The 72,089-nt window shown below is 45.1% G+C and overlaps 1 pseudogene; it reads left to right on the top strand.

Moving 5' to 3' along the window:
* Window positions 1-38,029: 38,029 nt before the first annotated feature.
* Window positions 38,030-50,060, top strand: LOC123396268 (annotated as a pseudogene).
* The last annotated feature ends 22,029 nt before the right edge of the window (window positions 50,061-72,089 follow it).

Raw genomic sequence — 72,089 nt, 5'->3', positions numbered from 1 at the left:
TACTCCATAGCCGTCAAGCAGTTGGTCGGGAAATCTATGTCGGTCGGGAAAGGGTTTTCCCGTCTGGACTTTGCCCAACAGACATTGTCGGTCGGCAATAGTTTTTTCCGTCCGACTGTTTGTTGGCGAAACTTGTATTCCCAACCAAACTGTGTGTCGGGGAAGCAGTGTCGTGGTGTAGTGCAAGAACTCATCCAAGTAAGTGTCGCAAACTCATCTCTTGCATTTATTTTTTTTGCCTCTCGTTTTCCTCTCCCCCACTTCTGAAAAACAAAAATTTACAAAACAATCTTTGCCTTTTTCTTCGTTTCCCTTTTTCGTTTGCCTTTTTCGTTTGCCTTTCCTTTGCTTGTGTGCTATGTGCCTTCAATATGCTTGCATCTTCGCTTGCTGAAAATCTAGTGATATGAATCCTCACCCACTTGCTAATCTCTTTAAGAGATCCAATTATGTTGATCCATTAGCTAGTGAGTTTAGTGCACTTGACTTTCTCTATGGAATTTTGCTTGAGATGCGTGAATCTGAAAATCGTGATGAAGAAATTCATGAAGTGATTCACGAGGGCTCCTTGAATGAAAAGCATGATTGCAATGGTTTCACTATAAATTCTATTAGTGACAATCATGCTAACAATATGCAAAACCCTAAGCTTGGGGATGCTAGTTTTGCTATGTCCACTACTTGTTGCAATGATATTTGCAATAATATTGAAAGTGGGTTTGGAGAAGTCATGACTTTAGTTGATGATAATCCCACTATTTTTGAAGAGCGTCAACTTTGCATGCATGTGGGTCATGAAAAGAATATCCTTTGTGATAGCTATTTTGTTGAATTTGATTATGATCCCACATGTAATTGCTATGACAGAGGAAAATATTGTGGTAGAAAGTTTCATGCTACCAAATTACCTCTCGTTATGTGGAGATTGCTATTGTCTCTTTCTTCTTCCTTGCGTATGGCAACTATTGGTTGTCTTGACAATCTATTTTCCTATAAAATGCCTATGCATAGGAAGTATGTTAGACTTAGATGTGATTTTCACATGCTTTATGATGCTCTCGTTTTGCTTCAATTCTTGTCTTTTGTGTGAGCATCATTGAATTATCAATGCCTAGCTAAGGGCGTTAAACAATAGCGCTTGTTGGGAGGCAACCCAATGAATTTATCCTTTTCTTTCTGTTTTGTTGCATCCACACCATCATAATTCTGTTGTGATTGTGTTTTTTGTGTTTCTTTTTGTGTTTGAGCCAAACAAAACCTTTATGACTAGTCTTGGTAATGGTTGTTTGATGCTGCTGGAAAAAGACAGAAACTTTTTGCTCATGAGATGATTTTTCATTTTTATTCCGAAAGAGCTTTTGAGTCCATTATTTTTGCTACTGTTTGATATGACTTTTTCCCAAGCAGTCGTAATTGTTCAGAATTTTTGAGGTACCAGAATTATACGAAGTATACAGATTGCTACAGATTGGTCAGTTTTTGACAGATTCTGTTTTTGTTGAGTTGGTTGCTTGTTTTGATGAAACTATGGTTAGTATCGGGGGTACTAGCCATGGAAAAGTTAGAATACAGTAGCCCAACACCAATATAGATAGAATTCAAGTTTGCTACAGTGCCAAAAGAAGTGGTAGTTTGTTTTCTTGTGCTAATGTTATCACGAGTTTTTGTTTAAGTTTTGTGTTGTGAAGTTTTCAAGTTTTGGGTGATGTTCTCATGGACAAAGAGATAAGGAGTGGAAAGATCTCAAGCTTGGGGATGCCCAAGGCATCCCAAGCCATATTCAAGGACACCAAAAAGCCTAAGCTTGGGGATGCCCCGGGAAGGCATCCCCTCTTTCGTCTTCAATCCATCGGTAACATTACTTGGAGCTATATTTTTATTCACCACATGATATTTGTTTTGCTTGGAGCATCTTGTATCATAGGAGTCTTTTCTTTTTGTTGTGTCACAATCATCCTTGCGGCACACCTTTTTGAGAGAGAGAGACATGCACTCATCGTGATTTTGCTAGAATGCTCATGTGCTTCACTTATATCTTTTAGAGCACCGCGGTGCGTGACTTGGTAGTTGGCTTATGCTATGAAAGTAGTCCCAAAGGTGATAGGTACCCAAAGAGTATAAAAAACCTCCATCTTCATCTGCATTGAGTAGAAAGATAAGTCTTGATTCCTCTCAATTAGTTTTGAGGCATGGATTTGGTAATATTAAGAGTTATGTTAGTAGGGTGTTGTGAATCTAGAAATACTTGTGTTGAAGTTAGTGATTCCCGTAGCATGCACGTATGGTGAACCGCTATGTTAGGAAGTCGGAGCATAATTGATCTATTGCTTGTCATCCTTTCTATTGAGGTCGGGATCACGCGATGGTTAACACCTACCAACCCTTCCCCTAGGAGTATGCGTTTAGCACTTTGTTTCGACTACTAATAAAAACTTTCGCAACAAGTATGTGAGTTCTTCATGACTAATGTGAGTTATTCATGACTAATGTGAGTTCTTCGCAACTTTCGCCGGTGCACGAACCCACCATATGCCTTCCTCAAAACAGCCACCATACCTACCTACTATGGCATTTTCATAGCCATTCCGAGATATATTGCCATGCAACTCCCACTGTTCTGTCTCATGACTTGTGCCGTCACTCTCATATTGTCATTGCATGATCGTAAGATAGCTAGCGAGATGTTTCAACGCCATACGCCAAGCTAGATCGTTGCACATCCCGGTACACCGCCGGAGGCATTTCCTATAGAGTCATCATCATTTTGAGCTTTAAGTTGTGAGTAAATAAAAGTGTGATGATCATCATTATTAGAGCAGTGTACCGTGTAAGGAAATAAAAAAAAAGAGGCCAAAGAGACCAAAAAAAAGAGAAGAGGCCCAAGAGCCAAAAAACAAACAAAAAGAGAGAAAAGGAGAGAAGGGACAATGCTACTATCTGTTTCCACACCTGTGCTTCCTAATAGCACCATGTTCTTCATGATTGAGAGCTTCTTGCTTTGTCATTACCATATGCTAGTGGGAATCTTCATTATATAACTTGGCTTGTATATTCCAATGATGGGCTTCCTCAAAACTGCCCTAGGTCTTCGTGAGCAAGCAGGTTGGATGCACACCCACTAGTTTTCCTTTTGAACTTTCACATACTTATAGCTCTAGTGCATCCCTTGTATGGTAATCCCTACTCATTCACATTGATATCTATTAATGGGCATCTCCATAGCCCCTTGAGACGCCGAGTCAATGTGACCATCTCCTCCTTTTTGTCTCACCACCACCACCACACTCAATTCCACCTATAGTGCTATATCCATGGCTCACGCTCATGTATTGCGTGATAGTTATAAAAGGTTTGAGAAAGTAAGAGTGCGAAAACAATTACTTGGCCAATACTGGGGTTGTGCATGATTTACATTAGTTGTGTGAGGATGATGGAGCATAGCCAGACTATATGATTTTGTAGGGATAACTTTCATTGGGCTTGTTATTTTGAAAGTTCATGATCACCTTGCTAGTTTGCTTGAAGTATTATTGTTTTCATGTCAATAGCAAACTATTGTTTCGAATCTTACGGATCTGAACATTCATGTCACGTGAAAGAAGTTGCAAAGTACAACTATGCTAGGTAGCATTCCACATCAAAAATTCAGTCTTTATCACTTCCCTACTCTAGGACGAGCATGAGTTAAGCTTGGGCATGCTTGATACGTCTCCAACGTATCTATAATTTTTTATGGTTTCATGCTATTATCTTGTCAAACTTTGGATGTTTTGCATGCCTTTTATATATTTTTTGGCACTAACTTATTAACTCAGTGCCAAGAGCCAGTTCCTGTTTTTTCCATGTTTTTGACCCTTTTCAGAGGAGGATTTTGAACGGAGTCCACACGGAATGACACTGCCAAAAAGATTTTTTCCGGAAGAGAAAAAGATCGGGAAGCCGGAGAATCACGGCAGGGGGGCACCAGGGACCCCACAAGCCCTCATGGCGCGGCCAGGGGGCGCCCGCGCCCCCGGGCTTGTGGGCTCCCTAAGGCTCCTTTGCCCTAGGTTTTGCGCCTATATATTCTCTAAAATCCCATAAAAAATCAGGAGATCATCAAAAGTACTTTTCCGCCGCCGTAAGCTTCTGTCTCCAGAAGATCCCATCTATGGGCACGTTCTGGTGCCCTGCCGCAGGGGGGATTCAGATTCGGAGGGCTTCTTCATCAACACCATGACCTCTCCGATGATGCGTGAGTAGTTCACCATAGACCTACGGGTCCATAGCTAGTAACTAGATGGCTTCTTCTCTCTCGTGGTTCTTCAATACAAAGTTCTCCATGATCTTCATGGAGATCTATCCGAGGTAATCTTCTTTTGCGGTGTGTTTGTCGAGATCCGATGAATCGTGGATTTATGATCATATTATCTTTGAATCTTATTTGAGTTTATTCTGATCTCTCTTATGCATGATTTCATATCCTTGTAATTCTCTTCGAGTTGTGGGTTTTGTTTGACCAACTAGATCTATGATTCTTGCAATGGGAGAAGTGCTTGGTTTTGGGTTCATACCGTGCGGTGACCTCACCCAGTGACAGAAGGGGTAGCGAGGCACGCATCATGTTGTTGCCATCAACGGTAAAAAGATGGGGTTTTCATCATTGGTTTGAGATTATCCCTCTACATCTTGTCATCTTGCTTAAGGTGTTACTCTGTTCGTCATGAACTCAATCCACTAGATGCATGCTGGATAGCGGTCGATGTGTGGAGTAATAGTAGTAGATGCAGAAAGTATCGGTCTACTTGTCTCGGACGTGATGCCTATATGTATGATCCTTGCCTTAGATATCGTCATGACTTTGCGTGGTTCTATCAATTGCTCGACAGTAATTTGTTCACCCATCGTGATATTTGCTATTTTGACAGAAGCCTCTAGTGAACACTATGGCCCCCGGGTCTACTCCAGACCATATTTTCAGCCTTACACTTTTTTACTTTGTTGCACTTTCCGTCTTCAGATCTCACTTTGCAATCAATCTTGAAGGGATTGACAAACCCTTTATAGCGTTGGGTGCAAGCTCATTTTTGTTTGCGCAGGTACTCTGGACTTGACGAGATTCTCCTAGTGGATTGATACCTTGGTTCTCAAACTGAGGGAAATACTTAGTGCTCCTTTGCTGCATCACCCTTTCCTCTCCAAGGGAAAAACCGACGCAAACAAGAGAAGTAGAAAGAAGAATTCCTCGCGTTGCTAGGGAAGGACTTTTGTTGCCATAGCACGTCTCGTCACCCTGGCCAGTCAGCCCTCCTGGAGGAGGACGGCCCCATCGGTCCGGCCTGCTTCGGCCCCCGGATCCGAGGGGAGCCTTTCCCCCGAGGCTTCACCTTGCCTCGGGACACGCCCCAAGTATAATGGCACTGCCAAGCCAGAGGCTGGCTGATCGACTACACCATAGCCGTTGGCATTGCCAGGGGCAACAAGCGCGTAGCATTCCGCTACATGCCACTCATGTTGGCCGACTCGGCTCGGACTTGGCATAACAGCCTTCCGGCCGGCAGCGTCAACTCCTGGGTGGACTTCGAGGAGGCGTTCGTCTGCAACTTCACTGGAACCTACAAGCGGCCTGGCCGGGCTCGTGAGCTGGCCATGTGCGTCTAGAAGCCCGACGAACCGCTTCGCGACTACGTCACCCGGTGGACGGAGCTCCGCAACTCCTGCGAGGGGGTGCATGAGGTACAAGCCATCCAGTACTTCATCGACGGTTGCCGAGACGACACCCTCCTCAAGCACAAGCTCATGTGCTCCGAGCCCACCTATCTGGCGGTGCTCATGGCCAAAGCGGACAAGTACGCCACGGCCGACTTGGCGATGTGTGTCAATGTGACCGCCTCGGACAAGGCTGTCCCCACGCCGGCTACTCCCAAGCCGGCTGGAGACGGCCGAGGCGGCCAAAACAACAACAAGCGCAAGGCGGACCAGATGGATTCGCGCTCCAACAACATGTTGGTAGCTAGCATGGAGGGCGAGACGTCGGCTCTTCAAGCCAGCCCTCAGCGGAAGCGTTCCAACAGGAACAACACCAACTGGCTGCCCAAGCAGTCCTTCGAGCAACTGTTGGACGCCCCCTGCAAGATACATTCTGGGGCACAGCCGTCGAACCACACCCTTCGACAGTGCAGCTTCGCACGCCGACTGTCGCAAGGGGATGGCCTGCCGGCTGCCCCAGGCACGCAGGCTGCGCCTCATGCACCAGCTCCTGGTCCTGCTCCGGCTCCACCGCCGCCGCCTCGCGACGACGGCCGCCTCCACGACGACTACCCCCATCAAGATGGAGCATTCATCGTCTTCACCAGTGAAGGCGACGACAAGCATAGCCTGCGCCAGAGACGGCGCGAGGTGAATGCCACGGTACCCCCGGTTCCCCAGTACATCCATTGGTCTGACCGGCCAATCACATGGAGCCGGGTGGACCATCCTGCGGTGATGCCCAACCCGAGCCCATAAACGCTCGTCCTTGACCCCACCTTTGCCTCCAAGAGGCTCACCTTCCGGTTTTCCCAGGTGCTGGTCGACGGCGGCAGCATCAACATCCTCTACCTCGAAACTCTCCTCAAGCTCGGGCTCAAGGAGACGGACGTCCTGCGTACCAGCACTGTCTTCCACGGCACCATTCCTAGGCAGTCCTGCTCGCCTATCAGCAAAATCCAGCTGGACGTCCTCTTCGGCGACAAGGCTCACTTCCGCCGAGAGTCCATATGGTTCGAGGTAGTGGACCTCAGCAGCCCGTATCACGCGCTGCTGGGCAGACCAGCTCTGGCCAAGTTCATGGCTATACCGCACTACGCCTACCTGAAGATGAAGATGCGTCCAAAGGGCATCATCACTATTGCTGGCGACTACAAGAAGTCGCTCGAGTGCGCCCAAGATAGCAGCCGCCTCGCTAACGCCCTAGTGATCGCTGAGGAGAAGCGGCAGATCGACCGGCTCGTGGCCCAGGCTACCGAGAAGTCGGCAATTCCTTCTGCTCCGTCCAAGTCGGCCAGCGAGGGCTCCTTCAAGCCGGCCAAAGAGACCAAGCATGTGCCACTCGACCCTACCAACCCCAAGCAATGTGTCACCATCGGGGCTGGCCTCAGCCCCAAATAGGAAGGTGAGCTCGTCGACTTCCTCCGTGAGAATCTGGACATCTTCGCATGGTCCCCCAAGGACATGCCGGGTGTTCCGAGGAAGTAAGCCGAGCACAAACGTCACGTGCGATCGGATGCAAAGCCGGTGAAACAACCTTTACGCCGCTTCATCGAGGAGAAGCGGCGCACAATTGGAGAAGAGATTACCCGGCTCCTTGTTGCCGGCTTCATCATGGAGGCTTTCCACCCGGACTGGTTAGCTAATCCAGTCCTGGTGCTGAAAAAGAACAACACCTGGCGAATCTGTATCGACTACACTAGCTTGAATAAGGCCTGTCCGAAAGACCCTTTCGCGTTGCCTATGATAGATCAAGTGATCGACTCCACTGCAGGCTGCGAATTGCTCTCATTTCTGGATGCTTATTCAGGCTACCATCAAATCAAGCTGGATCGAGCTGATCGCCTGAAGATCTCCTTCATCACGGCGTTCGGGGCCTACTGCTACACCACCATGATGTTCGGTCTGAAGAACGCTAGTGCGACATTCCAACGCTGCATGCAGCAGTGCCTACTGATGACCCACAAGTATAGGGGATCAATCGTAGTTCTTTCGATAAGTAAGAATGTCAAACCCAACAAGGAGCAGAAGGCTCTGATAAACGGATTTCAGCAAGGTAATAACTGCAAGCACTGAAAGTAGCGGTAACAACTGATTGTGTAGCGAGGTGAAACATACCGAGCAAAAAGTAACAAGTAACAAGTAGTAGCAATGGTCCAGCAAGTGGACCAATCCCTTTTGTAGCAAGGGACAAGCCTGAACAAAGTCTTATAGGAGGAAAAACGCTCCCGAGGACACACGGGAATTTCTGGCATGCTAGTCTCATCATGTTCATATGATTCGCGTTCGTTACTTTGATAGTTTGATATGTGGGTGGATCGGCGCTTGGGTACTGCCCTTACTTGGACAAGCATCCTGCTTATGATTAACCTCTCTCGCAAGCATCCGCAACTACAAAAGAAGAATTAAGACAAAGTCTAGCCATACCATTAAACTAGTGGATCCAAATCAGCCCCTCACGAAGCAATGCATAGACTTGGGTTTAAGCTTCTGTCACTCCAGCAACCCATCATCTACTTACTACTTCCCATTGCCTTCCTCTAGGCCCAAATATGGTGAAGTGTTATGTAGTCGACGTTCACATAACACCACTAGAGGAAAGACAACATACATCATATCAAAACACCGAACGAATATCAAATTCACATGACTATTATCAGCATGACTTATCCCATGTCCTGAGGAACAAAAGTAACTACTCACAAGACATAATCATAATCATGACCAGAGGTGTAATGAATAGCATCAAGGATCTGAACATAAACTCTTCCACCAAGTAATCCAACTAGCATCAACTACAAAGAGTAATCAACACTACTAGCAACCTTACAAGTACCTATCAGAGTCGCGAGATGAAGATTGATTACAAGAGATGAACTAGGGATTGGAGAGGAGATGGTGCTGATGAAGATGTTGATGAAGATGCCTCCCCTCCGACGAGAGGAGTGTTGGTGATGACGATGGCGACGATTTCCCCCTCTGGGAGGGAAGTTTCCCCGGTAGGATCGTCCTGCCGGAGCTCCAGATTGGATCTGCTCAAGTTCCGCCTCGTGGCGGCGGCGTAACCACGAAAAAGCTCCTGATTGAATTTTTCCAGACCAGGACGCTTCATATAGCAAAAGAGGGGGGCTAGTGGGCCTTCAGGCAGCCCACAAGCTTGCCCACCGCCACCAGGGGGTGGTGGCGGAGTGGGGGCTTGTGGGGCCCTGGTGGCCCCCCTAGGGTAGTTCTTTCTCCCAATATTTTTAATATATTCCAGAAAAATCACCGTAACTTTTCAGGGCATTTGGAGATGTGCAGAATAGTGGACTAGGATTTGCTCCTTTTCCAGTCTAGAATTCCAGCTGCCTGAATTCTCCCTCTTCAAATAAACCTTGCAAAATAAGAGAGAAAAGGCATAAATATAGTACCACAAGTAATATAACAGCCCAAAAAGCAATAAATATCAACATGAAAGCATGATGCAAAATGGACGTATCAACTCCGCCAAGCTTACACCTCGCTTGTCCTCAAGCGAAAACCAAGTTCCATAAACATGTCCACATGTTGAGGGACGAAGGTGTCGATAAAACATAATACAGACATGAGGGCATCATGATCACACATAGAACAGCAATATAGCATAAAGATTCTTATGGGAAAGTAACAATTCCTTCACAAAGCAAAGCATGAAGCAAAAAACCTTACCGAGAAGTAACCAACAATAATCCATAGTCATTGAAGCAATTGCAATTTATCACAACATCGGAAAGAGACAAATAAGAGATTGTAAGGCAAACCCACATACTCAATCATCTCTTTTGTTTTCCACAATTGTTACAACTCACGTGGTACTCATGGTGTCAAAGTTTCAGCTGGACACAGAGGAAGATAGGGGCTTATAGTTTTGCCTCCCAACGGTTTACCTCAAGGGTAAAGTCAACAACAATAAAGCATAAGTACTAAACTCCAAATTGATATATAAATACAGAACTTTCCCAAGCATGTGAAGGTAGCCAAGACAAAGGCAAAAATAGGGAATTGGTGATGATCACCATGACTCTTTCAAGGGTAAAAAGTAAAGGTACAAGATAGGCCCTTCGCAGAGGGAAGCAGAGGTTGTCATGCGCTTTTGAGGTTTGAATGTGTGTCCTATTAGTGCGGAGAAACGTCACTTTATATTGCCTCGTGTGACAAATAACTTTATTATGCAGTCTGTCGCTTTTATGTCTTCCTCATCACAGGTTCGTACAAAGCTTATTTTCCACACACTAATAGATCATACATATTAGAGAGCAATTTTTATTGCTTGCACCAATGACAACTTACTTGAAGGATCTTATTCAATCCTTAGGTAGGTATGGTGGACTCTCATCGCAAAACTGGGTTGAAGGTTTATGGATGCACAAGTAGTATCTCTACTTGGTGTGGGAGTTTTGGCTAATATGAGGTGGAAGCAATCGTCACATGCTAAGGGATCTCTAATCATATAACATTGTTTGGAACCAAGCAAACACGATTCATTATGTTGTCTTCCTTGTCCAACATCTACTCGTGGGCATGTAATAGTTTGGTGAGTGCTCACTACTGTAAAAAATGTCTAAGATGATATATTTATATGTGAACCTCTCTTTCCTTATTAATTCTTATTAATTGCAACAATAACTAATGTCTATGTTGATTTATTCTCAACAAGTTTCAATCATCATACTTGTCATAAGTGAAGTTATCACTGTTCATAAGATCGTCTCATGATCTTTCATGTTATCGTTCTTTTCATACTTTTGATCATGGCACAAAGCAAAGCCCTTGACTAAGACACTCTTTGTTATATAGCTCGTAAGCTCGAATACAATGGGGGAGAGACAAAAGCAAAAGACTCAAACGAAAAACTAAAGACTTATTCCTCTAAAAGAAGAAATAAAAACTAAAATGGAAAGAACTAAAACAAAGGTAAAAGCAAAAGATATAAAGGTGATACGATACCAGGGCAACTCCCCAACGCTTGACAGAAGCCAAGGGGATTGCCCATACCAATGCTTAGTTGTCTTCCTTTGGTGGTGATGGTGGTGTTGTTGGAGCAGTCTTGAGCTTGTCTAATTTCCACTCGAGCAAAAAAGTTTTGCTCCCTTAGATCGTCATTTTCCTCCTCAAGTTTCAAAACTCTATGGCAAAACTCCTGCTTACTCTCCTGAGTCCTTACCTTCCTCCAGCTCCCAATCTTCAGAGTTGCTTTTGATTCTCTCAAATAAATTCCACTTGTGATCAATATCCTTCTTCATAAAAGAACCGGCACAAGAAGTGTCAAGCATGGTACGATCTTCATGAGAAAGACGAGCATAAAAGTTTTGAGTGATGATTTCTCTCGAGAACTCATGATCGGGGCATGAATATAACATTGATTTAAGCCTCCCCCAAGCTTGAGCTATGCTTTCCCTGTCACGAGGCCAAAAGTTATAAATAAAGTTCCGATCACGATGTACTAAATGCATAGGATAGAACTTTTGATGAAATTCCAATTTCAACCGATTGTAGCCCCATGATCCAGCATCATCACATAGCCTATACCATGTCAACGCCTTATCCTTCAAAGATAAAGGAAAGAATTTCTTCTTTACCTCATCCTCGGGCAAACCTGCAAGTTTAAATAAACCACAAACTTCATCTACATAGATTAGATGAAAGTTTGGATGTGAAGATCCATCTCCTGTAAAAGGATAAGCCGGCAGTTTCTCAAGCATACCCAAAGGAATTTCATAAAAGATATTTTTAGTAGGTACCTCAGGTTGAGGAGCAACTCCTCATGCTTCCGTTCATGGAGAAGATACCCGGAACAAACTCCTCAAAGGAAGATTTTCCATTGTGACAAGTGACAATAAATTTCAGCATAGTATATAAATGTTTCCTTACCAATTTCCACTTACCAAAGGCGCTTCACTCCCCGGCAACGGCGCCAGAAAAGAGTCTTGATGACCCACAAGTATAGGGGATCAATCGTAGTCCTTTCGATAAGTAAGAGTGTCGAACCCAACAAGGAGCAGAAGGCTCTTATAAACGGATTTCAGCAAGGTAATAATTGCAAGCACTAAAAGTAGCGGTAAAAACTGATTGTGTAGCGAGGTGAAATGTAGCAAGAAAAAAGTAACAAGTAACAAGTAGTAGCAAGTGGCCCAACCCCTTTTGTAGCAAGGTACAAGCCTGAACAAAGTCTTATAGGAGGAAAAAGCTCCCGAGGACACACGGGAATTTCTGTCATGCTAGTTTCATCATGTGCATATGATTCGGGTTCGTTACTTTGATAGTTTGATATGTGGGTGGACCGGCGCTTGGGTACTGCCCTTACTTGGACAAGCATCCCACTTATGATTAACCTCTCTCGCAAGCATCCGCAACTACAAAAGAAGAATTAAGACAAAGTCTAACCATAGCATTAAACTAGTGGATCCAAATCAGCCCCTCACGAAGCAACGCATAGACTGGGGTTTAAGCTTCTGTCACTCCAGCAACTCATCATCTACTTACTACTTCCCAATGCCTTCCTCTAGGCTCAAATATGGTGAAGTGTTATGTAGTCGATGTTCACATAACACCACTAGAGGAAAAACAACATACAACATATCAAAATACCGAACAAATATCAAATTCACATGACTATTATCAGCATGACTTATCCCATGTCCTTAGGAACAAAAGTAACTACTCACAAGACATAATCATAATCATGACCAGAGGTGTAATGAATAGCATTAAGGATCTGAACATAAACTCTTCCACCAAGTAATCCAATTAGCATCAACTACAAAGAGTAATCAACACTGCTAGCAACCTTACAAGTACCAATCGGAGTCGCGAGACGAAGATTGATTACAAGAGATGAACTAGGGATTTGAGAGGAGATGGTGCTGATGAAGATGTTGATGAAGATGCCTCCCCTCCGACGAGAGGAGTGTTGGTGATGACGATGGCGACGATTTCCCCCTCCGGGAGGGAAGTTTCCTCGGCAGGATCGTCCTGCCGGAGCTCTAGATTGGATCTGCTCAAGTTCCGCCTCGTGGCGGCGGCCAAACCACGAAAAAGCTCCCGATTGATTTTTTTTTCCAGACCAGGACGCATCATATAGAAAAAGAGGGGGGCTAGTGGGCCTTCAGGCAACCCACAAGCTTGCCCACCGCCACCAGGGGGTGGTGGCGGAGTGGGGGCTTGTGGGGCCCTAGTGGCCCCCCTCCGGTAGTTCTTTCGCCCAGTATTTTTAATATATTCCAGAAAAAATCACCGTAACTTTTCAGGGCATTTGGAGATGTGCAGAATAGTGGACTAGGATTTGCTCCATTTCCAGTCCAGAATTCCAGCTGCGTGAATTCTCCCTCTTCAAATAAACCTGGCAAAATAAGAGAGAAAATGCATAAATATGGTACCACAAGTAATATAACATCCCAAAAAGCAATAAATATCAACATGAAAGCATGATGCAAAATGGACATATCACCTACTGCTACGGCAACAAAAGTCCTTCCCCGGCAACGGCGCCAGAAATCCTTCTGCTACTTCTCAAACAACAGTGCCAGAAATTGACACGTTGACGGAGACATGCTTGCGTTGGTTTTTCCCTTGAAGAGGAAAGGGTGATGCAGCACAGGAGCAGTAAGTATTTCCCACAGTTTGAGAACCAAGGTATCAATCCAGTAGGAGAATCTCGTCAAGTCCAGAGTACCTGCGCAAACACAAAACATCTTGCACCCAACGCTATAAAGGGGTTGTCAATCCCTTCCAGATTGATTGAACAGTGAGATCTGAAGGTGGAAAGTGCAACGAATTAAAAGTGTAAGGCTGAAAATATGGTGTGGAGTAGACCCGGGGGCCATAGTGTTCACTAGAGGCTTCTCTCAAAATAGCAAGTATTACGGTGAGTGAACAAATTACTGTTGAGCAATTGATAGAAGCGCGCAAAGTCATGATGATATCTAAGGCAATGATCATACATATAGGCATCACGTCCGAGACAAGCAGACCGATACTTTCTGCATCTACTACTATTACTCCACACATCGACAGCTATCCAGCATGCATCTAGTGTATTGAGTTCATGACGAACAGAGTAAGGCCTTAAGCAAGATGACATGATGTAGAGGGATAATCTCAAACCAATGATGAAATCCCCATCTTTTTACCCTTGATGGCAATAACATGATGCATGCCTCGCTACCCCTTCTGTCACTGGGTGAGGTCACCGCACGGTATGAACCCAAAACCAATCACTTCTCCATTGCAAGAATCATTGATCTAGTTGTCCAAACAAAACCCACAACTCGAAGAGAATTACAAGGCTATGAAATCATGCATAAGAGAGATCAAAAGAAACTCAAATAAGATTCATAGATAATCTGATCATAAATCCACAATTCATTGGATCTCGACAAACACACCGCAAAACAAGATTACATTGGATAGATCTCCATGAAGATCATGGAGAACTTTTTATTGAAGATCCAACAGAGAGAAGAAGCCATCTAGCTACTAGATATGGACCCATATGTCTATGGTGAACTACTCACGCATCATCGGAGAGGTCATGGTGTTGATGAAGAAGCCCTCCATATCTGAATCCCCCCTCCGACAGGGCACTAGAACGTGCCCCAGATGGGATCTTACGAAGACAGAAGCTTGTGGCGGCGAAAAAGTATTTTCGATGATATGCTGATTTTTCCTGGATTTTAGGGAATATATAGGCACAAAACCTAGGGTAGAGGAGGTCCAGGGGGCCCACAAGCCTGTGAGCCCGGCCTCCCCCCTGCCCAGGGCTAGAGAGCTTGTGGGGTCCCTCGGGACCCCCTGCCTTGGTTCTCACGTCTCCCGATCTTCTTTTGTTTCGGAAAATATATTTTCGGGGATTTTATTCCGTTTGGACTCTGTTTCAAATCTTCTCTGAAAGGGGTCAAAAACACAGGAAAACTAGGAACTGGCACTTGGCAGTGAGTTAATAAGTTAGTCCCAAAAAAAGGTATAAAAAGGCATACAAAGCATCCAAAGTTTGACAAGATAATAGCATGAAACCATAAAAAATTATAGATACGTTGGAGATGTCTCACCTACTGACATAGATCGGCAGAAACATCCATGTCTATGTGGATGAAATCATCGTCAAGACGAAGCAGCATTTCAGCGTCCTCGACGACTTGCGGGAGACGTTCGCCAACTAGCGCCAGTACAAGATCCGGCTCAACCCGGAGAAGTGCGTCTTTGGGGTTCCAGGTGGAAAACTCTTGGGGTTCTTCATGTCCGCTCGTGGCATCGAGGAGAACCCCGAGAAGATAGGCACCGTCGAGCGGATGGTGCGCCCGTCTCGGATCCTAGATGTCCAAAAGTTCGTCGGCTGCCTGGCGTCCCTTAGCCGGTTCGTCAGTCGGCTCGGCGAGAAGGCCCTTCAACTCTACCAGCTCATAAAGAAGACGCAGAAATTTGAGTGGAATGACCAGGCGGATGAAGCTTCCCGCGACCTCAAGCGGGTCATCTCGAGCCTGCCAATCTTGGCAGCGCCGGCTGAAAGGGAACCCATACTCATATACATTGCCGCGACCACTCGTGTGGTTAGTGTAGTGTTGGTAGTTCAATGCAAGGAGGAGGGTAAGGTATTGTTAGTGCAGCGCCGTGTCTACTACCTTAGCGAGGTCTTGTCCGCCTCCAAGAAGAACTATCCCCATTATAAAAAATGTGTTATGGTGTTTACCTTGCTGCAAAGAAGTTGAAACAGTACTTCCAAGAGCATGCTATCACTATGGTGAGCACTGCTCCAGTTTCAGAATTCATGGGCAACCGTGATGCAATGGGCAGTATCGCCAAGTGGTCCATTGCCATGGCGGACCATGATATCCGCTACGAGCCTCGCACCACCATCAAATCTCTGGTGGTGGCCGACTTCTTAGTCGATTGGGCCGAAGCCCAGTTCGATCCGCCACCTCCAGACTCTACGCATTGGCGGATGCACTTCGACGGCTCAAAGATGCGGACGGGTCTGGGAGCCGGCATCGTCTTAACATCTCCGAAAGGAGACCAGCTCAAGTATGCTCTCCACATCCACTTCGCCGCCTCCAACAACTTCGCCGAGTACGAAGCACTGGCTCATGGCCTCCGGCTCGCCAAGGAGATTGGCATCCGGCGGCTCATATGCTTCGGCGACTCTCACTTGGTGGTGCAATAAGTTTCTGGCGAATTGGACGCCAGGGACGCCAACATGGCAAGCTACCGCTTCCTCATCCAGTAGCTCAGCGGCCCCTTCGAGGGCTGCGAGTTCCACCATGTACCCAGAGCAGACAATGAGGCGGCTGATACACTGGCCCAAATTGGCTCCATGAGATGGGCTATCCCAGCCGGCGTCTCCCTCGAGCAACTCCACAAGCCGTCTATCAGGCCGTATCCAGAGTCGGCGTCGATCTTTGTGTCGGCTGATTCTATAGTGCAAACGCCGTCGGCTACACCAGCTACACCGGCTACAGCTCCTGTGACGGCTATGCTGGACATGCCAACTCCAATAGCAGGACCGGCTGAGTGTTCGGTGCAAGTGTCGTCGGCTCCACCAACTACGTCGGCTACAACCCCTGTGCCGGCTACGCTGGCAATGCCAACTCCAATAGCTGCACCGGCTACAACAACAACTCCGGCTCCGCCCTGCCTCGAATCCTGTCGTCTCGACACCCAGTGGGTGGACGTCATGGAGGTAGATGTTGTGGCAAGAAAAGTGCTTCCTTGGCGCTAGGAATTATTCTTGTTACTTCTCTGGTTTGCGTCGGTTTTACCCTTGAAGAGGAAAGGGTGATGCAGCACAGCAGCAGTAAGTATTTCCCTCAGTTTGAGAACCAAGGTATCGATCTAGAAGGAGGGCCTCGTCAAGTCGAGAGTACCTGCGCAAACAAAAACAAGCTTGCACCCAACGCTTCAAAGGGGTTGTCAATCCCTTCAAGATTGTTTGCAAAGTGAGATATGAAGGCGGAAAGTGCAACGAAGTAAAAAGTGTAAGGCTGAAAATATGGTGTGGAGTAGACCCTAGGGGCCATAGTGTTCACTAGAGGCTTCTCTCAAAATAGCAAATATCACGGTGGGTGAACAAATTACCGTCGAGCAATTGATAGAACCGCGCAAAGTCATGATGATATCTAAGGCAATGATCATACATATAGGCATCACGTCCGAGACAAGTAGACCGATACTTTCTGCATCTACTACTATTAATCCACACATCGACCGCTATCCAGCATGCATCTAGTGTATTGAGTTCATGACGAACAGAGTAACGCCTTAAGCAAGATGACATGATGTAGAGGGATAATCTCAAACCAATGATGAAAACCCCATCTTTTTACCCTTGATGGCAACAACATGATGCATGCCTCGCTACCCCTTCTTTCACTGGGTGAGGAAACCACACAGTATGAACCCAAAACCAAGCACTTCTCCCATTGCAAGAATCATAGATATAGTTGGCCAAACAAAACCCACAACTCGAAGATAATTACAAGGATATGAAATCATGCATAAGAGATATCAGAAGAAACTCAAATAAGATTCATAGATAATTTGATCAAAAATCCATAATTCATCAGATCTCGACAAACACACGGCAAAAGAAGATTACATCGGATAGACCTCCATGAAGATCATGGAGAAATTTGTATTGAAGATCCAAGAGAGAGAAGAAGCCATCTAGTTACTAGCTATGGACCCGCAGGTCTATGGTGAACTACTCACGCATCATCGGAGAGGTCATGGTGTTGATGAAGAAGCCCTCCGTGTCTGAATCCCCCCTTCGGCAGGGCACCAGAACGTGCCCCAGATGGGATCTTGCGGAGATAGAAGCTTGCGCGGCGGAAAAGTGATGTCGATGATCTCTTGATTTTTTTAGGGATTTTTAGAGAATTTATAGGCCCAACCCCTAGGTCAGGGGGCGCTCAGGGGCCCACAAGCTTGTGGGCCACGGCCTACCCCCTGGCCGCGGGGTGGGGGCTTGTGGGGCCCCCGAGGCTACCCTGCCTTGGCTCCCAAGCTTCCCGATCTTCTATTGTTCGGGAAAAAATCTTTTCTGGGATTTTCTTCCATTTGGACTCCGTTTCAAAATCTCCTCTGAAAGGGGACAAAAACATGGAAAAATAGGAATTGGCACTTGGCACTGAGTTAATAAGTTAGTCCCAAAAAATATATAAAAGGCATGCAAAACATCCAAAGTTTGACAAGATAATAGCATGAAACCATAAAAAATTATAGATACGTTGGAGACGTATCAGTAGACGGCGAGCCAACTGCCACAGCGGCACTAGAGACACCTCGTCTCGAGCCCACGACTGCTGCTTCATAAAGCACGGGGGTTGTAGAAGCCCCTAACAATCAGGTCGAGGCGGAGCTAGCCCTTGTGTCGGCTCCTTCATGGCTTTACCAATCCTAGCCTTCCTCCTTCGCGGCGAGCTTCTTCAAGACGAGGCGGAGGCAAGGTAGATCCAGCGCAGATCTGCATCCTACGCCATCATCAATCACGAGCTGGTGCGACACAGCATGACTGGCATGTTCCAGCGCTGCGTCGAATGAGAAAAGGGAGAGGAGATCCTCAGAGATATTCACCAGGGGGAGTGCGGGCATCATGCCGCCTCTAGAACCCTGGTGGCCAAGGCGTTCCGCCACAGATTCTACTAGCTCACGGACCTCGAGGAGGCCGTGGATCTGGTTGACAAATGCGAAGGGTGTCAGTTCTTCAGCGCAAAGAGCCACATGCCGCCTTCGGACCTCAAAACCATCCCGCTGTCATGGCCGTTCGCCGTCTGGGGACTGGACATGGTGGGGCCCTTCAAGACGGCTCGTGGTGGCATGACCCATCTCTTGGTAGCCGTTGGCATATTCACCTAGTGGATCGAGGCCAGACCTATCAAGAAGCTTGATGGCCCCACGGCTGTCAAGTTCACCACGGACATCTCTATTCGATATGGCGTCGCCCACAGCATCATCACCGACAATGGCACCAACTTCGCCAAAGGCGCTCTGGCGCTATACTGCTCCAAGGTAGGCATCCGTCTCGACTTGGCATCAGTGGCACATCCCGAGTAAAATGGCCAAGCGGAGAGGGCCAACGACCTGATCCTGGCCGGCATCAAGCCAAGACTGGTGGCACCACTTGTCAGGTCGGCCGGCTGCTGGATCAAAGAACTGTCGGCTGTACTTGTAGCGACCCGACTCAAAACAAGTCAAGCCTCTGTGTATCTGTGCCATCCCTGGATCAGTATACTGGCACACACAGTACATCAATGTATATATCAAAGTGCAATCACATGTAAATAGCGTAAAACTGATATATACCTTAAATATCTCAGCGGAAGCAGTCAAGGGAGTGGAGTCCCAATAAACACCAACGGCAAGTTGAGTGTAGACCGTAACCCTGAATCGTACTCTTACTCGTAGAAGAAAATATCTGCAACATAAGACGTTGTAGCCATGTAGGTCAGCATATTGAATATGCTGGCAAGTCACATAATAGAGGGGGGTAAAATAATAATCATCTATTGTACATGCATATATGGCAGGTGGGGCTATAAGTTTTTGGCAAAAAGCAAGTTTTCTCCTACAACAAGATGGGCTAAAAGAAAAATATTACTATGTTGTTGGTTGTTAATGAGATGGTTCCGCCAACCAGTTCTCATACCCGAGTTGTCAATAGTTCCCACATCAATATTATTATTGGTGTTGAGAAATTCATATAACTTCAGTTCCTTTGGCTCAAGTTGTCCATGACCATGGACACGGCTAATTTATTAGGTTTGAGTACTCTGCTGAGTTTTGCACATATTCCCCACAAGATTTGATCGCCTCCGAGTATGTCCTCGCACTTCAGGGTGTTTGAAGACCGGATGATCAAAACATGGTCTTTCAACGGGTCCCTCTGAATCCCTGTTGGTGCCCATCCATTCCTACCGTTCTTCTACATCTGCTAGCACCGCCTGTCCAGAGTCGCCGCATTGTCCAACCAAGCCAGAGCCCATAATGACTTGTGGCTGTGCAGGTAAGCCTTAGGTCTTGAAAATATCCCTCCGTCTCTTTGAGCCTGGGTGAAGCTTTCCGCAGGATGTCATGGCCTCTCCAGCATCCCGGGTCATCCACTGGGTTCTCCAGGGAGCCGATCTACCGTCCTTCACCCAGAGTTGCATTGCGTCCGAGGTCTTGAAAATCTTGTCTTAACCGGTCTTGATTATTTAATCAACCTCGCATCACTCGTGTTATGCACTCAACCTAAATCCCGTCTACTCAAGCATAGCAATATGAAATTTGTCGTCCCGAGGCCAAGTATCGGGGTTGTTGTGTGACTATCGCATGATACTACAATCTATACTAAAATTTCCAAGTACCTACTCAGCATGCAATTGGACATAGGATGGTAGAACTACGATGCATAAAACATAAGTGATAGTATGATCAAAGTGACTTGCCTGGTATTACTTGATGAAGATAGTCGCTCTCAAAATCCTGATAATTCTACTCGCCACACTCCGAGCAATCTATCGGAAATGAATAGCATTCAATAAACATTCATGCCAAAAAGGAAGAACCAAGAGAACATAAGAACAAAGCATGTCTTGGTGCAAAATAACAACGTACTAAGGTTTAATAGAAAGGTCCTAAGTGTGTTGTAAAGTGAAGGTGCATGAATGAGATCAAAAGAGTTAATGGACGAGGAATCATTGCTATATAAGCTCGACTTCCCTACACTATGGGAGATGATCAAAAATATTGGGAGAACAACATGAATGTTGTTTGACAAATAGTATAAGACATAAGAATTTATTTGTAGAAATAATTTCTTGAAATGGAGCACTACAACGCAAGTTATAGCGAATTGAAGTATGAATTGAATTTGCGTTCAAAAGGTCAAGATAAGTTGAACTGAAGTACGATGGTTACGTACAAAAATATATGACATGAGTGTTTAGGGGTAAAAGGAATCAATTGAAAAGGTGGTACGATTTGCAAGATAAGATCAAATGAATGTTTGAATACAAATTTGAATCGCTCAAATTTTTAAGGTTCAAAGGTCGAAACTAATGATGCTACCGGATATAGGAGATCAATATGAGTGTGTAGAAAAAAGAATTACTAGATTTGAACTAGCGGATCAAAAGATACAAATACTTCAATATAACATTGAATCGGCTTAGAACGATGTGAAGACTTTTGGGCACTAATAGATAAATCTGATTTGATCAAAATTATAAGTTGAAAAGTTAAAACTAATGATACAAATGGAAAGATTACTTTGATACGGATCCGGTGCAATTGAATTCATCTAAAACGGAGCTACGGATAAAAAGATATGATCAAAAGAAGTTTGAATATGAATATGAACAAATTTCGAAATTTGAAAATTTTAAAAAGTTGATATGATAGGTTCACATGATAGGTGGGATCAAGACGAAACTCTAGGCGTTGGTTTCATCTAATTCGGATAAACGAGTAAAAAGTTATGGCTATTTGAAAAATCAGGGCCAAGCTGTTTTACGGAATAAAAGTGCTACGTCTAAAAGAATTCTAGTACTAATGGGGAAATACGAAGACTAATTAATATATCTAATTACTCTACTGTATACTAGTGTAGGAATACTAGTCTAGAAATAATAAACTACGGGAGTATAAAAAAATACGACGAGAAATACCTTTAGAATGCAGAGTAAGAATTAATTCCAATGAGGAGACGACTTCGAGAAATCCCGCCGAAGAGAAGAAAAAAATATTTCTTTTTAATAAATCTAGTTAAACCAAAAGATTGATTTAACCCGAAACAGATGATTTTTGCATGCTCCTATGGATCTATATTTATAGGTGGAAGGGAGGTCTAATGGTCCATTGATTGGCAATGTGGGACTAAACATATACGTAAAGAGGAGAAAACAGAAATAAGAGAGAAGAAGTGCCGCATGGGCTGAAAGACTTTGGCCACCGCATGAGCCGTTCCGGCCAGCCGTGGCCTTTGTTTTTTTTTTGCGAACGAACAATATTTTTTGATACAAAGAAGAAAAACGTATAAATGAAAAAGAGAGAACATTTTATATAGACATATTATATATCAAAATTTTCGGAATAAAATTTTCTAAAACATGAACATATTTTCAAAATTAAATAAAAGACTTTTTTAAAAAAAATTATTTTTTGCAATAACTTTAAAATGAAAGGGAATTTGAATTTCAAATAAATTTCAAATACTTAAAATTTGAATCAAGACATAGTCTCTGATTTTGGAGGGTCATTTTTCTCCTCTCGTTTGATATTTTTTTTAATCAAAGGGTTTTGAAAATATTCAAACTCAATTGAAAAGGGATTCAAAATAGAAAATTTTGGGAAAGTCATTTTATTCCCTCTCATTTTTTTTGAGAAGTTTCAAATTGCACACAAGTTTCAATCACTCAGGCAACCAACAAACAATCAATCTAATAATTATATTAACATTCCAAAATTTATAATTTTGGGATGTTACAAACTACCACACTTAAAATGAATCTCGTCCTCGAGATTCGAAGAGGCTAGAAAGGAAGGTTAGGGTTTGGGGGTCTTCTAACAATTCCAATCTCCGGCAAGGTGGGATGCTACCACACTTAAGATGAGAGATACTGGTCCCTCAAAATGCTTTAACGATCCTCTGGGGTTTTTGGCAACTGACAACGCACAATCTTCATATTAAATCCTTTGGTGATGCTCTCCCGTTGATATAAGCTTCTTCCATCACTGGGTCTTCTTAACTGACAGTCTCGTGGTCAATTATAAATAACATAAAGATGGTTCTCATGGTGGTCTACCATTTGTGGTTATCCTGCAGAGGGAGGGGTCTTGGTTTCATTCTCACCGTAAAATTTCCTACGTGTGACAACAACTGCCATGTACAAGGGCTTTCATCATACCATTCTAAGGCTTAAACAAAAGCTTCAAATAACGTCGTCTCTCACTATGGGTAACTCTCTCAGATTTACCATTCCGAATAGCAAGAGAATGATAATAGTAAGTCGTCATGGTGGCCAAGCCATGTCGCACTGAAATCATTACCTTGTATACGGCTTAGTGAATCTCGTATTCTAACACTTGGACATCCTCACAAGCGTTGCAGAGTTTCTCTTGTCCACGAACGAAGTTCGGATAAACCATTGGTTCTGCAAGCTGAACAAAACATCTATCGTATCTTCACAACTCTCTGGCTTTCGTATGTTCCTAAGAAAACGTTTGCTGATCCATGTTTCCTTCTCGAAAAAGATAGTACTTGGTCCTTGTTAGTCCCGGGGTCTGTGGGTTTCAGGCATACTTGGGGTAAATGTGACACGCCGCTGGGTAGTGGGTGGTTCCTTCACACAAGAAACAAGTCACCTGACTAGTTGGGCATTCCTCAGCTGGGTGGTTTTCTTCACAATGAGTGCATCCATCCTTGTGTTCTTCCTGGGTGTGTCCTATTTCTCCATAGATCTTGCATGCACAAGTCTTCTCCTTCAGATTATCATAGCACTTCTGAATAAGACGAGGTCTTAACAAAGTCTTCTTGAATTCGTCCCAGGTTTCTGCTCCACAAAATCCTTGTATGGCATGATGCATTTTCCACCAGATTGCAGCACTTTGGGTAAAGTACTGGAGAGCGTGTTCCACTTCATACTTCCTTGAGATCAAGTTACTCCTGAAGTAGTTCTCCATGTTCTGAATCCATATTTCAACTTCCAGCTGGGTCATTGGTCCAGAGATTACTAGTCCAGCTTCATACGCCATCTATTGGGTTGAGGTTTTGGGGATGAGACGGGTAAGAGAGGGGGGGAGATACAAACAATATTTTTGAGAATAGGTTTTCTTTGTGGCCATTGGAAAACACACACCAATGACGGCCCACAAATCATCGTATCTAACGTGAGTATATAAAAGGGGTTTGGACTACTAATGGTCATATAATTATTCGAACACTTCAGGGTCTTCGAATTCTTCGGGTCTTGAGAGTCTTCAATTGGTGCAGTTTCAACTGCATGATGAAATCCTCTTTACTTTGAAGTGGGAGTCGGTTGATCCTTCGCGTGGTCAAAGGGGAAAGGGCGTTGTCTAACTATTTGAGGTGAGAAAGAACATTCGATGAAACCAGAAGAGATGAGAAGTAAAAGGTGTTGTTGAAAATAAATTTTTTGAGAGATCCTTTCCTAAGAAGTTTCCAGTTTCTAGGGTCACGTCCTACAGTCAACATGTGCTCTGATACCATTTCTGTAACGACCCGACTCAAAACGAGTCAAGCCTCTATGTATCTGTGCCATCCCTGGATCAGTATGCTGGCACACACAGTACATCAATGTATATATCAAAGTGCAATCACATTTAAATAGTGTAAAACTGATATATACCTTAAATATCTCAGCGGAAGCAGTCAAGGGAGTGGAGTCCCAATAAACACCAACGGCAAGTTGAATGTAGACCGTAACCCTGAATCGTACTCTTACTCGTCGAAGAAAATATCTGCAACATAAGACGTTGCAGCCGTGTAGGTCAGCATATTGAATATGCTGGCAAGTCACATAAGATAGGGGGGTAAAATAATAATCATCTATTCTACATGCATATATGGCAAGTGGGGCTATAAGTTTTGGCAAAAAGAAAGTTTTCTCCTACAACAAGAGGGGCTAAAAGAAAAATATTACTACGCTGTTGGTTGTTAATGAGATGGTTCCGCCAACCAGTTCTCATACCCGAATTGTCAATAGTTCCCACATCAATATTATTATTGGTGTTGAGAAATTCAGTTAACTTGAGTTCCTTTGGCTCAAGTTGTCCATGACCGTGAACACGGCTAATCGATTAGGTTTGAGTACTCTGCTGAGTTTTGCACATGTTCCCCACAAGATTTGATCGCCTCCGAGTATGTCCTCGCACTTCAGGGTGTTTGAAGACCGGATGATCAAAACATGGTCTTTCAACGGGTCCCTCTGAATCCCTGTCGGTGCCCATCCATTCCTACCGTTCTTCTACATCTGCTAGCACCGCCTGTCCAGAGTCACCGCGTTGTCCAACCAAGCCAGAGCCCATAATGACTTGTGGCTGTGCAGGTAAGCCTTGGGTCTTGAAAATATCCCTCCGTCTCTTTGAGCCTGGGTGAAGCTTTCCGCAGGATGTCATGGCCTCTCCAGCACACCGGGTCATCCACTGGGTTCTCCAGGGAGCCGATCAACTGTCCTTCACCCAGAGTTGCATTGCGTCCGAGGTCTTGAAAATCTTGTCTTAACCGGTCTTGATTATTTAATCAACCTCGCATCACTCGTGTTATGCACTCAACCGAAATCCCGTCTACTCAAGCATAGCAATATGAAATTTGTCGTCCCGAGGCCAAGTATGGGGGTTGTTGTGTGCCTACCACATGATACTACAATCTATACTAAAATTTCCAAGTACCTACTCAGCATGCAATTGGACATAGGATGGTGGAACTACGATGCGTAAAACATAGGTGATAGTATGATCAAAGTGACTTGCCTGGTATTACTTGATGAAGATAGTCGCTCTCAAAATCCTGATAATTCTACTCGCCACACTCCGAGCAATCAATCGTAAATGAATAGCATTCAATAAACATTCATGCCAAAAAGGAAGAACCAAGATAAAATAAGAACAAAGCATGTCTTGGTGCAAAATAACAACGTACTAAGGTTTAATAAAAAGGTCCTAAGTGTGTTGTAAAGTGAAGGTGCATGAATGAGATTAGAAGAGTTAATGGACGAGGAATCATTGCTATATAAGCTCGACTTGCCTACACTATGGGAGATGATCAAAAATATCGGGAGAACAACATGAATTTTGTTTGACAAATAGTATAAGACATAAGAATTTATTTGTAGAAATAATTTCTTGAAATGGAGCACTACAACGCAAGTTATAGCGAATTGAAGTATGAATTGAATTTGCATTCAAAAGGTCAAGAGAAGTTGAACTGAAGTACGATGTTACGTACAAAAATATATGACATGAGTGTTTAGGGGTAAAAGGAATCAATTGAAAAGGTGGTACGATTTGCAAGATAAGATCAAATGAATGTTCGAATACAAATTTGAATCGCTCAAATTTGTAAGGTTCAAAGGTCGAAACTAATGATGCTACTGGATATATGAGATCAATATGAGCGTGTAGAAAAAAGAATTACTAGATTTGAACTAGCGGATCAAAAGATACAAATACTTCAATATAACATTGAATCGGCTTAGAACGATGTGAACACTTTTGGGCACTAATAGATAAATCTGATTTGATCAAAATTATAAGTTGAAAAGTTAAAACTAATGATACAAATGGAAAGATTACTTTGATACGGATCCGACGCAATTGAATTCATCTAAAACGAAGCTACGGATAAAAAGATATGATCAAAAGAACTTTGAATATGAATATGAACAAATTTAGAAATTTGAAAAATTCAAAAAAGTTGATATGATAGGTTCACACGATAGGTGGGATCAAGACGGAACTGTAGGCGTTGGTTTCATCTAATTCGGATAAACGAGTAAAAAGTTATGGCTATTTGAAAAATCAGGGCCAAGCTGTTTTACGGAATAAAAGTGCTACGTCTAAAAGAGTTCTAGTACCATTGTGGAAATATGAAGACTAATTAATATATCTAATTACTCTACCGTATACTAGTGTAGGAATACTAGTCTAGAAATAATAAACTACGGGAGTATAAAAAAAATACGAAGAGAAATACATTTAGAATGCAGAGTAAGAATTAATTCCAATAAGGAGACGACTTCGAGAAATCCCGCCGAAGAGAAGAAAAAAATATTTTTATTTAATAAATCTAGTTAAACCAAAAGATTGATTTAACCCGAAATAGATGATTTTTGGATGCTCCTATCGATCTATATTTATAGGTGAAAGGAAGGTCTAATTGTTCATAGATTGGCAATGTGGGACTAAAGATATACGTAAAGAGGAGAAAATAGAAAAAAGAGAGAAGAAGTGCCGCATGGGCTGAAAGACTTTGGCCACCGCATGAGCCATTCCGGCCAGCCGTGGCCTTTGTTTTTTTTTTTGCGAACGAACAATATTTTTTGAAATAAAGAAGAAAAACGTATAAATGAAAAAGAGAGAACATTTTATATAGACATATTATATATCAAAATTTTCAGAATAAAATTTTCTAAAACATGAACATATTTTCAAAACCAAATAAAATACTTTTTTAAAAAAAAATATTTTTTTGCAATAACTTTAAAATGAAAAGGAATTTGAATTTCAAATACTTAAAATTTGAATCAAGACATAGTCTCTGATTTTGGAGGGTCATTTTCCTCCTCTCGTTTGATTTTTTTTTAATCAAAGGTTTTGAAAATATTCAAACTCAAAATTGAAAAGGGATTCAAAATAGAAAATTTTGGGAAAGTCATTTTATTCCCTCTCAATTTTTTTGAGAAGTTTCAAATTTCACACAAGTTTCAATCACTCAGGCAACCAACAAACAATCAATCTAATAATTATATTAACATTCCAAAATTTATAATTTTGGGATGTTACAGTACTATGGAGCCTCCGCACCACGCCCAACCGGTCGACCGGCTTCACCCCGTTCTTCCTTGTATACGGGTCCGAGGCTATTATTCCTATGGATATCGAGTTCGACTCGCCTCGGGTCACCCTATACATGGAAACGGAGGCGAAGGAGGCAAGAGAAGATGGTGTAGATCTCCTCGAAGAAGCAAGGGACTTAGCCTTGATCCGGACGACCATCTACCAACAGAAGCTGAGATAGTACCACAGCAAGAAGATCAAGCCTCTCTGTTTCAGAGAGGGAGATTTGGTCCTCAAAAGAATCCAGCGCACTGCCGGCCAGCACAAGCTCTCATCCCCATGGGAGGGACCCTTCATCATCAGTAGGGCATTGCACAACAACGCATACTACTTGATCGATGGCCTAAAGCCAAGGAAGCGCAAGAGGGACGACTCTGGACAGGAGACGGAACATCCATGGAACGCGGCATTACTTCGCCCGTTCTACTGCTAGAAGGCAAGTATCAAACATGGAAAGAGCATGCACATACGTATCTTTCTCCCTCTTCAGGGATTCTCAATGAATGCAATTAAAAGAGCATCCCTCATGCTTCTTTTTAAATTCATATCTAGAGTGCTCACTCTGCGAAGCCCCTTGCTGGCTTTGATAAGCTCGGGGGTTTGCCAGCCGCCCGGACGCCTTCCTTATGTTCTAGAAGAACACATAGTGTACGCCGGACCGATCCCTGGTCACCTCGTAACAGCCTGCAGACCGGCTCCGGCCGTCCGGCTAGCGAGGCGATGCTAGGTAAAGCCGGATGCATGCAAAGTTCGACTACAAAAAGTTTGCCAACTCGGGTTGGCTTGATCTATTTTACGATCTCATTCAGGCCGGCCTTTGTTAGTTTATGTCTGAATCTTTAAGTCTTGATGGCTTCAAAAAATCTAAGTCTTCTGTTCTAAGGCCAGAAACCTCGACCCAGTCACAGACCGGCTCCCGGCTGTCGGGCTGGCAGGGTGGAAACTTGGGGATACAGGGATTGGAGAAAAAAAGAAGTCAACCAGGAATCAAAAGATAAAGATATAAAACACGCATGGCAATACGAATATAATGCTGAATACATACATTCAAAATGCATTGGCCCACGGCCGAGGTTCATTACACCCCCAGTGGGTGGAACTGTTGGACTGACAAGAAAATTCCAGACAACAAAAATAGGACACCGGCTATGGGGCTGCGGCCTCATCGGTCACCCCGGCTGCTGCTCCTGAAGTGGTGGTCACCATCCCCGTCTGCTCCCGAGGCGGTTGCGATGTATCCACCACGAGGGCTCCCGGCTCCGTCCGCACTTGAGTTGGCATATGCCGCACCGCTGGAGGCGGCAGCATTATCCACATCGTGGGCCGTCTCGTCGGAGCTGCCATCGGGGTCATAGGGCTGAAGGCCGTGTAGATCTTTAGGGATCACATTGCCGCCTTCACCCCGCTCCAAGTTAAGCACATCCCAAGCAGTGCACTCGGCGATGTCGCTGGCCCTCACTCGCAGTGGTTCCTCCACTGCCAGCATTTTCACCTCCGAGCCGTCGCGCTGAGCGACGAGCTTGCCCAAGTCCAGGTTTCGATACCAGGACTTGGCCAAGCGCAGGGCCATGTAGGCTCCGACACGAGCAGCCGATGCGCGCCAGGCGTCAAGGCGATCCCCGCGAGCTGCAAGCCAGCGGGCGAGCCGGCTCATCGACGCCGGCTCCACGCCATCCGGCCACAGGGCCACCACCATCGACGAGCATGCGACCTGGAGCCGAGCCACACACTCGCCCAGGGCGCGCAGGCGGGCCCTGAGGCCCACTCAGATCTCCTCCATGCTCCAGCCGGAGGTAGCATCTACCTCCTGCCCAGCCGCGCGGCGCTCCTCACGAGTCACCTCGACGGTCGTGTCGGCTGCGCCCTGGGTCTCAGGGAAGAGGAATGAGACATGAAAAGGGGTGCAAAAATGACTAAGAAGAGGAGACGGCCAAGAAAGTTCAAGACAAAGCAAAAAAGAAGACTCACGATGGAATGCGCCATTAGTCTCATGAGCGCTCTCCAGGACCACGAGCTCCCGCACCTTGCTCGCTTGAGAAAGGCGGGAAACTTCCTCCTGGAGGGTCGCCGCAGAATCTAGGGCCTTGTCCAGCTCCGTCTGCTTCTGGACAAGGGCCTTATCCTTCTCCCTCAAGGCGGCGTCCTTGAGCTTCATCTCCTCGAGATGAGCCGACGCGAGGCGTTCCACGTCGGCCGAATGGGAGGCGTCCTTCTCCTGCAGCGAGACACGCAGCTGCTCCAGCTCGACCCGGCTGGCTGCCTCGAGCTCCTTCTTCTCCATCTGGAGAAGAGCCAGTTGCTCCTGGAGCCGGTCGCCTGCGTCACGCAGGGCGTCCCGCTCCACGGCGACTTCGCCGAGCCGGGCTTGGAGCCTGGCAACCTGGCCGTCGGCCGCTTGGTACTGAGCCCGCAGCTCGTTATACGCCTACACCTGGGCATCATAGATATCCTGCAAAGCAAAGAAGAAGCAGAAGCGAGATTCTGCCTGGTTAAGTCATAACCAGCCCGATTCTCGGGGGCTACACCCAGTGGGTGCACTAGCGCGCCCCCACTAAAGAAGCAAAGCAAGAAATGGAAGCTCGAAAAGATTCGGCCCAGCTGATGCTCGGCCGGCCCGATTCTCGGGGGCTACACCAGTGGGTGCGCTGGCATGCCCCCACTGATGCAAGAAGAATAATAGAAATTAAAAAAAATTGAGGATCAAGATGAGGCACTTACCCTGGTGTGCTCCTCCAAGCGCTCCAAGTCGTTGGCCACCACGCGGGCTGATTGGTCCACCATGGACCGGCTGCTGGAAAACAGCGACACCAGCTCCGGGACACCGGTGAGCGTGGTGCTGCTACTGCAACAAAAGACCTTCCAATGGCGCCAGAAGTAGTCGCGTTGACGGCACCAGGAATGCTTCTGCTACAACTACGCCTTAAGGGACTTCCTAGGCAAATATGCAAAGGATTTCCCCAGTGGGCTTGGAGCCTTGCGTTGGTGTTCCCTCGAAGCGGAAAGGGTGATGTAGCACAGCGGTGGTAAGTATTTCCCTCAGTTTGAGAACCAAGGTATCGATCCAGTCAAGGAGTATCTCAAGTGCCTGCACAAACACAAAAAGCTTGCTCCCAATGCGATGAAGGGGTTGTCAATCCCTTATAGATTGTTCGCCAAGTGAGAACTGAAAGCAACAAAGTAACAAAGCAAAGTAATAGAGAAAGTGGAAACGATAGGTGTGAAAAGACCCGGGGGCCGTAGTTTTTACTAGTGGCTTCTCTCATGAAAGCAAGTAGACGGTGGGTGAACAAATTACTATCGGGCAATTGATAGAACCGCGCAAAGTCCTGACGTCATCTATGGCAATGATTATATCTATTTGCACCACGTACAAAACAAGTAGACCGATACTTTCTGCATCTACTACTATTACTCCACACGTCGACCGCTATCCAGCATGCATCTTGTGTATTAAGTCCAAAAGAATAGAGTAACGCTTTAAGCAAGATGACATGATGTAGATGGACAATCTCATATCTACGACAGAGCCCACCTTGTTACCCTTGATGGCAACTACACGATGTGTGCCTTGCTACCCCTACTATCACTCGGAAAGGTCACCACATGGTAAGAACCCAAAACCAAGCACTTCGCCCATTGCAAGAATCATAGATCTAGTTGGCCAAACAAAACCCAAGACTCGGAGATTCTTACAAGGATATCAAATCATCCATATAAGAAATCAGCAAAGACTCAAATATATATCATAGATAATCTGATCAAAAATCCACAATTCATCCGATCTCGACAAGCACACCGCCAAAGAGGATTACATCGGATAGATCTCCATGAAGATCATGGAGAATTTTGTATTGAAGATCCAAGAGAGAGAAGAAGCCATCTAGCTACTAACTACGGACCCGTAGGTCTGAAGTGAACTACTCACGAGTCATTGGAGGGGCGATGATGTTGATGTAGAAGCCCTCCAACTCCAAGGAGGCCACAAGTCATTGGAGGGCGATGATGTTGATGTATAATTTTTGAGGATCCCCTGATTTTTTGCTGTATTTTAGGGAATATATAGGCGAAGGATCTAGGTCAGGGGGGCGCCAAGGAGGCCACAAGCCTGCCCACCGCTGCCCCCTGGTGGCGGATGGGGGGATTGTGGGCTCCCTGTAGCCCTCCTGGCTTGGCCCACAAGCCCCCTAATCTTCTTCCGTTCGGGAAAAAAAATTTCGGAGATTTTATTCCGTTTGGACTCCGTTCCAAAATCAGATCTGAAAAGAGCCAAAAACACAGAAAAAACAGGAACTAGCACTTGGTACTGAATTAATAAGTTAGTCCCAAAAAGATATAAAAGGTACATAAAACATCCAAAGATGACAAGATAACAACATGAAACCATCAAAAATTATAGATACATTTGAGATGTATCAAGCATCCCCAAGCTTAACTCCTGCTCGTCCTCGAGTAGGGAAGTGATAAAGAATGAATTTTTGATGCTTTCATGCTACCTAGCATAGATGTCCTTTGTAACTCCTCTTATGTGACGTGAATGTTCAGATCCATTAGATTCAAAACAATAGTTTGCTATTGATGTGGACACAATACTAATTCAAGCAAACGAGCAAGGTAATCATGAACTTTCAAAATAACAAGGCCAAAAGAAAGTTATCCCGACAAAAGCATATAGTCTGGCTATGCTCTATCATCATTGCACAACAAATTTAAATCATGCACAACCCCGGTATTGGCCAAGTAATTGTTTCACATCTTTACTTTCTCAAAACTTTGCAACTCTCACGCAATACATGAGCGTGAGCCATGGTTTTAGCACTATAAGTGGTGTGGAGTGTGGTGGAAGTTGCAAGACAAAAAGGAGAAGATGGTCACATTAACTAGGCATATCAATGAGCTGTGGAGATGCTCATCAATAGATATCAATGTGAATGAGTAGGGATTGACATACAAATGATGCACTAGAGCTAAGAGTATGTGAAAGCTCTTAAGGAAAACTAGTGGGTGTGCATCCAACTTGCTTGCTCACGAAGACCTAAGGCAATTTTGAGGAAGCCTATCATTGGAATATACAAGCCAAGTTATATAACGAAAATTTCCCACTAGCTATATGGTTGTGACAAAATGAGAGACTCTCAATCATGAAGATCATGGTGCTTAATATGCAAAATTGTGGAAATGTGGTAGCATTGTCCCTTCTCTCTTTTTCTCTCATTTTTTTGGTGGGCTCTTAGGCCATTTTTTTTGGTGGGCATCTTTGGCCTCTTTTATTTCCTCACATGGGACAATGCTCCATTAATGATGATCATCACACTTTCAACTCAAAACTTAGAGCAACGATGACTCTATATGGAATGCCATCGGTAGTGTATCGTGACAACGATCTAGCATGGCATAGACATTAATGGAAACATCATGCTAGCTATCTTATGATCATGCAATGGCAATGTAGACGTGGTGGCACATGTCATGGTAGTAGTTGCATGGCCACGTATCTCGGAATGACTTTGAAAAAGCCCTAGTAGGTAGGTATGGTGGCGGTTTTAGGGAGGCTAATGCTGGGTTTTGTGCACCGGCGAAAGTTGCACGACACTAAGAAGATAGTGATGGTCGAAGGTGAAAGTGCATCTAAACCATTGACTCAACGTTAGTCATGAAGAACTCATATACTTGTTGCAAAAGTTTTATTAGTAATCGAAACAAAGCATTTAACGCATACTCCTAGGGGAAGGGTTGGTAGGTATAAACCATCGCGCGATCCCGACCGCCACGCAAAGGATGACAATCAATAGACTAATCATGCTCAGATTTCATCACATAGCAGTTCACCATACGTGCATGCTGCGGGAATCACTAACTTCAACACAAGTATTGCTAGATCCAGAACACCTTACTAATATAACTTCAATATTACCAAAACCACAACTCAAAACTAATTGAGATGAATCCAACTTCTCTAACTATTCAATGCACATGAAGATGGAAGTTTTCGTATCCCTTTGTATAACTACCCCTTTTGAGACTACTTTCAAAGCATAGATCAACTACCAAGCCACGCACCGCTGCGCTCGAAAAGATATAAGTGAAGCACACAGAGCAAAAGTATCTAACTCAAAAGATATAAGAGAAGCACATGTGAGCTGAATTGTCTACCAAAAGATATAAGTGAAGCTTGACAAAATCACGGTGAGTGTATGTCTCTCTATCTAGGTGTGCAGCAAGGATGATTGTGACACAACAAAAATAAAAGACTCCTACGATACAAGACGCTCCAAGCAAAAACACATAACATGTGGTGAATATAAATATAGCCCCAAGTAACGTTACCGATGGATTGAAGACGAGAGAGGGGATGCCTTCCCGGGGCGTCCCAAAGATTAGGCTTTTACGACATCCTTGAATCTCTTGGGGTGCCTTGGGCATCCCCAAGCTTGAGTTCTTTCCACTCTTTATCTCTTTGTCCATAAGAACTTCACCCAAAACTTGAAAACTTCACAACACGGAACTTAAATAGAAACTCGTGGTAACATTAGTATGAGAAAGCAAACCACCACTTCCTTAGGTACTGTAGAAAACTTAAATTCTACTTATGCTGATGTTGGGTTACTGTATTTTCAATCTTCCATGGCTAATACCCCCCGATACTATCCATAGTTTCATCAAAATAAGCAACCAACACAACAAAAACAGAATTGGTTAACAGCAGACGAGTTTGTAGCAATCTGTATATTTCGTATACTTCTGGTACTTCAAAAATTGTGAACAATTACGACAGTCTGAAGCATTTGCGTAGCAATCAGCAAAAAAAAGAATTAACTCAAAAGCTCTTACAGAAAAACAATGAAAATTCTTTTCGTGAGCAGAAAGTTTCTGTATTTTCCAGCATGACCAAACGATCATCCCCAAGACTAATCATAACGGTTTTGCTTGGTACAAACGCAAAAAGAAACACAAAAAACACAATCATAACAGAATTATGAAAGTGTGGAAAACACGAAACAGACATAAAAAGGGTAGATTCGTTGGGTTGCCTGCCAACAAGCGCTTTTGTTTAAAGCCCTTAGCTAGGCGAAAGGTGATGGAATCACGTATAGTCATCTTGGGTGCTCAAACCATAAGTAGTGTGATCATTTATCATCTTAAGATCTTCATATTTATTGGATGACTCACCACTAGCTTTAGGAACAAAAATACACTTGATGATCTGTTTGATAGTGAGATTTGGAGTATTTTGCACAACGGCAAAAGCGGAACCCAAGTTGGTTATGGCATCTTCTTGTTTGCCAATTCTAGAAGAATCATTAACTATAAGTTCCTTCTCCCTTAATTTTTTCAAAAAAATTCCCACTTTGGATTTGTACTGAGTAATTTGATTGTGGATCTTTCTATCCAAACCCTCAATAAGTTCAACTGTGGCAATTTTGTTTTCAATAGCGTCAAGCCTTTGCATCACGTATTCCAAGGTCAAGGTAGTTCCATTAACCATGGGTGGGGGTGAGCCTACCAAATTCATGATAGGTCCATAGGAGTCAAAAGTATGGCTCCCCAATAAATTCCCGCCTACAATGGTATCAAGGATGTACCTAATCCAAGGAGAAATCCCAACATAGAAACTGCGAAGGAGGATGGTAGTGGATTGCTTACGAGTAGATCTACTCTGAGCATTGCAAATCCTGTACCAAGCGTCCTTTAAATTTTCTTCCTCATTCTACCTGAAATTAAGAACTTCATTCTCAGGGGTATTGTTTGGAGTGGTGGGTCTAGCCATTGATGGACTATCTCAGAAACAAACGAGCAGCAAGAGAGAGAGAACGAGCAAAAGAAAACGGCAAAGGAGAAAGGCAAATGAAAACGGCAAATGTGAAGTGGGGGAGAGGAAAATGAGAGGCAACTGGCAAAAAAAAGTAAATGCAAGAGATGAGTTTATGAGACCTACTTGGATAGATCTCTCCTTCCCCGGCAACGCCGCCAGAAATACTTCTGCTAGTGCAACAAAAGACCTTCCAATGGCGCCAGAAATAGTCATGTTGACGGCACCAGGAATCCTTCTGCTACGGCTATGCCTTAAGGGACTTCCTAGGCAAATATGCAAAGGATTTCCCCCGTGGCCTTGGAGCCTTGCGTTGGTGTTCCCTCGAAGCGGAAAGGGTGATGTAGCGCAGCGGTGGTAAGTATTTCCCTCAGTTTGAGAATGAAGGTATCGATCCAGTGAAGGAGTATCTCAAGTGCGTGCACAAACACAAAAAGCTTGCTCCCAACGCTATGAAGGGGTAGGAAATCCCTTAAAATTGTTCGCCAAGTGAGAACTGAAAGCAACAAAGTAACAAAGCAAAGTAAAAGCAAAACTGGAAACGATAGGTGTGAATAGACCCGGGGGCCGTAGTGTTTACTAGTTGCTTCTCTCATGAAAGCAAGTAGACGGTGGGTGAAGAAATTACTGTTGAGCAATAGATAGAACTGCGCAAAGTCGTGATGTCATCTATGGCAATGATTATATCTATAGGCATCACGTCCAAAACAAGTAGACCGATACTTTCTGCATCTACTACTATTACTCCACACGTCGACCGCTATCCAGCATGCATCTAGTGTATTAAGTCCAAAAGAACAGAGTAACGCCTTAAGCAAGATGACATGATGTAGATGGACAATCTCATATCTACGACAGAGCCCACCTTGTTACCCTTGAAGGCAACTACACGATGTGTGCCTTGCTGCCCCTACTGTCACTGGGAAAGGTCACCACACAGTAAGAACCCAAAACCAAGCACTTCACCCATTGCAAGAATCATAGATCTAGTTGGCCAGACAAAACCCAAGACTCAGAGAGACTTACAAGGATATCAAATCATGCATATAAGAAATCAGCAAAGACTCAAATATATATCATATAGAATCTGATCACAAATCCACAATTCATCGGATCTCGAAAAACACACCACCAAAGAGGATTACATCGGATAGATCTCCATGAAGATCATGGAGAACTTTGCATTGAAGATCCAAGAGAGAGAATAAGCCATCTAGCTCGTAACTACGGACCTGTAGGTCTGAAGTAAACTACTCACGAGTCATTGGAGGGGCGATGATGTTGATGTTGAAGCCCTCCGGCTCCAAAGTTCCCTCCGGCAGGGCACCGGGAAGGGTCTCCTGAGGAGATATCGCGGAAACGGAAGCTTGCGGCGATCGAAAAGTATTTTCGAAGATCCCCTGATTTTTTGTTGTATTTTAGGGAATATATAGGCGAAGGATCTAGGTCTGGGGGCGCCAGGGAGGCCACAAGCCTGCCCACCGCCGCCCCCTGGTGGCGGATGGGGGGCTTGTGGGCTCCCTGTAGCCCTCCTGGCTTGGCCCACAAGCCCCCTGATCTTCTTCTGTTCGGGAAAAAATCATTTCGGGGATTTTATTCCGTTTGGACTCCGTTCCAAAATCAGATATGAAAAGAGCCAAAAACACAGAAAAACTGGAACTCGCACTTGGCACTGAATTAATAAGTTAGTCCCAAAAAAGATATAAAAGGTACATAAAACATCCAAAGATGACAAGATAACAGCATGAAACCATCAAAACTTATAGATACGTTTGAGACGTATCAGTTGCCGGCGGGCAGTCGCGCGCGCGCCGTTTTGGCCGCCCGCCCATGGTCACCCTTGGTGCATCAGGGGCCGCGTCTGGCGCTTCTAGGATCAGTTCCTGCACGTCAGGCGCTGCCTCGGCCCTGGGAGAGTCAAGGATCGTCTCCAGGTCCAACGACGCAGATGCGTCCGGCTCGGAGGGCTGGGCCTCCTCAGCCCTCGGGGCGCGCCTCGGAGCCGCCTCACTAGCTGGCTCCTTCGCGCAAGCATGCACGGAGGGGTCATGTCTAGCCTTCGTGCGCTTCTCCATCGGCTTCTCGGCCCGGCTGGGGCGAGACTGGCCCTCGGCCGTCCTCTCCGCGGCCATGTCCCACCGGCGCTTGGACTGCTCCTCAAGCTCCCGCTGGGCAGCATCGGCTGCTGTCCAGCCGGCTCGCTCGGCCGTGGAGGCGGTGTCTTCCTCCACGTCCTCCGCTTCCCTGCCGAGCGACATTCTTAAGGAACAAGGCTTCCTACAAGACAAATCAACAAGAGGGGGAGGAACCCTTACCCCGCGACCATGGGCACCTGCTTCCTGCCGGCACCACGGTGCTTCTTGGCACTGCCTTCCCGTGCTCCGGCTGGAGGACCCGGCGCCGGGCGCTTAGGAGCCGACCTGGAAGCTGTGGCACCCTTGCCCTTCTTCTCGGCCGCCTTGTTAGCTACGGTCGCCCCGGTCCTTTGATGCCGACCTTGCGTCAGCGGCGGGATGGTGACCTCCTCCACTCCGTTGGAGTCTTCCTCGAACGCTGCATCAGGTAGGAATGAGGAAGTCTCGTTGTCATCCGTCCAGTGTGCGACGGAGGGCCACGGATACTCACCAGACGGCTCCGTCCATTCCGACTCCAGCATGTTCTCCGAGCCTGCGGAGGAGTCCGAGAAGGACTCGATCATGCCCTCGTCCTCGATCTCTGAGGCGTCGGACGCCATCACGTCGGGACTAGGCGGGCGCAGGGAAGCTTGCAGACTGTTGAACATCTGCGCAGAAGATTTGACAACCGGCTCAACAAGACGGCCCGTCGCGAGACAAACAGCCCAGAACAGAACATAAGAGAACGCTTACCATCCGAGGCGGACGGGGCCTGCTGAAGGGGGTCATCCCCCACGACCAGTTCCCGCTGTCGTCCATGCGGGTGGTGGAAATCAGGTTCACCCCTCGCGCCACGGCGCTGGGGGTGAATCTCTTGGTAGATGTCCTGCAGGGGTCATGCCGGCCGCTCATCTGGCAGACCATATGTGGCCGCCTCTGTAGCGGCAAGATCCTGCGGGTCACCGTGGTGGTGAGCAGGTTGCGGCCAAGGAGGCCGCCTTTCTCCAAGAAATCGAGGTAGGCGCCGATCTGCGCCACCTCGAGAATCGGTTTGGGGACTTCGCCGCCTAGTTCAATTTCGTCGGACGATTGATGTTGAACGGGGGCATGTTGAGGGCGTCCTGGGCAAGGTCGGCGTTCTTCACGTAGAAGAAACCTTTTTGCCACTACTTGATGGACTCTTGTACAGCCAGCTGGGGGAAGCCGGACTTCGAACGATGATGCTCCAGTGCGGATCCGCACGGCATCATCGGTCGCGGTCCGGGGAGCTTCTCCAGCTCGGCCTTCTCCATCGCGATGGACTGCTGCTTGAAGAAGAACAAGCTCCGCCAGATATCGAGGCGGGGCTCGATCCCGAGGAAACCCTCACACAAGACCACGAAGGCTCACAGCTGCAATATGGCGTTCGGCGCCAGGTGATGCGGTTCCAGGCCGAAGAAGTGGAGCCACTCGGAGAATAAGGAGCTCGCTGGAAGCCCGAAGCACCGGTAGAAATGCTCATTGAAGAGAACGACCTCTCTCATGGAAGGTGTTGGAGTGGTCTCTACGCCAGGGCTTCGCACCAGCAACTGGGAGGCCGGGGGCAGGAGCCGGTGATGGCGGAACGCCTCGATACGGCCTCCGCAGATCTTGTTGCCCAGCCAGTCTCCCTGCGATGAGGACATCTTCGAAGAGGAGCCGCCGGCCATGGCTACGGGCGGCGAAAGCTCGGAAGGGCTGGTGGCTCGACGGCGACGAAGGCGATGAAGACGAAGAAGACGGGATCTTTCTCTCTAGTCTTAGGGAGGAAGAGGGCGTCGATGCGGGGAGAGAGGGGGGGGGGCGAATGGCCTCCTCGGAACCCCCACATCCTATTTAAACCGCACAAAGCGTCGTGGGGAGGGGATCCGGTTCGCACGAAACCCCACTGACCCCGTGTATTACGGATGGTAGAGCTTCCCTAAGCCCAACCGTCGTGGAGTAACTCCGCAGAGGATCTCTCGCGCGGAGGCCGAGGGGGCGTCATGGCGGGACCCAGGGCCCAGGCCCGGTCCCGTCACCATTAATCACCATCATTACACCAGGCGGGGCCTGGCACGTGGCGCATTCTGTGCGACCTACGACGAAGCTAGGCGTCGCTTCGAAGCCAGCCGGTTTCGGAGTTGGCATCCCCTGCCGCGGATGGCGACAGAAATACCAATACGTAATATCAAGCCGGCGAGGCCGCCCATCCGCAAACGGCGAGCCTCTCCAGCTTCGGGGACTACTATCGGGGGGATAACCCCGGGGTAGGGTCATCGAGCCTGCTCCTCCATTTCCTGCCCAAAGGATATGACCAAGTACAATTTCCCGAGGCCCATGTCTTCTGGCCGGCTGGGTTGCGCCTGCCGACTGGAGGACGAGGGGGCCATCTCTCTGGCCAGCCAGGCAACCCCTACCGGCTAGAGACGAGACTGCTACCTCTTCCTGGCCGTCTTGGCCAAGCCAGCCGGCTAGTAACGAGGCGGCCGTGCCCAAGCCGGCTAGCCAAGCAGGCTAGCCGGACGGGGATCTCAAGTCACATCAGATCGTAGGTCATGACGAGACCTTACGATTAAAGGTGGCTACGCATCAGCAAAGGTACTGGATCGGAGTGCCCGGCAGGTACGAGCATCAGCAGCCACGCCGCTCACCTATCCCGGCTCTGATCCATCACCTAGCATAGTGTCGGACCGTCAAACTCCCACTCCATTACTGCACTCGACGTGGGGAACAGTGGAGGCGGTCATATTATCTGCCCATGATGAATCTCGCTGGACGACGATTGACGTACAGCGTGTGCTCGGCGTCAACCTTATGCGAGAGCTTCATTGGCCAGCCGGCGGGTCCCACTGCCAGACAAGACCATGCAGCTGGCGGGCCCCTCAATCGACAAGACAAGACCCTCCTGGCACCCATTGCCAGCCAGCGAGGCTGCCAGCCGGGTCCCACTCTTGTACCCTTTATCCATATTGTAGGCCGGCGGGTTCGTCTATAAACCCCCCCCCCCCCGATCACCCTCCATGCAGAGGGTCGGTCGAACAACACTTCACACCCACCAACCACATAGAGAGAGGCAGAGACGAGCCGGATGCTCCCCTCTTCCTCCTCCTAACACAGCCCCAGGAGCAACCTTGTAATCCATCCATATACATCAAACACTCCGGCGGGACTAGGGGTCTTATCTCTACGGAGAGCCCCCAACCTGGGTACATCGTGCATTCCATGCTTGTACCAACCTCGTTCCCAGCGCCCTCCTTTGTCCCTTCGGTTTTCACCGACTTTTGCCTACCTATGGCATATGTTGTGAGTATTCACTGACATAATTGGATTGTGTTTATCGCAATAACGGTTATTCATTTAAAGAGAATAATGGTTACTCTGTTTATTTGAATAATAACTTCAAAGGTCTTGCACCTAAATGAATGGTTTTTGAATCTCGATCATAGTGATACACATTTTCATAATATTGATGCCGAAAGATATAAAGTAGTAATGATAGTACCACCTACTTGTGTCATTGCCATTTGAGTCATATTGGTATAAAACGGATGAAGAAGCTCCATGGTGATGGAGCTTTGGACTGACACGTTTTTGAAAAGTTTGGGACATGCGAACCATGTCTATTAGTATAAACACATGAAGAAACTCCATGCAGATGGATCGTTTGTACTCATTTGATTTTGACTCAGTTGAGACATGCAAATCACACCACATGGGCAAGATGGCTGAAGTCCTCGTTTTCCTGTGAGATGGAACAAGAAAGTATACATTTTGATGTGTGTAGTCTAAGGAGTGTTGAGGCATGCAGTCGATATAGTTATGTTCTTACTTCACAGATGATTTGAGTAGATACTAGTATATTTACTTGATGAAACACACGTCTAAATTATTGAAAGGTTCAAGTAATTTGAGAGTGAAGTTGAAGATCATCGTGACAAGAGGATAAAATGTCTACGATATGATCATAGAGATGAATATCTGAGTTGCGAGTTTGTTACACAATTAAGACATTGTGGAAATTGTTTCACAACTAATGCCACCTGGAACACCATAGGATGATGGTGTGTCCGAACGTCATAGCCGTGCCCTATTGGATGTGGTGCATGTAGGGAACGTCACTTGGGAAACAAAAAATTTCCTATGCGCACGAAGACCTATCATGGTGATGTCCATCTACGAGAGGAGATTTGGATCTACGTACCCTTGTACATCGCAGAGCCAGAAGCGTTAAGAAACGCGGTTGATGTATGATACGTCCATTTTGCATCATGTTTTCATGTTGATATTTATCGCTTCTTGGGCTGTTCTTTCACTTCACGGTACAATACTTATGCCTTTTCTCTCTTATTTTGCAAGGTTTACATGAAGAGGGAGAATGCCGGCAGCTGGAATTCTGGCCTGAAAGTGGAGCAAGTTTGAGATACCTATTCTGCGCAACTCCAAACATTGTGAAAATCAACAAGGATTTTTTTCGGGAATAATAAAAAATACTGGGCCGAAGAAGCGCCGGAGGGGCGCCAGCAGGTGGCCACAAGCCTGCTAGGCGCGACCACCCCACCTGGCCGCGCCTAGGGGGCTTGTGGGCACCCAGCTCGCCCTCTAGCTCCCCCCTTTTTCTATAAGAAGGGTTTCGTCCGAAAAAAAATCAGGAGGAGGCTTTTTCCTGGATTCGCCGCCGCCACGAGGCGGAACTTGAGCAGAACCAATCTAGAGCTCCGGCAGGACGATCCTGTCGGGGAAACTTCCCTCTCGGAGGGGGATATCGTCGCCATCGTCATCACCAACACTCCTCTCATCGGAGGGGACTCATCACCATTAGCATCTTCATCAGTACCATCTCATCTCCAAACCCTAGTTCATCACTTGTAACCAATCTCCGTCTCGCGACTCCGATTCATACTTGTAAGGTTGCTAGTAGTGTTAATTACTCTTTGTAGTTGTTGCTAGTTGGATTACTTGGTGGAAGAGTTTATGTTCAGATCCTTGATGCTACTCATTACCTCTCTTGTCATTAATATGATTATGCTTTGTGAGTAGTTACTTTTGTTCCTGAGGACATGGGATAAGTCATGCTATAAATAGTCACGTGAATTTGGTATTCGTTCGATATTTTGATGTGTTATATGATGTTTTTACTCTAGTGGTGTTATGTGAACATCGACTACATAAAACTTGACCATTATTTGGTCCTAGAGGAAGGCATTGTGAAGTAGTAAGTAGATGATGGTTTGCTACAGTGACAGAAGCTTAAACCCTAGTTTATGCGTTGCTTCGTAACGGGCTGATTTGGATCCACTAGTTTAATGTTATGGTTAGACTTTGTCTTAATTCTTCTTTCGTAGTTGCGGATGCTTGCGAGAGGGTTTAATCATAAGTGGGATGCTTGTCCAAGTAAGGGCAGTACCCAAGTGCCGGTCCACCCACATATCAAACTATCAAAGTAACGAACGCGAATCATATGAACATGATGAAAACTAGCATGACAGAAATTCCCGTGTGTCCTCGGGAGCGTTTTTCCTCCTATAAGACTTTGTCCAGGCTTGTCCCTTGCTACAAAAGGGATTGGCCCACTTTTCTGCACCGTTGCTACTTTTGTTACTTGTTGCTTGCTACGAATCATCTCACCACACAATCACTTGTTACCGATAATTTCAGTGCCTGCACATATTACCTTGCTGAAAACCAGTTGTCTGATCCTTCTGCTCCTCGTTGGGTTCGACACTCTTACTTGTCGAAAGGACTACGATTGATCCCCTATACTTGTGGGTCATCATGACTCTTTTCTGGCGCCGTTTACGGGGAGCGAAGCGCCTTTGGTAAGTGGAAATTGGTAAGGAAACATTCATATAGTGTGCTGAAATTATTGTCACTTGTCACTATGGAAACTAATCCTTTGAGGGACTTTTTCGGGGCATCTTCACCTCCAACGGAAGCACAAAGCACTACTAGGAAAAGGGCTATAGATGATATAGACACTAATGGCACACCAGACAAGTAGTGCGCCACTACTATATAGTAGTGGTGCACCATGTGCAGGTGTGCCATTAGTGTGATGGACAATAATGGCGCACCACACACTCGGTGCGCCACTACTATACACACACACACACACACACACACACACACACACATATATATATATATGTATATATATATATATTGCAAAACTACTAATGGCTCACCAGCAGCTGGTGCGCCATTACTAACCAGGGTTACTAATGGCGCATCTGTTGGTGGTGCACCACTACTATAATTATTTTTTTGCAAAACTACTAATGGCGCACCACAGCTGGTGCGCCATTAGTAACCAGGGTTACTAATGGCGCATCTGTTGGTGGTGCGCCACTACTATAATTTTTTTTTTTGCAAAACTACTAATGGCGCACCACAGAAGGTGCGCCATTACTAACCAGGGTTAATAATGTCGCATATGTAGGTGGTGCGCCATTAGTAACCTGGGACCAGCTAGATATTTTGGACATCCACCTACCACACTCACTTTCCCCACTTTGGGATGCCGCAGAGAAAGAATATTTCCCTATGAGAGCCGCACTGCTCACGACGGTGCACGACTATCTCGGTTACGGATATGTCGCGGGGCAGGTGGTCCACGGATTTTCTGGATGCGTCAGGTGCATGGATGACACAATGTATCGCCAGCTAGATAGAGATCCCGGGTCTTCAAAAACCGTGTTCATGGGACATCGAAGGTGGCTTCGCGACGATGACTCATGGAGAAAACGCAAGGATCTGTTCGATGGTGAAACCGAACCCGAAAGACGCCCCCTTATGTTGAGCGGCGAGGAAATATACGAGCTTTTGAAAAAGTGGAAAGAGTGCCCACCGCCGGGAAAGGCGCCAGAGCCGGGAAAGAAGCGAAAGGCGCCAGAGCCGCTGCTGAAGGTATGGAAAACGAGGTCTGTTTCTAGGACTTGCCATACTGGGAGATCCTCCATGTGCCTCACAGCCTTGATGTCATGCATATCACGAAGAACGTGTGCGAGAGTCTGCTTGGTACCCTGCTCAACATGCCTGAGAGGACCAAAGATTTACCGAAAGCAAGGGCAGACTTGAAATCAATGTGCATCAGGGAGGAGCTTCACGGTAATAATGATGATGATGATGATGATGATGAGGCGAAGCAGGACACGGAAAGTCATCGCAAAGGCAAAAAGGCCAAGAAGACCGGAAATGACTTCCCTCTCGCGTGCTTCACTCTAAGTGAGGAGGAGATCGATCAGTTTTTCACCTGCCTCGTAGGAGTAAATCTTCCTTACGGTTACGCGGGGAAGATAAGCAGATACCGAGACTCAGCGAAGCAGAAGTTCAGCGGGATGAAGTCTCACGACTGTCACGTGCTGATGACGCAGATACTTCCAGTTGCAATCCGTGGGATCATGGACGCGCATGTCCGTGAAACGCTATTTGGCCTATGCAACTTTTTCGACATCATCTCTCGGAAGTCAGTTGGTGTGAGGCAACTCAGAGGGCTACAGGAAGAGATCGTGGTGATACTATGCGAGCTTGAGATGTACTTCCCGCCCGCGTTCTTCGACGTTATGGTGCATCTGCTGGTCCATGTCATGGAGGATATCATCCAACTCGGGCCGATGTTCCTGCACAGCATGATGCCGTTCGAAATGATGAAGGTGTCATCAAAGTATACGTTCGCAACATGTCACGTCCAGAGGGAAGCATAGCCAGGGGCTTTCTGACCGAAGAGTGCATCTCCTACTGCACGAATTATCTAGGCATCGAGAACCCCGTTGGTTTGCCCGTCAACAGGCACCTCGGCAGGATCGCTGGATGGGGTCACTGTGAGGGTCGCCGCGAAATGCATGTTGACTTCGAGGGTCGACTCGCCGACTTTGAAAGAGCAAACCTAGTTGCGCTACAACACATAGACGTGGTCGATCCTTGGGTCATAGAGCACAAACCTTTATTGAGAAGACGTACAATGACCGAGGCCAACAGAGGACGTACGGAGATATAATCAAAGAGCACAACTCATGTTCACGCGTTGGTTCAAGAAGAAGCTTCTGTCGTACCCTTTACATGAGGATTCTTCCGCGGAAGTACAACTCATATTCGCCTTGTCACAGGGTGCCGAGCACAACCTGATGACGTATTAGGCGTACGATATCAACGGCTACACATTCTACACCGATGGAAAGGACATGAAGAGCGATGGTTATCAGAACTCCGGGGTAACGATGGAATCCTACACCGGTAACGACAAGGACAGATACCCCTCCATCTCGATCCCCCTCCATCTCGATCGCTATCCCCCCTCGCAAGATCCCCCTCACCGAGAGCACCCCCCGCACCCTCCCCCGCTCCACCGCCGCCACCGTCGGCACACTTACCACTAGAACACCTATTCACAAGATTCAACTCCTATTCATAGGCATCTACTTGCAAACATCAAAAAAGTTATACTAGGCACTAGATGTTGTTGTGACGGAAGATAAATCACCCCCATGGTGTGATGCACACCACAGCATCAACTTCTCAAACCAAGGTGCAACCAGCACAAGAAAAGAATGCATAGAAAAAAATAAACCAGCACAAGAAATAACCCCAAAAAGGGTGCTGAGGGGGATCGAACCCGCCACCTCCTGCTAGCACCAAAACCCACGCACCACTGCGCTACTACTTCGGACATTAACAAGGTAGAGAAGGCGCACTTCATGTACATGCGCCATTACTATATAAAAAACATTCTAATGGTGCACCGCTCGGGGTGCGCCATTCCTAACCTGGCTCCCTCGTGCGCCTCTACTCGATCTGCCCTCCCTCGCGCGCCCTCTTCCACCCCTTCCGCCACCCTCGTCCACGTAGCCCGCGGAGCTCTAGCGGCGCTAGGGTTTGCTCCAGCCCTGAAGCCACGCACACAACCGCCCCCTCCTCTCTTCTCCCGCGGCCTCCCCCTACTCCCTTTCCACCGCCCATCGCAATCGCCGCCGCGCCATAGCCTCCCGCAGAGAAGCTAGGTCAAACCATTTCGCCGCGGTGCTCCTGCTCTCCGCCTCCTATGCCGCCGCCGTCGACTTCGAATACTGCAGTGAGTGCTCCGAACTCTCCTTCCGACGCCAAACCATCCCTATTTTGACTTTTGAGATTCCGCAGATTGTGTGTGCGATGCGAGCTTCTATTGGTGTTTGGTTCCGCAGATAAGGGCCGCCACTATTCGGTGAAGGTGAGCGGCGTGGAGATCTCCCCTGACCCCGTCGTGCGCGGCAAGCCCGCCACCTTCAAGATCTCCGCCTCCACAGGTAAGATTTCATCGGATAGCGTGAACTCCTTGCGATTGTGCTTCTGAATTGCGACGCCGCGTGCTCATGGCTGCTGTCGGGCAACTTGAATCTAGATTTTTAGCAGAGTATTCCTCATTATTGACTTGTTGCTGGTAGTAGTGTACTCCAGAGTTTAGATCGGTGGCTCTGTGTGTACCCAGATCAAATGGATGCACTTTAGCTTGTTTTTTGATGTATCAGTTTTGTCGAGGAATCAAATTAGTGCCCTGCTAAAGGTTTCGCTGGCACTATCCATGTGTTATATGTGAATTATTCATGGGCGCCGTAACATTTCAAGTTTTCAACCATGAATTGGAGTTTTATCACGGACCTACTGTGGCGTGTGACAGTGTTAGAAACTTTCTTTAGGTGTTTCTGCAAGACTGCTTTGGAGTTTGGACAAGGCAGCTGGTACTGTCATTCTATTTGCACCTGGATGTTTATCGGCCTTACTTCCATCACTTCCCTCTGTTTGTCTATGCTTGTATTTGAGTTTGTCTTGGGTTTCCCGGGTCTCTTAAAAATGACTCAGTATCGGATAAGAATGAGGAGACTTCAACTCAAATTGAGGTGAGCACAACATAATAGTTCATGATCGTTATTTACCCCTGAATTCTGGCTGTGACCTGATAGTAGTAGATGTGGTCACGTTGATATATTTCTTTGAATGCTACTGTACATCATATATGATTGACGGAGGATGTAGTAATTGATTCATGTTCTATCTTATATGGGTGGCGTTGTTACATTTGCTTTTTTCTGGTTTGCCAAAATGGTAGATTGTAAAAAATTAAAATAAATTTGAGATTGTAACATAGGACATAGAATGTATAAAAGAAAATACATTTGAGATCCTAATAGAGGACATAAATTAGGGTCATCAGCAATGATCATGTGCCAAGGCTTATTATGCTATTAAAATTGCTACATGTTGAGCCCACAAAACTCACCGGTAGATCCTCTTTGTTAAGGCTTGCCATGTATAATGTTTTGTGTGACTCACTTTTGCTAGCGGCGTTTCTGATACAATATGGGTTTGTTTCTCGGTTTAACCTCAGTTAGGGGACAACCTTTCCAGTTGTGACGGCCGGCGCCAGCACATCACTTTAGTATTTCATTATGTGAATCTGGCCTAATCCAACATTATATTGTCAAATCCTTTGGTCCTCCCGAACACTACAATATAGAAAGGCCATGGTAAATGAAAAGACAACGTTACACTGGCTTCTATCTCTATGAGTTCAGTAGAAATATGGTCATTGATGCAATAAACTAGAAGAACAAGTCCACGTTCATCTATCATAGTTGTGAACCAAACACAAAGATGCACAAATGGTTAGTTAGGTTGTTCTACTTGTTCTATATCCATGCTGATAACCCTGATATTTGCTAATGGTATCATGTTACTTACTTCACGAGTGTAGATGGAGAGACCAGAGTTGGAAATTTCGCTCTTCGTGACATGGAGAGGTGGGATGAGCTGACCTTTGACTAAGTACGTTCATTCAATTTTCTGGTTACATTATAAGTCTTTTTTCATTATAATTTATTTAGTTTCGCCCACCTTGCTTTATTGCATTCTGTACACAAAACTGTTGTTGCTTCTAATCTTTGTCATTTGTCCAGTTTGGAGCAGATCAAGATTGTCATTGTGAATCTTCAAACTGCAGAAAATGGTTGGTAGTCTAAGTGGGTCAACTCATTTTCTCCATAATGGCAACTCAAGCGTCTCTTTTAGCTGTCTGAATGAAAAGTTGTCAGTACAATTTTTTACTTGTTGTCCTCAATTGTGGGTTCATACAACAGGTTAGAAGAGAAAAGATCACCCTCAAGATGAAGAAGCTCCAGGACCTGGTGCCAGGATGTAACAAGGTATCAAAATATTCTATCCAGAACGACAACATTTTTATGTGCAAGTGGCAGCCGTCACCATCTCTATAGTCTGTCTAATTCAAAGAAATTCCCATTTGTAGGTGATTGGCAAAGCCCTCGAGAAGCCCCGCGAGCGCCTCTGAGGTACCTACTATCCCACCAGCCTCGTTTCTGTGTTCCTCTTCCTCTTCTTACTAGATACGCGGATCTGCTCCCTAGTTTTAGGCCACCAGTCGCTACCTAGCTATCTAGCTATCTCCCAGGTAGAATTTCAGCTACTTCGTGCAGGACGACGAATTTGGAAAGCGTGTGTGGTAGGTAAGGTTATAGCTAGCTGTGTCGTTTGCTGCTCCGCTCTGGTCTGCCGAGATGTGCCGCATGTTCCTGCTGGATGCCTGTGCTTCGCTCTGGTCTGTGTTTGGTCATTACCTAGGAGAATATGTATCGGAGCCTCGCAACTTACTAACGCTTGGGAGCCTGTTTTGCGAACATTACTTGGCCGTACAAGTCAAACTACGTATTGGCAAATGGCATGCCAATTTTGTGCAAGCTTTTCGGCCAGAAAAACCGTAAGACACATGTTAAAACTAGTGGTTACTGGTTAACGACTCATCTGATTGTGGGTTGATAATTATCATTGTGTCGGCTATTAATAGTAATAACTCAAAAATGGTCTGAGTTTCTTCATCAGGAACCTCTTCGTGCTGACTCGTAATTCCCCCTTCTGTACCAATTGTGTTGCATCGTATATCTGCATGTTGTCTTGCTACTATGTGATTTGATTCCTAGCTATAAGCTCGAACTTGAGCAATGCTTGGATGGTTTAATCTCATTGCAACCTTATATCTCATTGCAGTGCTACGGATGGAGCAAGACACTCTCAAGTTCCTCCGTGACCCTGGGCAGATGCAGTTCGAGTTCCAGGGCCTTCCGACTTCGTACATGCGTCTTGCTGCGCACCGTCTGGCACAACATTATTTCCTGATATCGATCGCCTTGTCGGATAACAGCTTGCCTGATGGAACCAGTTCTCGGATGATTCTTCGTAAGACGTCTGCTGAATGCCGATTGCCTGCAGTCCACCTAACTGACATTCCAGTTAATTTGCCTCAAGAAGAGACCAGCGCTGTGGCCAGCAAAGTAGCTATTAAGCAAAGGCCTCAGAAGAATCACCATGGGGGCGCAGGCGCAGGTGCTAACTCTTCCAGAGGCAACCTTCAGAAAAGCGTTGAGGAGAGGAAATAGGAATACAACAGGGTACGTGCTCGCATATTTAACAACATCAGTGGTAGTAGTAGTCCGGTTGATGGAAGACCAGCTGATGAAGTTGTGTTGCCCAACACCCTACATAGGTCCACTTCCTTGGAGTTGAACCCAAACACCAGGTACGGTGAATTGGCTAAAGCTACCCTTGAAAGGAGTTTGACTAGCAATGCATCTAGCAGGAGAACAAATAATAGAAGCATGATTGACAAGGAGCCTCCAGTCAATAGAGGTAGGTAAGGCAATAGGGTGGCGATATTTTGAGACCGTGACTCTGATCGCAAGGATCCTGATTATGACAGAAGCTATGACAGGTTTGTTGCACATAACATGGCTTCTGTTTGTTGCTATCTGATCTGGGGTTTCCTGTGTCGTAATAAAGAGTACCTAATTTGTACCGTGCCTAGATTCAATTGATCTATCTCTGTTGTTTCAATTATCCTGATGACACTTCTCTCCGTAAACTACCAAAGCATGTGGCTAAGTTATATTGATCTGTCTTGATTGGTGATGATTAGAGAAAATGCATGTGAAACATGTAGATAATAGGTTGTCATGTCAGAATTTTTAAAACATAGAGAGAGAGAGAGAAGGGGGGTGTTCAGTTGTGAGAAATCACATCAAAACAATTCATGTGTATTTTGATGAAAGATGAAATGCAATCTTACTGTTTCAAAATATGCTTTTCTCTTTATGAAAGCTCTTTGGATGATTTCTTTAATGTAGAGGTTCTCCCAAAATATGCATTTGTTTCACAATGTTAGTTTTTCTTTCAAAGTGATTTCATCATGCCGTATGCTAATTTGAACTAGCACAAATTCCCGTTGGATCATAATTTGTTCCTCACCTTTCCGCAACAGGTGGAAGAAGACGAGGACAGGGGTAGCAGGCAAAGGAGGCGAATGTGATTCTCCACGCACGGCTTGAGTAACATGCTTGGTGTCGATGATGTTGTACTTTAGATAATTTTGCCTGTCTTTCTCGTGATGACCACAACTCTCTTCTATGATGGTAGTTTAGATGATCGATATCGACTTGTAATGTGAAGACAAACTCACTACTCGCGGTCTCGAGACTTGTAATGTTCTAACTTTGTTCGGTATTTTAAATATGGAGACTAATATGATGAATTGTATTCGGAGACTAATCTTCTATTGTATTCGATAAATCTGTTGTTTATATGTTGTGCTCTCTATATTTTGTGCAATAATATGTTTTGTAATCTGTGCAAATATCAGAAAAAATAAAATAAATACCTAATATTCATACTAGTGGCGCACCACTCAACACTTTAGTGGCGCACTGCAAAAGCACACTACTTGCGCATAGTCAACTAGTGCGCCATTAGTAAGCCAGAGCACATGGGTAAATATGGCCCTGGGAGGCATACTAATGGCGCACCATAAGCTATACTAATGGAGCACTTCCTGGTGCGCCATTAGTATACCAGATACTAATGGCGCACCAGGAGCTATAATAATGGCGCACTTCTTGGTGCGCCATTAGTATACCAGATACTAATGGCGCATCATGAGCAATACTAATGGCGCACTGCCTGGTGCACCATTAGTAAAAAAATCTAATGTCGTGATGCTAGTGGTGCACCTATAGTGCGCCATTAGTAGCCAAAATTGGTGCATCACTAGCAGGCCTTTTCCTAGTAGTGAAGAGTTGCTCCTCAACCTGCTGCACCTACTAAAAATATTTGCTTTGAATTCCCTTCGTGTATGCTTGAGAAACAACTTGCTAATCCTTTTACAAGAGATGGAACATCACATCCAGACTTGCATCTCATCTATTGAGATGAAGTTTGTGGTTTATTTAAGCTTGCAGGTTTGCCCGAGGATGACGTCAAGAAGAAGGTCTTTGTAAGTGCATCTAGTGCCCCTTAGTGATTTTGGTGGTTTGAAGACTTATAGGTTAAGTATCTAATGTGTTTATGAGTGTACACAAGATCTATAAGTCATTGAGGAGTTTGATATATTTGATGAATATCGATCCCTAAAAATGTATGTCTTCAGTTGAAGAAATTGGTCTGAAGCTGAAGAAATGAATCGCGAGGAATCTGCGATGAAATCGATATTCCTCATGAAGATACTGATATTGAGAAGTCCGGTGGTTCCTGAAGAAATTCATTCTGAAGAATTTGAAGCGTGAAGATTTACGCTTTCTGTTTTACTTTCTTCACATTTGATGAATAGGAACATCGTACTATTAAAGGGGGTCAAAGTAACACTATGGAATGGATTTCTCATGATGCTCAACCCAAGCCTAATCCTACTAAAAGCCTCAAGTGAGGAATATGAGTGACATGAGGACTCTCACAGTTGAGGGTTCCGACCGTTTCGATAACCACGCCAAGTCACTGGTCTTATCCACTCCAACGGTCATATTATTTAAGGGCATTAGTGTCAAATCATGTCGGGATGCTCCCATGCTATGAATAGCCACCCCCCACAACCACTAGCTGGTTGGCTGCTCCGTTAGAAACTGACACTTGTCATAAGAGCAACCCAAATTCCTTAGAGTCTACAAGAGTAATTCACGAGTGAGGAAATACACCACCCACCGAAACCACAAACCAAACCTAGTGATTGAGCATCACTGAAGAAGATGTTCCTGTGTGGAACTGAAGCCTTTTACCTTTGAGGACTGTGCATCCTCCAAACGGTTAGGCGTCATGGTCTAGAACATTCCAGCAGTTCATTGTGGATCGTCGAGTGACCAAGTTTGTGAGGGTTTGGAAGACTGCCCTGAAGACTTACCACGAGTGTTGGGCGAGGACTGTGTGTCCTTGTCTCAAGGAGAATACGGTAGAGACTGTGTGTCCCGGGACTGGGTGTCCTTTGGTTTCAATACCAAGCCGCTCCAAACCAGATGTACAACTATCACAACAGTTGGAACTGGGTCATCAACGACTGTCTTCTCTGAGAATCGGGTTCTAATTCCTCAACTCTTTACTTTCTCTGTATTATGTGCTGATGACTTTCACTGTGACTGTTTGAAGAATTTGCTGAAGACTTTCTCTGAATTTCCTCAACCCCAAATTCTTCACTATAGTTAATCATCATCTGTATTCTGCGTGCCTGCTTACTGTGCAATCTGTTTTCACATTCTTCACTCTGAAATACTGCTGGTGTGAACGTTTGCACGTCTGATCCTTTACTGTTTCCGCTGTAAGTTAGTCATCAGTGAGGAATTTCCTCAAAAGGAATTTCCTCAGTGATGAAATTCTAAAAATCTCCTATTCACCCCCTCTAGTCGATATAACGCACTTTCAATTGGTATCAGGGCAAGGTACTCCCTTGTTCTGTGTGATTTTGGTTTAACCACCTGGAGTTTTAGTTATGTCGACTGCAGGTATGTTTAAGGTGACTGCAACATGTCGTACCTACGAAGGAAAGAACTTTCCCTTCTGGAAGAACAAAATGCAAATGCATCGACAAGCTATTGATAATGATCTCTGGTATATTGTGGAAAATGGAGTCCCCATCATCTCTGCCAGTGTAACTGCGGCTGATGTGAAGAAATTCAAGCAACTCGATTCTCAATCGAAAAACATCATCTGTGGCCATCTGAGCCCTGGCCAGTTTGGAAGAGTAAGTGCTTTGGGCTCTGCAACACTGATCTGGGAGAGACTGTGCAAGGTAAATGAAGGAGTATCAACCCAGCGTGACTCTCGTGTTGATATTCTTCGCAATCTCTTCAATCGCTTCAAGAGACATGACAATGAATGCGGCCAAGACACCTTTGATCGCCTCACTGGCATATCAAATGAACTGCAAGCACTGGGAGCTCGAGACATCACTGATCACGAAGTTGTGAAGAAACTGCTGAGATCTTTGGATTCTTCATTTGACACTTTGGTTCTGATGATTCAAGAAAGACCAGACTACAAGATGCTGGATCCAGCTGATATCCTTGAAAGGCTAAATACTCATGAATTCCAGCTAGAAGAAAAGAGAGATCTATATGGACAAAGCTATTCCAGACCACGTGCACTGAAGGCTAGAGCAATTTCCTCATCTGAAGAAGAAGACACAGATGACAGCATTTGTGACCCTGAAGAATTTGGACAGGAGCTGGCAATGCTTGTGAGGAAATTCCAGAGATTTACACGACGTGGCCAGTTCGGTAAATCATCAAGAAGAGACATGAGGAAATCAGAATCTGCATCTGAGGACTACAAGAAACGAACCTGTCACAAGTGCAAGAAATGAGGTCACTACATTGCTGATTGTCCCCGTTGGGGAAAGGAATCTAAGAAGAAGAAATACAAGGATGACAGTTCTGATGACTCGAAGAAGAAGAAGAAATCTTCAAAATCCTCATCTTCCAAGCCCTCATCACACAAGAAGACTAGTTTCAGAAAGGCTCGGGCACTTATTGGCAAGGAAATGGACTCCGAGGCAGAATCAGAGGAATGTGATGAAGAAGAGGGTTCTGGAGAAGACTCAGAATCTGGACAGGCTAGTCTTGCACTAGCAACCACTTTCGTCAGCAAGTCAACCTTCAATCTTGAAGAAAATGATTGCATCATCCAAAGTGATGACTATGCTGATGACTTCGCTCCAACCTATTTCTTCATGGCAAAAGGTTCAAAGGTATCAAATAATGCCTCCTCCTCTCATTCAAGTGATTGTGAACCTAATGATTATAAGAAACCCAGTTACATTAAACTTGCTATCATTGCCACTAGACAACAAACTGCTCTGGAAAAGCTTCAGAAACTGCTAGACAAAAGTGATGATCTGTTGAATGATGAAATGAACCTTAACCAAATCCTCATTGATGACATGAAAAGTATTCAGTCTAGATTTGATAATCTTCAGGATCGTTATGATACACTCCTCACTGATCATGAGAAGCTTTCCTATGAATTTCTTCAAAGGAAGCTTGATCTTGAGAAGTTGAGGATGTCTCATGATGATCTTCGTATGGAAAATGATTCATTACGAGCTCAACAGATCAGCGCTAGTCAAGTTGAATTTATTCCTCCATGTCTTAAATGCATTGAACGCGAAACTGCTAATTCCTCACCAGAATCATCAAATGCTACCATTGCTACAAATTCTTCAGCTGCACCTGTTGTGTCTATTTCCTCACTTGAGGAAAACACAAATGTTACTGATGAAAATGCAGGGTTGAAGGAATTGTATGTGACAGGCATGTACAAAAGCCTCAAAGGACATCAAACCCTTTGGGATGTGCTCAAAAAGCAGATCTTGAACAGGAACCCAGGGAAAGAAGGAATTGCCTTTGAGAGGAAATTAAATGCCGATGGATCTTATTGGAAACCCGGGCAGTATCCCAAAACATCATGGGTTGCTGCTACTTGGCCTCCTTTTGATCCATCTAATCTAACTTGCTTCTCATGTGAATTATCCTATTCCTCGGATGAGTCATTTGATTCCAACTATAAACTGTTCAAAAATCAATCTGGTGAAGTATTTGCTCGATATGTTGGAACTAACTGCAGGAATGGCCCTCCTTTGAGGAAAATCTTCAGGTGAATGTCCTCATGACACCACCACTGAAGAATCTGAACCCCACATCAAATTCCTCAGGAGGACCAAAGTCTTCAAGAGGATCAAAATCCTCAACTAGTCAAAACTATGCTCGTACCCATGCTTATGCGTCTACCATGCAGGGAAACTACAAGGAATATGAATATGAGCGTTACTCCTCAAATCATTATGTTCATAAATCCTCAAACCAGTTCTCTGCATATTCATATGAGTACTTTAATCCCCCTACTATTAAGAGAAGTGCATTAGCTTCAATGCCACCTTTCTCATATGGTGCTCGGAGGATGATGAACGCTTTACCACCCCTTCAGATGTGGGTGGTGAAGAAATCGAACTAATCACTTCTGCAGGTCAGGTCTCTAGATGAAAATCATCATCTGAAGAATTTGTTGGAGACCTGAGGAAATGCTTGATAGGACGCAAGCTAATAATTGATGAAATACAAATATTTCACACGTCCTTACATTTTTGTTATGATGAAATTACTGATGAAATTAGTATCATATTCTTCAAATCTGAAGCATATGAGATGGTAAGCTGTACTAATTCATCTGCAGGATGACAAACCCAAAAATACTGAGTGGGTTCTCGATAGTGGCTGCACACATCACATGACTGGTGATAAAAGCTTACTGATGAATATGCCACTAACTCCATCACCTCTGAAGCAGATCACATATGTTGACAAAGGTAAAAGCAAGGTATTGGGACTTGGCAAAGTAGCTATTTCCAAGGATAGGCATATGGACAAAGTGATGCTTGTTGAATCCCTTGGTTTTAACCTCATGTCAGTCTCGATGCTTTGTGATCTCGATATGATTGTTATCTTTGGTAGATATAAATGTGTAGTCATCACGGAATCTAACAGATCCAAAGTCTTCAAAGGTGTAAGAAGAGGGGATTTGTACATTGTTGATTTCTCTACAGGTCCTCAACCTGTCACTTGCTTACTAGCAAAAACCTCAGAAGGATGGCTGTGGCACCGAAGACTAGGTCATGCAGGCATGAGGAATTTGCACACGCTTGCAAAGAAGAAGCATGTCATCGGCATCAAATCAGTAAAATTCCTCAAGGATCATCTTCGCGGTGCTTGTGAATCTGGGAAAATGACCAGATCCAAGCATCCCTCTAAAACTATCATAACCACTACACGTCCATTCGAATTGCTTCATATGGATTTATTTGGACCTACTCACTATGACACACTAACCAATGCAGCATCTTTATATGGCTTCGTCATAGTTGATGATTATTCCAGATATACTTGGGTGCATATCATAGTGTATAAAACTGAAGTGCAGGAAATCTTCAAACGATTTTCTTCAAGGGCCTCGACGAACTTTGGCATGAAGATCAAACACATCAGGAGTGATAATGGAACCGATTTCAAAAACACTGGTCTTGATGAACTTGGTATTACTCACGAATTGTCTGCTCCTTATACTCCTCAGCAGAATGGTGTCGTCGAAAGGAAGAACAGGACTCTGGTTGAAATGGCAAGAACTATGCTTGAAAAATATCAGACTCCTCATCGCTTTTGGCCTGAAGCAATCAACACTGCATGCCATATCATCAACACGGTATATCTTTACGAATTCCTCAAGAAAACCTTATATGAACTCCTCACTGACAAGAAACCCAATGTAAGTTATTTCAAAGTTTTCAGTGCAAAATGCTCGATTAGAGATCCTCACCATAGCTCAAAATTTGCACCTAAGGCACATGAAGGTTTTATGCTCGGTTATGGAAAGGACTCGCACACGTACAGAGTCTTCAACAACTATCACAAAAAAGTTGTTGAGACTGTAGATGTGTGGTTCGATGAAACTAATGGCTCGCAAAGAGAGCAATTGCCTTTTGATCCAGATAAGCTGTCTCCTGAGGAAGCAATAAAGCTTAAGCCTACTGAAGACATTGTCCGCACTGAGGAAATTGGTGAAGAAACTATCCCCATCGCTGATAAAAACCAAGAAGATGCTCCTGAGGAAATTGCAACAGCACCACTTCCTCAGCCCAGACAAAATCCTCAACCAGCTCATCCGAGGATTGCAAACGAAGTAGAACTTGACAAAATCCTCAACGACATCAACGCGCCAGGTCCTCTCACTCGCTCAAAAGCTTCACACTTAGTTAACTTTTGTGGGCATTTTTCCTTTGTATCCATCACAGAACCCTCAAAAGTTGCTGAGGCTATTCTGGAACCGGAGTGGATCCAAGCTATGCAAGACGAACTTCTTCAATTCAAGCTGAATGACGTATGGGAGCTCATCAAACAACCAGATCCTCGCAAGCACAACATCACTGGCACCAAGTGGATTTTCCGAAACAAGAAAGATGAGGACGGTCAAGTGGTGAGGAACAAGGCTCGACTTGTAGCCCAAGGCTACACCCAGGTTGAAGGAATAGATTTCGATGAAACTTTTGCACCTGTTGCTAGACTTCAAGCCATTCGAATACTACTTGCTTATGCTAATCATCATAACATCACCTTATATCAAATGGATGTGAAAAGTGCATTCCTCAATGGTAAGCTTGAGGAAGAAGTATATGTTGCTCAGCCTCCAGGTTTTGAGGATCCAAAGAATCCAGACAAAGTCTTCAGACTCAAAACGGCTCTGTATGGCCTCAAGCAAGCCCCTCGGGCATGGTATGATACATTGAAGGAATTCCTCATGAAGAAAGGCTTCAAACCTGGTTCACTCGATCCAACTCTTTTCACAAAATCCTATGATAATGAGCTGTTTGTATGTCAAATATATGTTGATGATATCATATTTGGCTGTACTGACAAAAGATACAGTGATAAATTTGCCTACATGATTAGTGAAGAATATCAGATGTCCATGATGGGGGAGCTGAAATTCTTCTTAGGTCTTCAAATTCGTCAACAAAGCAATGGAATCTTCATATCACAGGAGAAATACCTCAAGGATGTTCTGAGGAAATTCAACATGCACGAATGCAAAGGTGCCAAGACTCCAATGCCTACCAACGGCCACCTCGGCACTGATGAAAATGGTAAAGATTTCGATCAGCAGGTATACCATTCTATGATTGGCTCCTTATTGTATCTATGTGCATCTAGGCCAGATATAATGTTTAGTGTTTGCATGTGTGCACGTTTTCAAGCAAAACCGAAGGAACCACACCATAAGGCTGTGAAACATATTCTTCGATACTTAGCTCACACAACAACACTAGGATTATGGTATCCCAAGGGCTCCAATCTTCATCTGGTAGGGTATTCTGATTCAGACTATGCTGGTGACCGTGTGGATCGCAAGTCAACTTCTGGCACATGCCATTTCCTCGGAAGATCACTAGTTCGCTGGTCCTTAAAGAAGTAGAACTGCGTATCACTCTCCACTGCCGAAGCTGAGTACATTGCTGTTGGTTCTTGCTGTGCTCAATTGCTGTGGATGAAGCAAACCCTCAAGGACGACGACATCAACATGAAGAATGTGCCTCTCTACTGTGACAATGAGAGTGCTATCAAGATTGCATACAACCCAGTATAGCACTCGAAGACCAAGCACATCCAGATTCGTCATCATTTTCTTCGGGACAATGTCCTCAAGGGCAATATCCTCATCGACCATGTGAAGACTGAGGATCAACTGGCAGATATCTTCACTAAGCCCTTGGATGAGAAAAGGTTTTGCAAGTTGCGGTGTGAGCTAAATATCTTAGAATCTTCAAATTTGTGTAAAAACATGCACACATCCTAACACTTATGCAAAGTTGATGACTTAGATGTGCAACACATGATGAAACGATTTTCTTCAACTGATGAAGAAAGTCAATCTGAATGTGAAGAAATTAACAAAGAAATTGATACTCAGGGCCCTACGACAATTGTACGCGGCGTCTGTAATCAACATTCTTATATGGTGGGTAACGCCACCGCCCAATGTGAAATTCCTCAAGTTGATTTTCTTCAAATGATAAATTTCCTCACAATGCATTTTTCTTCAAAACAGCTCTTCTTCATTGAGATGATTTATTACAAAATCTTAAAAAAAACACTTGATGACTTTCATTTGCCTAGATAGACTGTGATTTCTAGTCCTCAACAGCATTCACTTATTGCTATTTCTTCAAGTTGATGTTTCTGCTAAGTGAATGTGATCGGACCCTACTTTCCCTCTATGCTATACTTATCCAGTCTATTCAATTCTTCATATGCGTTCTACTTGAAACTTTGTTCAAAATCCTCACTGCATCCTTGTCAGCTGATGATTTTGTAACGAAAATCCTCAAATCTTCAAAAATTGTTTCTTTAAAGACACAGTAACTGAACCCCCACTTCCCACGATCGGATAACCACGATCTCCACTACCTCCACCGCATCGTACGGGAGCTACACGTGTCCTGCGGAGACGTAGAGGCAGGGGCTATTTGGTCCGACATTTTCACGCCAACAGTAACTTTTGGGCTATAAATATGTCCTTATCCCCCTCGGTATCCTCTTCTTCGCCTCATCGCTCTCCTTCCACAGCACACTCCACCGAACCCTAGCGCCACCGCTAGAAGTCTTGTCGCCGGTGAGGAAGAGCTTCACTGCCTCGACTTCTCCGTCGCCAGAATCACGCCGGAGTCAGACCATCTTCGTCCGCCGCCGCCGTAGACGTCCTCTGTCGCCAAGTTAGGGTGCATTGGACACTTGAACGAAGAGCCTCTCCAACACTACTTTCTGTGTTCTTCGTATGCACCTTCCAGGGTAAATATATCCCATTTTTACAGCAGATTAGATCTGAAATTTTACATCTTCTATGTGAAATCTGTTTTTCCTCAAGATACGATGCGCACATGATTCCTCAAACACTACCTATCACCACAATCATTGATGAACTAGATAAGCATCTAAGATTTTCACGAGATTCCTCAATTGTGCGAATTTTCGGATCTGTACAACTCTCGAACCCAAGAACAGTACGCTTAGGCAAATTCCTCAACCACTGGTTATATTCCTCAAACTGTCAAACTTTTTCATTTTCTTCACATCTGAGAACGCATATGACCTGTCCAAATTCCTCGCAACTATACTCTGTCACAGGTACACACATGTCAGCTGATGAATCTCTCGGTTCTCATCACATTAACTCATTTGCAGCGTTTCTCGAAGAAACTCTTCAACGCTCATCAGAATCCTCAAGAGTTCAAAATCATCAGCAAAGTCCTCAACTAAAGAAAATGGAGGAAGAGAGAAAACATAAGGGAGGAAAGAAACTGGAGCAAAACACAGCTGCTGATATCCCTGAGGACATATACTTGGACTATTGTACACCTGATGAACATGAGACAATGGCCAAGAGAAAGATACGGCTGCAGAAGATTGAACGCCGATGGGCGAAGGAATGGAAGGAGTACAGGTTTGTGACTCCCAAATATGCGAAGAAATTCGCTTTGAAGCCTCCTGGCAGAAGGGCCCCACTTGAGGATCATCAAGTAGCACATCCCTCAAGTCTCATGACAATTGATGACTACCCACATGAGAAAGAAAAACATCTGGCCAAGCTCAAGAAGCAAGCAGAAGCTGCAGTGAGGAAATTTAATGAATCCTGAGTTGCTGCCTCCGGTGCTGCAAATTCCTCAGCAGCACAAACCTCAGGCTCAGAAATTCCTCACACGCAGTCTGTGGCATCAAAGCAAAGGACTCCAAAGCCTCAAGAGAAGTCTGCACAGGCTTCTGTCACAAAACCCTCAGGGCCAAAACCCTCATTACCAAAACCTTCAACACCAAAACCATCAGCGCCAAAACCTTCTGCACCAATCTTCTCAGCACCAAAATCCTCAGCTCCACCTCCAAAGCCTCAAGAGAAACCAGTACAGAAGCATGTCGTGAAACCTACGACCGCCAGCTCCAGCTCCTCACTCCCAGCTGCAACTAGCTCGGAGACAAAGTCTTCAACACCACTTGTGAAGACTTTGGCAACTACTGAACGTGCACCTCTGCCCAGCCCCAGAAAAATCATCGCAGTCCTGTCTGCATCAGAGGGAAGTGATGAATATGATGATGAAACCTTGCAAGCCATCATCAGAAACAAGCAAGAAAGGGTAGCTCAAGCATCAGGCAGTGCTATTCCTCTGGCCATGGATACAAAGGTCCTCCTTGACTACATCAATATATGGTATGAGGACCCAAACACTCCCATTGATGATTTGAAACTTCCTCTTGGCATCAGCCACATGGTGGCCACCTTCATAAATGAAGCCAAGTGGAAAGAACAGCAGGCCAGGCAGGCAAAGGTTGCAAATGCCAAAAAGGAGAAATTCCTCAGGCAGAATCTCCTCAAATTGACTCATGATGCATTGGTGTCAACCCAGGCAGAGCTGCAAGTATTGACTGACAAGTATGACAAGCTGTCAGATCGCAAAAGCATCAAGAGCAATTTCATCAAGCTAGCCACTAGTGCTGTTGATGATTACAACAAGAGAACCGCACCCCCAGCACCAACTCCTCAGCCCTTGGTTGAGCAGCCAGCAGATGCATCTCCTGATGAGGAGGAAACTCCTCAAGCCGAGGAAGAACACCAAGAGCGCTGTATTGATGAACCGGTCATTGAAGAAATCATCACGGAAACTGCAACTGATGAAATTGCAACCACTGATGAGACTGCTCCTTATCCAGCTGCTTCATCAAAGCAGGCTGATGACTCTGTTCCAGCTAGTTCCTCACTACCAGCTGAAGAATCTGAAGAAAGAACACCTTCACCAAAAGCTTCAAAAGTGAAGAAGATAATTCCGTCTGCATCAGACGTGAAGAAAACAAGGGCTGCTGAAAAGGAAGCCAAGAAGAGAAAAGCCTCCTCAGAAGTAGAAGAGACAGAGGCAAAGCGCCTCAAAGAAACTAAAGAAACTGCTCCTCTGGACCGAGTGCCTCTCAATGCCGCCCCTTCCTATGAGTGTCATTGATTACCCAGCTACAAGGGCAGATGAGGAAATGAAGGATGTCACCTCTGAGGAACCCACTGATGAGGAAATCCAGATTGATGACAGTACTCAACCTCTTATTCCTGAGACAGAGACTGCTCAAGCATCAGCTGCACCAGCTGATGAAACTGCTTCTGCCACAAAGCCAGCTGAAGAAAAACAAGCTGAGGAAAATGTACATTCTGAGAAGACTCCTCAAGATGAGGAACAGGCTGACCCAACTCCTCCAAATGAGAAAGAAGCAGAAATTCCTCAGCCTGAAGCTCAGCCAGAGCAAGCATCATCTCCCCAGCAAGAAGTACCAGCTGATGAAATTCCTCACCTTGAGGAAATGCTAAACAAAATGTACCCGCCCAAGACAATGAATTCATTGTGCTCAACCCAGAGACTGCCATTGTTGTCTCCTCCCCCATTCCACAGCAAAATCTTAAGCCAGTTCAGCGCCAACCATTCTCCAAGCGTCCAAAGTTTCAGAAAGAAGATTTCTTTGAAGAACGCATGTATTTCATCGGAGAGAACCCTTATGAAAAGCCTCAAATGAGGCATCTGAAGTTTTGGACAAGGACTCAGATGAACTACTATTCCTCTGTGCTCTGTGGACGCAACAAGATATTCCAGCACAGGCACATTCCTCATGTTGAGCTTGAAGCAATACCCTGCCTGGAACCCGTCCTCAGTGTACTCCACGATGCAGGTTTGCTTCCCATGTGCTCAGACATATCAGACTGGAATAGCGAGCTCATTCTTCAGTTCTATGCCACTCTGCACATATCTGGCAACACTGACGACTTCAACACTTGGGTGTTTGACTGGATGTCCCAAAATACTCACTACAAAGCTCCTGCTTCTGAACTCCTCAGAGAACTGCCCGTACCAATTCCCTCAGATGGGGCTGTGAAGATTTATGGTGAGCGTGAGCTGCCAAATGGTATGATGGAAGTCCTCATGAAGCCTTTGGCTGCAGGCAAACCCTCAAGAACAACCTTCTTCGTCCACGAGCTCAAGTACACACCCCGGTCTGTCTACAGAATCCTCTGCAATGTGCTCGTGCCAATCAAAGGCCATGACAATGAAGAAGATGTTGTAGGCCTCATGAAGAATATCCTCTTCAACATCATTCACGGTATTCCTATTAATATCCATGTTTTCTTCTTGAGGACTTTGGCCGACAATGCCATGTGCCCCTATGATCACAAGATATATGCCCCGTGTGGATCATGAAATTCATCAGGACAAGGACAGGCATCAACTTCCACGCTGATTTCCAAAACCACATGGGTTATATGCCTCCTATCTGGGTCAACAAGAAGACTTTCGAGCCCATCGAAGGAAAAGAAAATCTGTGATTGAAGAAGGCAGCAGGCCCCTTGATGGCCAGTTCAAAGAGCTAGAAGCATATTCTTCATGGGACGATACTGAGACTCGTCCAGCAAGCCCAATTCCTCCTCGCGTGCTGAACACCAGAGAGCTCCTCCTCAGTCTTCACCAGAAGGTGGATCGCAACCACAAATGGGTCAAACGCCAGTTTGGTGCCATTGTGAAAATCCTCACTGAAACACATAATTCTGTGAAGATTAATCATCACTATCTGCATGAGGTTTTCGATCGCACCTGGGCTACACTTGCACATTTGAAGACTCAGACTGAGCTTCAAGAAATGGACTTTGAGCGGGACTTTGACTGGTCATGGCCTCCCAAGAGGAAGTTCAGGCCCATTCCAGTGCCTTTTCTTCATTCCGCACCGCTGAATCTAATGAGGAACAACTCGACATAGCAACAGGCCCAAGGAAGAAGACTACCCCCAAGAAGCGTCACGACTCTTCATCAATCGCCAAGAAATGAAGTCTTCACGGGCGTTAGTACTCAGTATGTCCCTTTTTGTCACTTGATGACAAAGGGGGAGAAACTCGAGAGCTTGTCTTCAAGCGGGATATTTTTGGGGCTTATGAACTATATTTAAGTTACCAACTCTTGGCTCTTCTGAAGTTTTTATGTAATGAGTTGTAACTTAAGCCCGATGGTACTCTGACGCTTTTGAACGTTTTTCTTCGCATGCTTATTCCTCAAGTTTTAATGCACGCATGCTGGAATTCGTCAGATACCATTTGCCATCATGCATCTTCATTTTCTTCATATGATATGTTATATGTATGCATGATTTACAAGACTCAGGGGGAGATCTCCATGATATAAATCATCAATATGCATCTGCTATAAACGCAAAATCCTCAAGGTATGCACATCTTCAGGGGAAGTCTCTCTGAATCTTGTTTTCAAATTCCTCAAATGAGTATTTACACTTCATATTTTTGATCCCTGTTGAAGACTTAACCTAATTGTCATCAACCACCAAAAAGGGGGAGATTGTAAGTGCATCTAGTGCCCCTTAGTGATTTTGGTGGTTTGAAGACTTATAGGTTAAGTATCTAATGTGTTTATGAGTGTACACATGATCTATAAGTCATTGAGGAGTTTGAGATATTTGAAGAATATCTACCCCTAAAAATGTATGTCTTCAGTTGAAGAAATTGGTCTGAAGCTGAAGAAATGAATCGCGAGGAATCTGTGATGAAATCGATATTCCTCATGAAGATACTGATATTGTGAAGTCCGGTGGTTCCTGAAGAAATTCATTCTGAAGAATTTGAAGCGTGAAGACTTACGCTTTCTGTTTTACTTTCTTCGCATTTGATGAATAGGAACACCGTACTGTTAAAGGGGGTCAAACTAACACTATGGAATGGATTTCCTCATGATGCTCAACCCAAGCCTAATCCTACTAAAATCCTCAAGTGAGGAATATGAGTGACATGAGGACTCTCACAGTTGAGGGTTCCGACCGTTTCGATAACCACGCCAAGTCACTGGTCTTATCCACTCCAACGGTCATATTATTTAAGGGCATTAGTGTCAAATCATGTCGGCATGCTCCCAGGCTATAAATAGCCACCCCCACAACCATGTCGGGACCCCGATCCTAAGCCATAGGAATCCAGCCTGTAACACATCGCATCCCTTTGCGGTCTCACGCACGGTTAACTCCACGGCTGCAGCCTTACCTTAGCCGGGACCGTTTGCGTCTTTTGACTCACGTATGCAATAGTGTCGCTAGAATTCCAATGTCAAAGAACCCGGATCGACATGTCTAGTCATAAACCAAAGTGGCAGAACCGCACAAGGACAGGCATACATGACCCAACAAAGCAGGTGTCGGTCACCAGCGAGTGTAGACGAGTCGTAGCAAGCTACAAGGACTCCATTACATCGCGTGACATTTCCCGAAAGGGGACAGACACAGCAGCTAAGAAGGACACATGCCGGTCAACCAATGTGTTCGGAGCTGTAGCGAACTACCAAGGCTCCTTGGATCACAAAGGGGCATTTCCTTGTAAGGAGTGCTACTAAAGTCCACGACTAGGTAATCGAACCCCATACATATCAAGTACGACACACGTACGCATGGCATACCGATATGTATAGATACATCGATGGCATCACAACATAACCATAAACATACAAGCTTTATTTAAGAGGCTCGGAAGAGCCACACAGATAATATTACACATTAAGGGTCTCACGACCCATAATAGCAGTCATTCAGTTACAAGCCAGCGGAAGAGTTTTAAAACTGTCTGAGTACAGAAAGGTGCAACTACAAGGGACATGGCGTGACTATACTACAGATCCAATGTAGGGCCAGATCGTAGCTGGGACACCAGCTACTCGTCGTCGTCGATGTCTACGAAGAACCCTCCATTAGGGTCATTAGCAACCTCTGCAACATTTATTAAGCAAACATGAGTATGAAGGTACTCAGCAAGACTTTAGGATATCTAACTACTCATGCAAGGTATCAAAAGAGTATTGTGGGGTTTCATGCGGAAAGCCAGCATCTGACTCGTGGCTAAACAACTTGCATTTTTAAATAATTTTGACAACTTGATTTCTCGCACACGAGTCCACTAACACCACAACAATACACTATCGTGGAATCATTCCGTCTCCATACGGAATTGCCTTCCACGACACTCACGCTTATCTTGACAATTTTATGAGTAGCCATTGAAGTTATCTATGAACAACATATGTCTCCAAGTAGTCCATATCCGCGGACGCGACTATTCGAATAGATCATAACCCTGCAGGGGGGTACTTCGTCACACACGCTCTCGCCACTTATCGCCATGTGCACGTCATGCACCTCGGCAACCTTCAAGCGGAAGCCCAGCAAGGGAGTCGGCCACGACCGTTAACCACACTAGTACCTAATCCAGGTTTATCGCCTATCTGAGAGTAACCCGTACGGAAGTCCGGCCGAGGTTTCCGCCACGGCCCCAAATGATGTGCGCAGGGTTCCCAAGCCCACCATCCGGGTGCCACTTGGTACACCGTGCCACTACCTACCACATCACGGCCCACCTCTTAGGTCAGCACCATGCACGGCCTCCAGAATTACTATAAACACCAGAAACTACTTGCAACTCCTGGACCGAGTATTAAGCGATTAATAAGTCGAGAGGGTCAATTAAGTATCCCAACGTGTGGTAGTATCTAGTCTTGGATTACATACACGGAACTCAGTTCCTAAGGACGGTTCCAATGAAACAACCCGCCATGTACTCCTACACAACCTTTCACCGGTACCTTTACCAAATCAGGTTCAACACACAACCTTTGCTTACCGAACACATTCTCACAATTCTGTTCATCTCCCAGATGACAGACCATACACAACTCTAAGCATAGCATGCATAGCAGGATAAGGCACAACATAGATCAAGCAACTACCAGGTATGCTAGGTTGCAAGGTTCGGCTATTTACTGTGACAAGGATAGGTCATGAAAGGAAGTGGGTTCAACTAACGTGGCAAAAGCAGTTGAAGCATTTGATCCTAATGCATTAAATAAGTGCAGGAGCAAGAACATGGGATTTATCGGGATGATCAAAACGGTTGCTTGTCTTGTTGCTCAGAGGAGGGACAATATCCGTCAGACGGATATTCGATGGAATCCGGGGGTGCGGAGCCTACCGAAATGAATGGCAACAATCAATAACAATCATATGCAAACAAGATGATGCATGAGCATGGCATGAGAATGCAAAGTGATAAACTAATAAAATCAACATGTATTAGGTTTGAAGTTTATTTGAATCACATTCAAATATATATTCAAACGAGGTATTCTCGGATACCGATTTAATTGATTCGACCTGATGCTCAGATCAACTTGATGTTAGCATGCATGAGATGTCATGTTAAGGTACTGGTTTGTTATTAGAACATTGTTTGATCATGTCATTCATAATGAAATTTGAATATTTTCAAAATTCCATTTATAAAGTAATTATAATAATTGACTTATTCATTAATCTACATGTTTGGGTTCTGTAACTTTTTCAAACATGATTGAAAGTAGCATATTCAGATTCCTTGAATTTTTCTGATACTTTTTCATATATAAATTATTTTCATTGGAGTTACAGATTTATTTCTATGAATTTTTCAAGTTTTAAACATTTTTGGAATTATTTTTATACTGGAAAATACTTTTACTGCATCAGCATGACATCAGCACGTCCATCTGGCCGTTGAAAGTCAAACCCGACCAGTGGGACCCACTGGTCAGTGTCTCTGGTCAATTTTAGATTAGGATTAATCTTATTTAGTTAATTAAACTCACTGGACCCACATGTTAGTGTATTATTAATTTAACTGATTTATTTTTATTATCCCTAATCTTGCGAGAGGCTGGCCCCACCAGTGAGTGGCTCAGGCCAGCCGAGATCCACCAGCGGCGAGGTCGTCCTCGCCGGCGGGGAGCCTCCGGCGAGCACCAGAACGTCGGGGGGGGGTGCTCGGAAATGACGCACAGAGGGCCAAACGCACGGCTGAGACCATGGGAGGAACAGCCACTCGATGGCGCGGACGATGGGACAAGCCCCAGGGGCTGGGGTGGCTGGGATCAACGCCGGCGACGAGCTTGGCGGCGACCAAGTTTGGCCATCGTCGAAGCCATCGAATACAGGGGCAAAACGCGCGGGGCTGGGCACTGAACGCATCTACATGATATCCTGAGGCTGTTGGTGGCCTCAGACTGAACAACCCGTCACCGGAGGGGATCGACGGGGAGAGCTTAGGGGAAATGACTGCATGCTCACGGGGAGTGCAGTGGTGGCGTTAGTTTGCTCGGGGACGGGCTGAGGGCGATGAATCGAGCAGAGCTCGCCGGCGGCCGAAGGTTGAAGACGATGGTGCCGTGGGCGTTGCAGGGCTCGGGGTGGCTTCGGCTTCTGCAGGGAGGACCAGATCGACGAGGCGGAGCTAACGGCGTGCTCAGCAAGAGGATCCTATGGCTAGGGGCACGGGCAGCTCGAGCTTTGCTCGGGCTCCAATGGCGGCAGAAGGAGGGAGGAGAGATCCGAGAGGAGGGGGGGATCTGGCACTGGGAATTGATAGGGTCGGCCACGGGGAGCTTATCCCCGTGCTTGCCAGCGCGAAACGGCGGCCAGGCAGCCAGGGAGCTGCGTGGAGGCGCGCGGCGACACGGCGGCCACCTCGTGCTCCTACTGGCGAGGAGGAAGACGACACGGGCAGCTGGGCCGGGCCGGCTAGGCGACAGGTAACTTTTTTCCCATTTTCCTTCCGTTTTATTTCTGTTTTAATTCTCACATTGATTTACTATTTATTCCAGTTCCCAAATAAATTGTAAAAACTATGTTAAGCACCCTAGAATATTTGTTGGAATATTTCCAACCATTTCGAGAGTTTTCAACATTTTTGAAAATTTAAAGTTTCTGATTTCAAATTTAAAACTTGAAACCAGTAGCTTTTTGTACTTATTTAAAATGCTATAGTGTAAAGAAATATGTTTTCTTCATTGCTCATTTACTTTCATGATTTATCATAAAGTTTGAACTTTTCTTGAGGCCATTTTGGATTCATTGATTTTAACTAGTTTGAGATTTCCTTTATTTAAAGTAGTGGCTAGGGTTTTGAGTTTTTCCTTCACCTCTTTCTTTGTTCTTGTTGAAGATTTCTTAGATGCAATGCAAAGAATGCATGAGCACAAGACTAACTTGATTAAGGTGTCAGGGATGTGACAAACCACTAGCTGGTTGGCTGCTCCGTTAGAAACTGACACTTGTCATAAGAGCAACCCAAATTCCTCAGAGTCTTCAAGAGTAATTCATCAGTGAGGAAATACACCACCCACCGAAATCACAAACCAAACCTAGTGATTGAGCATCACTGAACAAGTTGTTCCTGTGTGGAACTGAAGCCTTTTACCTTTGAGGACTTTGCATCCTCCAGACGGTTAGGCGTCATGGTCTAGAACGTTACAGCAGTTCATTGTGGATCGTCGAGTGACCAAGTTTGTGAGGGTTTGGAAGTCTGCCCTGAAGACTTACCACGAGTGTCGGGCGAGGACTGTGTGTCCTTGGCTCAAGGAGAATACGGTAGGGACTGTGTGTCCCGGGACTGGGTGTCCTTTGGGTTCAATACCAAGCCGCTCCAAACTAGATGTACAACTGTCACAGTAGTTGGAACTGGGTCATCAACGACTGTCTTCTCTGAGAATCGGGTTCTAATTCCTCAACTCTTTACTTTCTCTGTATTATGTGTTGATGACTTTCTCTGAATTTCCTCAACCCCAAATTCTTCACTATAGTTAATCATCATCTGTATTCTACGTGCCTGCTTACTGTGCAATCTGTTTTCACATTCTTCACTCTGAAATACTGGTGGTGTGAACGTTTGCACGTCTGATCCTTTACTGTTTCCGCTGTAAGTTAGTCATCAATGACGAATTTCCTCAGTGATGAAATTCTAAAAATCTCCTATTCACCCCCCTCTAGTCGATATAACGCACTTTTTGTCTTTCCTTTATCTTTGAAGGATAAGGCGTTGACATGGTATAGGCTATGTGATGATACTGGATCATGGGACTACAATCGCTTGAAATTGGAATTTCATCAAAAGTTTTATCCTATGCATTTAGTACATCGTGATCGGAGTTATATTTATAATTTTTGGCATCGTGATAGAGAAAGCATCGCTCAAGCTTGGGGGAGGCTTAAATCAATGTTATATGCATGCCCCAATCATGAGCTCTCGAGAGAAATTATCATTCAGAACTTCTATGCACCATGCTTGACACTTCTTGTACCGGTTCTTTTATGAAGAGAGATATTGACTTCAGATGGAATTTATTGGAAAGAAATAAACGCAACTCTAGAGATTGGGAGCTTTAAGAAGGTAAGGAGTTAGGTATGAATTTCAAGTTTGATTGCGTTAAATCCTTTGTTGAAACAAATAGTTTTTGTGACTTTAGCGCTATGTATGGACTTGACTCTGAGATAGTAGCTTCACTGTGTGAATCATTTTCTTCTCATATTGATCTCCCCAAAGAGAAGTGGTTTAAATATCATCCTCCCTAAGAAGTCAATGTAGTTAAACCCAATCCAGTTGAAGAGAAAGCCATTGCCTATAATGGTCCTATTGTTCCCAGTGCTTACATTGAGAAACCACCTTTCCCTGTTAGGATAAAGGATCATTCTAAAGATTCAACTGTGATACGTAGAGGCTACATTAGAGCACCTACACCCCCTAAGCAAATTAGAGTTGAACCTAGCATTTCTATTATCAAAGATCTTCTATCCGACGATGTTGAGGGACATAATATTCACTTGTGTGAAAATGGTGCTAGAATTGCTAAACCTCACGCTAGAGACAAACATAGGCCTCTTGTTGGCACGCATGTTGTTTATGTTAAGATAGGAGATCATTGCTATCATGGTTTATGTGACGTGGGTCCTAGTGTTAGTGCAATACCTCAATCCTTATATGATGAAATTAAAGACGAGATTGCACCTATTGAGATAGAACCTATTGATGTCACTATTCTGCTTGCCAATAGAGATACTATCTGCCCTGTGGGAATTGTTAGGGATGTTGAAGTCTTGTGTGGTAAAACGAAGTATCCTGCTGATTTCCTCGTTCTTGCTACCGCTCAAGAGAGATTTTGTCCCATCATATTCGGCAGACCCTTCCTCAATACCGTCAATGCTCATATTGATTGTGAGAAGCAAACTATCACTGTTGGCTTTGAAGGTGTGTCACATGAGTTCAATTTCTCCAAGTTTGGTAGATAACCTCATGAAAAAGAGTTGCCTAGTAAGGATGGAACTATTGCCTTAGCTTCTATTGCCGTGCCTCCTACTGATCCCTTAGAGCAATACTTGCTTGAGCATGAAAATGATATGCATATGGATGAAAGGGATGAAATAGATAGAGTTGTCTTAGAACAATATCCTATTCTTAAGCATAATCTGCGTCTTGAACTGCTTGGGGATCCACCCTCACCAAAGGGTGATCTTGTGTTCGAGCTTAAAAAGTTGCCAGATATTCTTAAGTATGCTTACCTTGATGAAAAAGAGATATATCCTGTTATTATTAGTGCATGAAGTACATAAGTTATTAAAAACTCTGAAGAAGCATCGTGCTGCTATTGGATATACTCTTGATGATCTTAAGGGCATTAGTCCCACTCTATGCCAGCACAAGAGTAAAACTGATCATGATTCCAAGCTAGTTGTTGATCATCAAAGGAGATTAAATCCTAAGATGAAAGAGGTAGTAAGAAAATAAATACTAAAGCTCCTGCAAGCAGGTATTATCTATCTTGTTGCTCATAGTGATTGGGTGTGTCTGGTGTATTGCGTTCCTAAGAAGGGAGGTATTACCGTTGTCCCTAATGATAAGGATGAATTGATCCCACAGAGGATTATTACTGGCTATAGAATGGTGATCGATATTACGAAATTGAATAAAGCCACTAGGCAAGATCATTACCCTTTGCCTTTTATCGACCAAATGCTAGAAAGGCTATCTAAACACACACACTTCTGCTTTCTAGACGATTATTCTGGTTTCTCCCAAATACCAGTTGCACAAGCTGATCAGGAGAAAACCACTTTCACCTG

Source organism: Hordeum vulgare, chromosome 5H (genome assembly GCF_904849725.1).
Source record: "Hordeum vulgare subsp. vulgare chromosome 5H, MorexV3_pseudomolecules_assembly, whole genome shotgun sequence".
Taxonomy (NCBI): Eukaryota; Viridiplantae; Streptophyta; class Magnoliopsida; order Poales; family Poaceae; genus Hordeum; species Hordeum vulgare.
Note: the sequence above shows the minus strand (reverse complement) of the source record. Positions and strands in the feature narration are given on the sequence as shown.